This window comes from Moschus berezovskii, chromosome Y (assembly GCF_049115385.1).
Source record: "Moschus berezovskii isolate FMDL1 chromosome Y, NW_MosBer_1.0, whole genome shotgun sequence".
Taxonomy (NCBI): domain Eukaryota; kingdom Metazoa; phylum Chordata; class Mammalia; order Artiodactyla; family Moschidae; genus Moschus; species Moschus berezovskii.
This window is the reverse complement of record NC_142489.1, coordinates 23,143,508-23,215,596: the sequence shown is the minus strand read 5'-3', so window position 1 is coordinate 23,215,596 and position 72,089 is coordinate 23,143,508. Positions and strand designations below refer to the sequence as shown.

The following is a 72,089-nucleotide window of genomic DNA, read 5'->3' as shown; positions in this document are numbered from 1 at the left end:
TGTATTCTTGCCACCTCTTCTTAATATCTTCTGCTTCTGTTCGGTCCATACCATTTCTGTCCTTTATTGAGCCCATCTTTGCATGAAATGTTCCCTTAGAATCTCTAATTTTCTTGACGTGATCTCTTGTTTTTCCTATTCTGTTGTTTTCCTCTATTTGTTTGCATTGATCACTGAGGAAGGCTTTCTTGTCTCTCCTTGCTATTCTTTGGAAGTCTGCATTCAGATGCTTATATCTTTCCTTTTCTCCTTTGCTTTTCACTTCTCTTCTTTTCACAGCTATTTGTAAGGCCTCCTCAGACAGCCATTTCGCTTTTTTGCATTTCTTTTCCATGGGGATGGTCTTGGGCCCTGTCTCCTGTACAATGTCACGAACTTCCGTCCAGAGTTCATCAGGCACACTATTAGATCTAGTCCCTTAAATCTATTTCTCACTTCCACTGTATAATCATAAGGGATTTGATTGAGGTCATATCTGAATAGTCCAGTGGTTTTCCCTACTTTCTTCAATTTAAGTCTGGATTTGGCACTAAGGAGTTCATGATCCGAGCCACAGTCAGCTCCTGGTCTTGTTTTCGCTAACTGTATACAGCTTCTCCATCTTTGGTTGCAAAGAATATAATCGGTCTGATTTCGTTGTTGACCATCTGGTGATGTCCATGTGTAGAGTCTTCTCTTATGTTGGTGGAAGAGGGTGTTTGCTATGACCAGTGCGTTCTCTTGACAAAACTCTATTAGCCTTTGCCCTGCTTCATTCTGTGCTCCAAGGCCAAATTTGCCTGTTACTCCAGGTGTTTCTTGACTTCCTACTTTTGCATTCCCGTCCCCTATAATGAAAAGGACATCTTTTTTGGGTGTAAGTTCTAAAAGGTCTTGTAGGTCTTCATAGAACCGCTCAACTTAGGCTTCTTTAGCGTTACTGGTTGTGGCATAGGCCTGGATTACTGTAATACTGAATGGTTTCCCTTGGAAACGAATGGAAATCATTCTGTCATTTTTTTAAAATGGCATCCAAGTACTGCATTTTGGACTTTTCTGTTGACCATGATGGTTACTCCATTGCTTCTAAGGGATTCCTGCCCACAGTAATAGATATAATGGTCATCCGAGTTAAATTCACCCATTTCAGTCCATTTTCATTCACTGATTCCTAGAATGTCTATGTTCACTCTTTCCATCTCCTGTTTGACCACTTCCAATTTGCCTTGATTCATGGACCTAACATTCCAGGTTCCTATGCAATATTGCTCTTTACAGCACGAGACCTTGCTTCTGTCACAGCCTAATTAGTAATTAATAATAATAAATAAAAATAAATAAAGTGATTACTGTGAAAGTAAAATTTCATTCAAGCAATAAATAATAAAGGAATCCTAATGGCTATACTAATAGTAGATAAATAAGTCTTTTAATCATAACTTTTTTGACAGAAATGACATTCAATATTATTATACAGCCTTTTTTCTAATTTATTATTTTTTTTTAATTTGGAGGATAATTAAAGTATTGTATTGGTTTTTGACATTCATTGATATGAATAAGTCATGGGGTTAAATGTGTTCCCCATCCTGATGCCCCTCAGGATTAAAGTCTGGCTGAAGAAAACACAATTCTCAGGTTTTTGACTGTGAAGTTTTCCCAGTCAGTAGCACAAATTCCAGGATTTTAAAATAAGTGATCCTTGTACAGCACCTCAACTTTCAAACTACTTTTATAATTTCCTACTAGCATAGTCCTGAATATCACAGGCTTACTGTTAGGTACTAAAATATGAAGGAATTCATGTTTCTATAAATTTTTGACATCAACTGATAATCCTTCTTTACTTTTAGAAAAAAAAATGGAGGGAGGGAAGAAGATGGCAGAGGAATAGGATGCTGAGACCACTTTTTCCCAAGAATTCATCAAAAGAACATTGGAACAGTGAGTAAATTCCACAAAACAACTTCTGAATGCTAGCAGAGGAAATCAGGCACCCAGAAAAGCAGTCCATTGTCTTCAAAAGAGGTGGGAAAAAACATAAAAGATAAAAAGAGAGACAAAAGATCTAGTGGCAGAGCTCAGTCCCAGGAAGGGAGGCATAAAAAAGAGAGAAGTTTCTGAATACCAGGAAACACTCTCACTTGTGAGTCTGTGGCGAGCCTTGGAACCTCAGAAGGCAACATAACCAGGAGGAAAAAGATAGAAATAATCAAAACCCACTGATTACTCGCCCAATGGTAACTCCCAGCGGAGAAGCAGCACAGATGCCCACATCTGCCATTAGCAAGTGGGGGCTGGGCAGGGAGGTGTAGGCTGCATTGATGACCCGGCCTCTGGTCCTCCGGGCCTCAGGGCAATCTGAAAGAGCTAACTGGAGAGGCAAAGCAGGCTGTGGGATAGCTACCCCGCGAAAAGATGTAAAGCCCTAAGCTAAGACTGCACCAGACCCGCTCACAGAACAAAGGACTGAGCAGAAATAGCCGGCTGCAGAGGCCCATCCCCCACAGAGACAGGCAGGGGAGGGCAGCCAGAGCCAGAAGGGGCAATTGCGGCCCCAGAAAGGCATCGGATACCAAACTGCAGGCAGGCTTCATTGCTGGCCAGGACTTCTTGGGTTTATGGCTGGTCTACATACGCCTGAGAAGGTGCAGTGGTTGTATGCCCAGGACACCCAGCAGCAGGGACCATGGAGGTGATAAGTCACAGCGATCGCTCTGGCCAAACACCTGGTCACCTGAGTTGTTCAGACCGGGGAAGGGCACAAATCGCAGGCTCAACCAAGTCTGTGCCTTTGTGGAGTATGCAACTACCTGAACCTGAGTGGCTCAGACCAGAGATGTGCATCCAACCCAGCACCTCTGTGGGAGAGGGTGAGGGTGGGATGATTTGGGAGAATGGCACTGAAACATGTATATGATCATATGTGAAACAAATCGCTAGTCCACGTTCGATGCATGATGTAGGATACTCGGGGCTGGTGTACTGGGATGAACCAGAGGGATGGCATGGAAAGGGAGGTGGGAGGAGGTTCAAGATGGGGAACACATGTGCACCCGGGGCAGATTCCTGTCAATGTATGGCGAGACCAATACAATAATATAATAAGCCTCCAATTAAAATAAATAAAGTTTAAAAATATCAAAAACATAAAAGAAAAAAATGGCAGTCAAATGAAGTGAGGAATATTTATATCTAGAGTCTGAATTTATTCTGGCTCTTTTAGCTCTGAATTTGAAGTTTTTGCTTTATGGTTTGTCTATACACAAAAAGCAGTCCTTGGTGCAGCTTTTACTTGACAAACGCACCAGTACATATTTTACTTGACATGTACACTGTGATGCATTTCTTGTCACTTGCCCAAGTTGGCCAAACACTGACTTTCATTTTTCAATTTAAGAAACAATTTGAAATTGGAGAACAATAACTTTACAATGTTTGTTACTTTCTGCTGTACCACAGTGTAAATCGGCTATCAGTATATATATACAAGAGCCTCCCTTTTGAGCAGCCCTCCCATCTGCTCTTGAACCTACTCTGCTACCCGACAATCCACTCGTCTAGGGCACCTCAGAGCCCTTAGGAGGAGCTTCTCACCAGCTAACTACTTCATACTTGGTATTGTACATATGTCAGGGCATCTGGCTCAAACTGTCCCACTCTCTACTTACACTACTCTGTCTAAGTCGGTTCTTTACCTCTGCATTTCCTTTTCCATGCTTCAGAGAGATTCTTCAGAGACAGGTTTCTAGATTCCATATATATACATTAATTTACAATGTTGGACCTTCTTTTTCTGAATTACTTGATTCCATATAATAGGCTCCAAATACATCCATATCTCTAGAAATAATCCAAGTTTTTCCTTTTTCTGGATGAGAAATGTTCCATCCTGTGGATGAACCATAACTTCTTTATCCATTCTTCAGTAGATGGACACCTAGATTGTTACATAACTTGTTTAATGTAAATGGTATTGCAGTGGATACTGGGATACACATGCTTATTTATTTTCCAATGGTGGGTTCTTCTGTTTATATGTCAAACAGTGGGATTTGGGGCATGTGGTATTTTTATTAATAATTTTCTAAAGAACATCCATATTCTGCTCTATCTCAGTGGGAGCTGGTGATAGACAAAAGAGTCTGACACGACTGAATGGAACTGAACTGAAAAACAATGTAGAGTGTTCCCTTTCCTTCACATCATCTCCTTCATCCATTGTTTTCATGTTTATGTGTGTGTGTCTATATATATATATATATAATAGTTGTTAATTCATATTATAAATATTTAAATGTTATATATATATTATACATATGTATATAATTTAAATTATATTTTTTATATTTTATTTTATTTATATATTTTAATTATATTTGTATTGTATTTCAAATTTTATATATATTTATAATATATATATATGCATATACACACACACATATTTCCTTCATTAGTTGGTTACACCAGGCCTTAAATGCTGCATATGGAGTCTAGTTCCATGACCAGGGATCAAATATGGAACCCCTGATTTGGAATCATGGTGCCTTAGCCATTGGACCACCAAGGAAGGACCCTACTGTCAATTTTTATGATGATCACCACACAGAATAGTGTGAAATGATACCTCATTGTTGTTTGGATTTGTATGCCTTTACTATGTTGAGGTAATTTTTGCTGTGATCAGTCTCTGGAAAGATTGTTTATCACACATGCTTGTTGAAGTTTATCAAAGTTGTTTTTTTTTTTTTTTTGGCATCTATTGAGGTGATCATTAAAAAGAGGTGGCAAAAATGCACGGAAGAACTGTACAAAAATATCTTCATGACCAAGTTAATCACGAAGGTGTGATCAATTACCTAGAGCCAGATTTCCTGGAATGTGTATTCAAGTTGGCCTTAGAAAGTATCACAATGAACAAAGCTAGTGGAGGTGATGGAATTCCAATTGAGCTGTTTCAAATCCTGAAAGATGATGCTGTGAAAGTGCTGCACTCAATATGCCAGCAAATTTGGGAAACTCAGCAGTAGCCACAGGACTGGAAAAGATCAGTTTTCATTCCAATCCCAAAGAAAGGCAATACCAAGGAATACTTGAACTACCGCACAATTGCACTCATCTCACATGCTAGTAAAGTCATGCTCAAAATTCTCCAAGCCAGGCTTCAGCGATATGTGAAACGTGAACTTCCAGATGGTCAAGCAGGTTTTAGAAAAGACAGCGGAACCAGAGATCAAATTGTCAATATCCGCTGGATCATGGAAAAAGTAAGGGAGTTCTAGAAAAACATCTATTTCTGCTTATTGACTATGTCAAAGTCTGTGTGGATGACAATAAATTGTGGAAAATTCTGAAAGAGATGGGAATACCAGACCACCTGATTTGCCTCTTGAGAAACCTATATGCAGGTAAGGAGGAAACCGTTAGAACTGGACATGGAACAACAGACTGGTTCCAAATAGGAAAAGGAGTACATTAAGACAGTATATTGTCACCCTGCTTATGTAACTTATATGCAGAGTACATCATGAGGAGCTCTGGGATGTAGAACCAGAATCGGGAATCAAGATTGCTGGGAGAAATACCAATAACCTCAGATATGCAGATGACACCACCCTCATGGCAGAAAATGAAGAGTAACTAAAAAAACTCTGGAGGAAAGTGTAAGCGGAGAGTGAAGAATTTTTCTTAAAGCTAAACATTCAGAAAACTAAGATCATGGCATCTGGTCCCATCACTTCATGGCAAATTGATGGGGAAACAGTGGAAACAGTGTGAGAGTTTTTTGAGGGCTCCAGAATCACTGGAGATGCTGATTGCAGCCACAAAATTAAAAGACGCTTACTCCTTGGCAGAAAAGTTACCACCAACCTAGATAGCATATTGAAAGAGTAGAGACATTACTTTGCCAACAGAGGTTCATCTAATCAAGGCTATGGTTTTTCCAGTGGTCATGTACAGATATGAGAGATGAACTGTGAAGAAAGCTGATCGCCAAAGAATTGATGCTTTTGAAATGTGATGTAGGAGAAAACTCTTGAGAGTCCCTTGGACTACAAGGTGACCCAAACAGTCTATTCTAAAGGAGATCAGTCCTGGGTGTTTATTGGAAGGACTGATGGTAAAGCTGAAACTCCGATATTTGGGCACTTCATGCAAAGAGTTAACTCACTGGGAATGACTTTGATGCTGGGAGGGATTGGGGTAGTAGGAGAAGGGGACGACAGAGGATGAGATGGCAGAATGGCAACACCGAAAGGATGGACATGAGTTTGAGTGAAGTCTGGGAGTTGGTGATGGACAGGGAGGCCTGGCGTGCTGTGATTCATGGGGTCGCAAAGAGTCAGACAGACTGAGAGACTGAACTGAACTGAACTGAACTGAACTGAACTGAACTGAGGTCATCATATGGTTTTAATCCTGAAAATTGTTATGCTGTATCTCATGGTTTGATACGCAGCTACTGGAGAATGTCCGCATTTCTGGGGAAAACCTCACATATTAAAGCAGTTCGATACTTTTAATGTGTTGTTGGATTCTTCTTGTGAATATTTTATTGAGGATGTTTGCCTCTATGTTTATCTATATAATACTGGTCTACAATTTTCCTTTTCTGTGTTAACTTTGTCTTTGCTATTAGGTGATACTGTACTCGTAGGATGAGTTTGTGGGTTTTCCTACCGTTGTAGTATTTTGGAAAAGTTTAAGAAACCCATATGTTAACATTTAACTTAACGGTTCATAAAACATCTGTGACATCATCTGGTCTTTGAATGTTGTAAGCTGACAGATTTTTCATAGCAGTTTCAATATTAGGGGTTGTAATGTGTGTTCCTATTTTCTGTTTCCTCTTAGTTGAGTTCCTAGGAAGTAATCTGTGGCTTCCATATGCTACATTTTATTGGTTTAAAGTTCTTTCTTGTAATCTATCATGATCCTTTGATATTTCTGTGCTGTTGGTTATAATGTCTCCTTTCTTATGTATAACTTTATTGATTTGTGTGGTCTCCCTCTTTTGTTGATGAATCTGGCTCAAGCTTTATGTATTTTCTTTATTCTCTCCAAGAGCCCCCTTTTAGTAGTAGTGATCTTTGCTACTATTTTCATCTTTTTTTTTCCTGTTCTAGTCTCTATGTTTTCTTTTTTTCCCAAAGCCAATTTTTGATTTTGTGTTTATTCTTCTTTCTCTAATTGCTTTAGTTATAAGTTTAGTTAGTGTTTTATCCTGTTTATTGGGTTTTATGCAATCACAAATTCATTGTCATTCGTTTTTATGACTATATACTTCATGGGAAATGGATGGGGAAACAGTGGAAACAGTGTCAGACTTTATCATTTTGGGCTCCAAAATCACTGCAGATGCTGATTTCAGCCATGAAATTAAAAGACTCTAACTCCTTGGAAGGAAAGCTATGACCAACCTAGATAGCATAAGAAAAAGCAGAGACATTACTTTGCCGACAAAGGCCTGTCTTGTCAGCCTATGGTTTTTCCAGTGGTTATGTACAGATGTGAGAGTTGGACTGGGATGAAAGCTGATCGTCAAAGAATTGATGCTATTGAATTGTGGTTTTGGAGAAGACTCTTGAGAATCCCTTGGATGCATGGAGATCCAACCAGTCCATTCTAAAGGAGATCAGTCCTGGGTGTTCATTGGAAGGACTGATGCTAAAGCTGAAACTCCAATACTTTGGCCACCTCATGCGACGAGTTGACTCACTGAAAAAGACTCTGATGCTGGAGATTGGGGACAGAAGGAGAAGGACAAGGCAGGGAAATAGATGGCTGGATGGCATCACAGACTCTATGTATGTGAGTTTGAGTGATCTCTGTGAGTTGGTGACGGTCAGGGAGGCCTGAGGTGCTCTGATTCATGAGGTCGTAATGAGTCCTACACGACTGACGGACTGAGCTGAACTGATACACACACACACACACACACATTTTTTTTTTCTCTCTGATTTTTTCATTGATTTCTTGCTCATGAAGAGGTGTGTGCATGCATAAGCCTCAATATATTCACGCTTTTCAGTTTTTTCTTGTTATTTATGCTTTTATTTATTTATTTTTATTTTATCTCCCCCACACTTGAATGGCATGTAAATCATAACACTGTAGTAAAAAAAAAATGATAAAGCCTGATACAATTTGATTATCTTAAATTTATCAAGTCCTGATTAGTGATCCAGTTTGTGATTTATTCAGAAATATTTCATTTGACCTTGCGAAGAAACTGCATTCTTCTGGTTTTGGGTGAAATCTAGTTCAGTATCAATTGAATTGTTAGGTCTGCTTGTTATTTAAAGTTTGGTTTCTTTTGTTCCATGCCCTTTTGAAATGTTTCTTGCATGATCTCCATTTATTTTCAGAGAGGTTTGATCTTTACTATCGTTACTCTCAATTATTTTTCTGCGACAATTTCTATTTCCTCTTTAATTACGTTTTATGTGGTTTTAACTTGTTTCTTTGCCTGCAAAATGCTTTACTGTGTTCAGATTTGCTTAGCTTACTATGTAACTAGTCTTTTCTGCCCGGGGTGCAGGATGGAAGTACTTGCTTCCAGTCTGTATCATGAGTGTATAAGTTTGGTCCAGTGGTTTGTGTGTCTTTGGAGGAGGAGGGACTGGAAACTACATTCTTGTAGCAACAGGTGATGCTTCTCTCTCTCATGGTAGAACCGTGTCAGAGGGGTCTTTTGCAGGTATGCATGTGTTTAGTGGACTAAGGACAGTCGATCTGGGGATGATTTGGCTTGTGTTTCTGTCTTGCATTTTGTGTGGTGTGAGGCAGCAGCTCTGGATAGTATAGGCTTCTTGGTGGAATGGTTCTTCATTTTAGATGGAGGCCTTCACAGAGAATCTGACCAAGTAATATTAGTTGGAGCCAGGAATTCTCTGGTGGTCTATGATACAGTGCTGAAGCCCTAGGTGATCAGGCTCAACTTCCAGTCAGAGAACCAAGATCACAAAGTAAAATAGACAGAAGGTACAAAGGAAGACAGACAAATGGTAAGAAATCAAAATCAAACCACAAGTGAAATAACAGAAGCAGGAATGACAATAGGGAAGAACACAGAATCAACAAGAGAAACTAACAAATAACTTGTAAGACATAAAACAACACCAGAGCAGTGTGACACATGAAAAAAAAAGGCTAAAACTCTGACAAAAACGATAAGGCTTTTCCACAGAACAACAGAAAATCACAGTTAATATGGAAATATATACTTATTAAAACCAAACTGACAAGAAACAACATCAACAAAAGGCACAGAAAGCAGGAAACGAAAGTACACAATATAGACATGCAAAAAATATATAGGATATAAACAATCTTAAAACACCAAGTAAGCAAGAATAATAAGAATGCTTTCAAGTGCGACAAACAGTGAAAGACCAAGTGGCATAGCAGAACATCATAAGTACAATGAATTTTACCTCGGGTCCCTGCTGTCAGGGTTCTGGTCCTGAACATGAGCCACAGCACAAATCCACCTCTCTAGAAAACTTGCCCAAATGTGGGCAGAACTTAACTCTGGATCTTCAGTAAGGACAGGTCAGACTCTAAACTGGGATAACTCCTATTGGTTCTGAGAGCTGCAAGAGCCTGGGTATTTTCATTCATTGTAAATCTATTGTCCTTTCATATCCCATAGAGAAAGCATCTGCAGAGTTGATTGCATATATTTAATCTGCGGCTTGCTCAGCTAGTGGGAAAGTTTTCAATCCTTTTCCTTCATTTCCCTGATCCTGAGTCTCAGATGTAGTTTGATAACAATCTCTCCATGTGGTCACCAGAGAAGGCAACCCCCAAGACCCTTGTGGAACACTTGGGCCTGCCTTGGTGAGCACAGGAGCAAGAGGTACAGCTGCTGGGACTTTAGAAACCCTGGTGGTATCAGTTTTTCGGAGAAGCCAGTGACCATGGGCAATAAAATCATGGCCCTAAAGGGATAGGTTTCTAGCCTGTGGTGGCAGAAGCATGCATGATAGTTCTAGCTAGTCTTTTTCTATTGCCTGATTGTAAGTCTTAGCCTCCTCTGTGTGACTGAGTTCTAAGTTCCCACTTCTTTGTCAGTTTGGGATTTTTCAAAATGCACTCCTTTCTACACAATTTGTCATCCCAGATGCATACCTCCATCTCCACAGTCAAAAGCACTTCTCTCCCAGGCTGTCTTTCTAATCCCATGTTTGATCATCCAGGCCCTTTTACACTAGTTGACCTGCACTGTCATATGGGTCATGCAGGACCACACCACACATTCTCTGTTCGATTTTCACTCCAGGCAAACTATATTTCATCAGCTTCTTCACCTTGCTTCCTTTCAGTCAAAATTAAATTAAGTTTAGTCAGGTGACTTGCCTGGATCATCAATCTACTCCCTGCTTCTGCATCTCCCACCTCAAGACACAGGCTTGCTTCTCGTCCTCTCGTCCTCTCCCATCTTCCCTCTATTCTTCCAGTTATGTCTAGTTTCCATACAGACCTCACTGTTGAGCAAGGTCTTCTGCTAATATCCATTTGATGCTCTGGAGGAAGTGTTTCCTTTATAGAAAGATTGTTTGTGATGCCTCCATGGAACGAGTTGCACTCAATGTACTCTTATTTTCTGTGAAATCAGAAATTCTGATCTTATTTCTAGGCTAGCTCTGTAATTCCTTTATGCATGCCGGTGAAACAACAAACTTTAGTTGACATGAATTAATCAGTTTGATGGGAGGTTATATACATATATATGCAATTGGTACATCATTGATTTTGAACATGCAAATAAACAGATTTACTTTTCCTGAAATGTCTGCTAATGATGAATTGCAATCTGCTTAAGGAACTATAGTTCTTTCCAGGATGAGAGGTGGTACAGGAATTGGGCTCAAAAGTCAGTCCATGAAAATATCTAGCTATTTGTCAAACTGTGCTGACATTTTCCCAGAACACAGATTCCTTATTTCAGCTCTGGAATCTTAACTGTTTTAACTGGGTGTCAAAGTTCAGAGAGTGGCATGGGCATAATTTAATTCTTGTATGGGAAAATGGCAAGGGCCCAGGAATGTAACAATTGGTAGATGACAGCTTGAAAGAGAGAGAGCCAGAGAATAAAAGGGCAGAACAAAACAAAGCAAAACAGGGAGGTTAGTTAGTCATTTAATCTTAATGTAAACCTGAATTGAAGTTTGGATCATAGAAAAATCAAGGAGATTTCATAAATTATTAAGATCTACTTTATTGTCTCTGTTACATAGACTGCTTGTGAAAATGAGGTCTTTCAGTTGTTTCTGACTCTTTGTGACACCATGGACTGATCAAAGCTAGGTCTGCCCCATTGCAGGCAGAGGCTTTAGCATCTGAGCCACCAGGGAAGCTCTTCAACTATAACGGTCACAACAAATTGTGGGACTTTCTTAAAGAGATAAGAATATGGGACCACCTTACCGGTTTCCTGGGAAATGTGCATGCAGGTGAAGACACAACAGTTGGAATTGGACAAGGAACAATGAACTGGTACATCAAGGCTATATATTGTCACCCAGCTCATTTGACTTCTGTGCAGAGTGCATCATGGAAAGTAATTTGCTGAAAGAATCTGAAGTTGGAAACAAAGTTAATGTGAGAAGCATGATTAACCTCAGCTGTAAGATGATAGCACAAAAATCGGTAAAATATGCCAGGAAGTAAAGATCCTTCTGATGAAGGTGAAAGAGGAGAGTGGAAATGCTGGATTAAAACACAATATAAAGACAAACACACACACAAAAATAAGCTCATGGAATTTGGTCCCATCATTTTGAGATATATCGATGGGATACAATTGGATTAGTGACAGGTTTCTCTTTCTTGACCCCCGATGTCACTGCCGAATTGACTGCAGCCATGAAATTTAAAGGAACTTGCAATTTGATGAAAACCTGTGACCAATCTAGACACCATGTTAAAAAGCTGAAAGCTTACTGAAAAAGACCTGACTAGTCAACGTTGATTTTCAGGAGGAATGAGTGGAGGACTGAGCAGAACCACAAGAACTGAGTGCCATAATATTGACGCTTTGCAACAACGCCTGGAGAAGATGTGTGAGAGTTCCGTGGTGAGCGTGAAGTTCAAACTGGAAAAGCGTGAAGGAAATCATCTCTGACTGTCTGAGAAGGACAGATGCTGAACATGAAGAGCCAATATATCGGCCACATGAGTCCTAGAGCAAAATCACTGGGAAGAAACCGATGCTAGGAAAGAGTGGGCACAGGAGAAGAAGGCAACGGCAGAGGACGAGATGGCCGCAAAGCATCACTGACTCAAAGGTCATGGATTTGAGAAAGCTCTGGGAGATTTGAAGGGTAGGCGATCCCCGGGTTCTTGCTGTACATGGAGTCAGAAAGAGTCAGACAAGACTGAGTGACTGAACTACATCAAAGAATTAGTCTTGGCAGTGCTGGGAGATAGTTCAGATAGCATGTTAAGCCTGTCATTGTACCTGAGATGATAAGTGATATTCAGGACAATTAGAAAGAACAATGCTCTTGTCAGTTTCCTTCTTTTCCTCCCTCACATTGTACTTCTCACAATGTTTTTGGAGAGCTTCCCAGAAAAGGAGAATTCCTGCGGAGTCGTGTGGTATCCTGAGACAGAAACCTTACCGCATCAGCCACTTGGATCTACAATCTTGGTCTTAAGCAGAAGCAGGTATTGTCTATAAGTGTCTGCTAGAACTGCCCATCTTCTAATGTGGTAACAGGCTGATATTTGATCTTAAGGATGACGTGAGAGTTAAGCAAACTTATATCTTCTCAATCAAACTCTATAATCCTGGGAGAAGCATCTCTGAGTTGTGTATTCTAGTTACCCTTAGGAAAGCTTACAAGGGGTTACATTAGTAAGCAAGGATGTAGGTAGGAGACTGGATTCATTTAAACTTTGCTACTTGCCTTCTCTGTACATAGACCATTCCTCTTTTAATGTCACAGGTTTTGTCTTCAGATGAGGGTTGAGAATTGTGGAACTGTGTGAATGCATGTGAAATCCCATGAAACTGAAGACAGGGAGTACACAGTTTTCCTCTTTGAATCAGGTCTCAAGACTATTGCCTTAATCGATTTGCACTATCAGTGCATCTCAAATATTCATACATTCTTTTCATTTATTTATTTATTTTAATTGGAGGCTAATTACTTTGCATTATTGTATTGGTTTTGGCATACATTGACATGAATCTGCCCCGGGTGCACATGTGTTCCCAATCTTGAACCCCAATCCCTCCTCCCTCCCCATCCAATTCCTCTGGTTTACCCCAATACAACAGCCCTGAGCATCCTGTATCATACATCGAACCTGGACTGGAGATTCATTGCACATAGGATCATATATATGTTTCAGTGCCATTATATGATGATTGCCTCACAGAGCTGAAACCAGAATTCCTGTATAGTCATCATCTTATCAGTGTGATAGGGCTTGGATATTGAAGATTTTATCTACGAAGTATGTGGGCCATGGTATCACTTCCTTCTATTTAATTGTCTATTTTAACTGATACCCTTGTGAAGGAGGAAGGCCACTTCTACCATGTGAGAACCGAATTACAGATTTCATCATTAGTTTCTTTGATCCCTAAGAATGTTATTCATATTGGTGAGTGTGCCACCTCCTAAAGGAAGATAGTATCCTATTATACGAAGGCCTGGTTGAAACTCCACACGTCTGCTTAGCTTCTCTGGTATTGCCAAATTAGTAGGTGGGTGTTTTTGTTATTGCCAGACATCACAGACTACTAAGGCCCCTCTCAACTTTTGCTGTGCTGACTGTGACAGTGTCATAGATTTTAAGTATCTTAGGGTGGAGTACTTTGGTTATTATCGAAATACTTTCAATCTCTGAGACTCATCCATTTGTCTTGTTCTTTGAAATACTAAAGCAGACTTTTGAAGGGACATTTTAATTTGTGCCTCTTTATACTATTGAATTAGCCGTTTCTTCAGCCAAAATCTCCAACAAAAAAGTCCAAAGGAGAACCCAGACATACACTCACAATCACATTCTTAATCTGATACACAAAGATACACACACACACACGGAGAGTCATAATCTTACATGCCCAAAACACAATTATGAAAGGAAAAGAAAACCGAAGGACTCACTGAAGGACACCTATGAAATGCACAGAGTTCTCTGTTATCTGTTTCTAGGCCTAATGTTGGAAGTCATTTTGTAGTTAAGTGATTTCACTCTCGTGACATTTTAAGTCAGAATGTTTCAAAAGATAGAACATTCATCTACATCCCATGGGAAGTTACAATTTTTGCATGAAAAACTATTGTGTGATTTAATGAAAATAAAGTTATAGTGTAACAATATTGAAGTCATATTGACCTCTTTAGGCCCTTCAGTGTCACATTTGCTTGCTATACTTTAAGCATCCACTTTCATCCCCTGACCTTCTCCCATCAATTTTTCTACTTTTTGCCCCAATCTTCTGTATTTACCTTACTTATTTTTTGTTTTCAGTTTTACAATTTTAGGCACCAATTATAAAGTAAATACGTAAAGGAAAGAAAATTGAATTCATGTACAATGCTTCCCTAAGCTATTGAGCTATTTTCTCTATAAGCTTTAGAGAATGACAGGTAGTGATATTTTAAAGCCATATGGGAATTGATAACAAAGGTAATGGACCATGTAACCAGGTTTCCCTTGGTAGGACAATTGAAGTACAGGTTAATGCATTATATACCGTGAAATGAAGCAAAGGCAATTCAGACTGTAACAGGATGTTTAAATTGAAGTTATGACCAGGTCCCAACATTCAGTTGATGGAAAAATTCCAAAAGGAGATAGCACCAATTGAATGTTTATAAAGGAAATGATCCTGAAGAACTGGTCAATGAATTTTTGACCTCTCAGCCAGATCAAGACTATGAAAAGGGAGGAGTGGCCAGTGTTCTACTATTTCTTTGCCTCTGGTGTGCTGTGATTCATGGGGTCGCGGAGAGTCGGACACGACTGAGCGACTGAACTGAACTGAACTGAACAGGTTAGTACTCTTTTTGTTTCAGGAGGGAACAAAAACAGTAGCTTTTCAACATGATATATTGAATGTCCTTGTCCATGTCTTTTCCAAGTTACCACAGAGGACTAAGTGGATTATTCCTGTTCTTTTTGAGAAGGACCTGCCAGTCAAAGCAGAACATGAAAAGAAGGTAAAAGGGGCTGAGAACGAATAATCAGTACATGACAATGAAATAGCAAATGGAATCACCTTTAAGGTGATATTGCTCAAAGGATGCAAATTTGACAACATCGTCAGTCAGTTAGTCAGTTCAGTCGTTCATTCTTTTCTGACCCTTTGCGACCCCATGAATCACAGCATACCAGGCCTCCCTGTCCATCACCAACAAGTGGAGTTCACCCAAACTCATCTCCATCAAGTCGGTGATGCCATCCAGCCATCTCATTTTCTATCTTCCCCTTCTCCTCCTGCCCCAAATTCCTCCCAGCATCAGAGTCTTTTCCAATGAGTCAACTCTTCGCATGAGGTGGCCAAAGTATTGGAGTTTCAGCTTCAGCACCAATCATTCCAATGAACACTCAGAACTGATCTCCCTTAGAATGAACTGGTTGGATCTCCTTGCAATCCAAGGGATTCTCAAGAGTCTTCTCCACACCACAGTTCAAAAGCATAATTCTTCGGCGATCAGCTTTCTTCACAGTCCTACTCTCACATCCATACACGACCACTGGAAAATCGATAGCCTTGACTAGCCAGACCTTGGTTGGCAAAGTAATGCCTCTGCTTTTTATATGCTATCTAGGTTCATCATAACTTTCCTTCCAAGGAGTAAGTGCCTTTTAGTTTCATTAAAAACCTGAAATCTAAAACAGGAGCATTGAACTTTGGGCTTGAAATCATAACTATGGACACCAATTTCAGTAACATTTAGCATGGCTTCAAAATGCTCACCTCTCTAAACATGGCATTCTCACCTACACTGAATGTAATTTTTCAGTGAAAGGAAAAGTATGTTTGTGGACCACTCCCTTATCTACACAGATATTCCACAGATTTCACTGTTCATTAGCTGCAAGAATTAAAGCGGTCAACTGAATTTGGTGTTGTCCTATGTGGGTAACCACCCCATAACAGGGATCTGACTTGATGTTGCCACCATCATCTAAAGGAATGACCCCAAATTTGAGATTTCAAAGATTTCTAGGTAGTGTTCATGATATCTGGATAGTCCAACAAGCAGACACTTTGTTCAGAGTATTTCGTTGTGAAATATACTTGGGATCAACCATTGATATTGATCCCTGCTTACTCCATGACATTTCTAGATTATTAAAATTAATGATTCTTTTTTTAATATACGTGCCTCCACAACTACTATTGAATTTTAGGGCACTGGGGCCTGAAACTACATGCTTAGAATGGGTTCTTATAGACTGTAAATTTCATGAGAGCAGCAGTCTTATTATAATTTAAATTCCCACATTTAACATTCGTGTAAATATAATAAATGTTTATCAACTTGGAAAAAGTTATCACTAAAGAGGAAAGGTCAATTATGATAATACTGAAGGTTATAGGAATATGTTGAGTAATGTATATAGCATTTGATTGGTTATGGCATTTTTTTATTGATAACTTAGTAAGTACTTAAAATGTATCATTTGCAGGCTCTAATTTTAGCTGATGTGAAAGATACATAAAGAGAGTAAGCCCAAAACCCACGGAAGTCCTGATATCTGGGCTCAACTTGGTAGGAGGGCAAACGGCAGTTCCTTCCAACCCCAAGAAAAAGTTGAGACAAAATTGTGAGAAGGGGCTTAGCATGGCTGAAGTTAGGTTGAGAGATTGTAGCTCCGGAAGCACAGTATAAGAGAAAGACAATGAAATTATTAAGGAAAAAAGATACCATGTCTTCACAGAACTTGTTAATCATACTGATGTGCTACAATCACCACCAGGAATTTATTCTGTCTCTGTGGGAACTGATAAGCAACATCTAAACATGCATTAGGAAATATAGGGTGGAATCATGTTGTCAGCAAATAAAGGCGTGCCTTAAGGACAGCATCTTCCCTGGTGGCTCAGATAGTAAAGAGTCTGCCTAAAATGTGGGAGACCCGGGTTCAATCCCTGGGTCGGGAAGACCCCTGCAGAAGGAAATGGCAACCCACTCCAGTATCCTTGCCTGGAGAATCCCATGGATGGAGGAGCATGGTAGGCTACAGTGCACAGGGGTCGCAAAGCGTCCGACACTACTGAGCTACTTCACTGTCGCTTTCAATTAAGGACAGCAGAACAAAAATGTCCCTATACATTATCACTTGTAAAATACATATCTTGTACTGACCATGGGCCAGTCACTGATTATGTCATCTTATCTTTGGTGTCACAGTGACAGTACAGTGGTGATCATGATTTTGATCATCATGATTTTATATTTTCAAGTACATAATGAATTTCTATACTGAAGATAACCTTCTCTCTACCCTTTTAAGACTCTACCAGTATCTAATAGAATATAACGTAACTGTGAATGCACTAAGGTACATACTATGCATTTGAAAATTTTTTTTTTATTTGTATCTCTTCCTTCAGCCACATACTCCTAATGTAGACACCCGTTCATTTCAGCAGGGGTGATTGCAGAAATCACGTTACATCCGTTACCTCTTTTCCTTTTGTTCTCGTTTTCTTGCTTACAAATATTAGATCAGGTGTCATTGACCTAGGATGCATAATGAATATTTTCTTTTTCTGAAGAGTTTATAAAACAGTGCGGTAAAATAGCCAGACATTAAACTAAAGCCTCACTTTTCTCTTCATTGTTTGAACAAAGAAAATGAAACTATGAAGATGAACATGTAAGTTTATTGCTCAAATACAAGAATTGTAGGTATTTGTTGACATCTCCCAACAAAAATTTCAATCTTCATTAGGCTCCATAATCTGGCATTTATTTGATAGGTCCGTTTTAATTAACATCGTCTTCACATAACGATGATTCTTGATGAGTTGACCTCAAAGAGAGGAGGCAGATGTATAAGTGATCTTTGGCACTGAGGGCCATGAGTTGCCTCTCTTTTGAAGGTCACGGAAAGGACTGTCATGGGCTGACATATCACTGTATCTATCTGGAAACTTAGAAGACGCCACCATCAGCCTAGAATAACTGCCCTGAAATGGAGATACAATGTGGTTCTGAGAAGTCGATGTAGTTGTAGTAGGCAAGTCCTCAACGTGGCCATTTACCTGAGTGTAGCTGCTATGTGAGTGCCACTTAAACATGCTCAACTGATTTAAAACAGCAGGTTGATCTCCCACAATCTGTTCTGTTTGGCTCACTGATATTGATGATGGGGAAGGTAAGTCACACAGAGCTAGAGCTCTTGTATTAGCGACTGTCTGGCTGATGTGAGGCTTTTGTATGAAAGGCACACTTAAAATGGTGGCTGAAAATGTACTCTCTCCACTAGTTTCACGAAGAAAATCAGAGTTACAATCATCTACGTTGACACTTGCTTTAACATGCTTCTTCTTGCAATCTCGAACTAATGAAGATATTGCAGACACATTGTTAATCCCAAATCTTCTTTCTATTCTTACTAAAAGTTCAGGATAGCCTCTTTTGAAATTTGGATTATAGTAGATCTGTAACTAAAGTCAAAGGATACAATTATTTAGTTTCTTCATAAACCAAGGTAAAACTGCCTTAAAAGCTAAACTATAAAAGTTTATTCCTTCATACAGATGGCTAACAAACACACGAAAAGATGCTTAACATCACTCATAATCAGAGAAATGCAAATCAAAACCAAAATGAGGTACCATTTTGCGCCATTCATAATGGCTTATATACCAAAGTCTACAAGCAATAATTGCTGGAGAGGGTGTGGAGAAAAGGGAGCCCTCTTACACTGTTGGTGGGAATGCAAACAGCACAACCACTATGGAGAACAGTGTGGAGATTCCTTCAAAAACTGAAAATAGAGCTGCCATACGACCCAGCAATCACACTCTTGGGCATACACACCGAAGAAACCAGAATTGAAAGAGACACATGTACTCCAATGTTTATCGCAGCCAGGAAATGGAGGTAACCTACATGTCCATCTGAAGACGAATGGATAAGAAAGCTATGGTGCATAAATACAATGGAGTATTACTCAGCCATTAAAAATTCATTTGAATCAGTTCCAATGAGTTGGATGAAACTGGAGCCTATTATACAAAGTGAATTAAGGCAGATAGAAAAGGACCAATAGAGTATACTAACACATATATATGTAATTTGAATGGTGATAACGATAACCCTGTAAATGAGACAGCAAGAGAGACACAGATGTATAGAACAGTCTTTTGGATTCTGTGGGAGAGGGCTAGAGTGGGATGATTTGGGAGAATGGCATTGAAACATGTATATTATCATATGTGCAACAAATCACAAATTCAGGTTCGATGCAAGATACAGCATGTGTGGGGCTGGTGTACTGGGATGAACCAGAGAAATGGGATGGGGAGGGAGGTGGAAGGGGATTCAAGATGGGGACACATGTACACCTGGGGCATATTCATGTCTATGTATGGCAAAACCAATACAATAATATAAAGTAATTAGTCTCCAATTAAAATAAATAAAATTAGAAAAGAAAAAATAATTCCTTGAATGATACCAATTAAATTCCATCGAACCAAACGCCTCCAGAGTAATTTTAATAGCTAACATGTTAGAAACAAATGTGCTCCTCAACTAAAAATATGTTGTATATATATAGTAAATACCATAAGTAGCTTCAAGACTCGTATCTTGTTTCAAGTTGATTGGAAAGTTTGTTTAGTTCAGTTCAGTTCAGTTCAGCCGCTCAGTCGTGTCCGACACTCCGCGACCACATGAACCACAGCACCCCAGGCCTCCCTGTCCATCTCCAACTCCCAGAGTACACTCAAACTCATGTCCACAGAGTCGGTGATGCCATCCAGCAATCTCATTCTCCGTCGTCCCCTTCTCCTCCGGACCCCAACCTTTCCCAGCATCAGAGTCTTTTCCAGTGAGTGAACTCGTCGCATGAGGTGGCCAAAGTATTGCAGTTTCAGGTTTAGTATCAGTCCCTCCAATGGACATCCAGGATTGATCTCCTTTAGAACGGACTGGGTCTCCTGGCAGTATAAGGGACTCTCAAGAGTCTTCTCCAACACCACAGTTCAAAAGTATTGATTCTTCGGTGATCAGCTTTCTTCACAGTCCAACTATCATATCATTACATGACCATGGGAAAAACCATTTGTTAAACATCAAATATTATATCCTCCAGCTGTTCTCAGCTTCAAAAAATAAAGCTTTTTCAACAAATTGCTATCTCAAATTTGAATTCCGTTTTAGCTACATATGGTAACATGCTTTCTAGGTCACATGATTTAATCTTACATATTGCTAATAAGTGAAAATTTTGGGATACCTTGCTCAAAAGAGAGATGCTGTTTTCTTATTCCAGAAAGTCAGATAGCGAAGCAGATCTTTGAACAGGTTGTCCCTTTTTACTAAACCCATAAAGGTTCAGCTATCGAACTAAACTTTTCATATTATTGATTTCAATTATTCTGAAAGGCGCCTTTCTTTCCAGCAGACAAAGCCTGAAAAGCATATTCTTCAATAAGAGATCGCAAAACCGAATCCCCAGCAAGTGTATAATCATACAAAGGTCTGATGGAGGTTTCTGAACCAGTGGATTCATCATTTTGAGTCACATCTTGAATTTCTGAAGAAATATGTGCCATCTCAGAAAAATCTTTCTTCAGATGCTTTTCTCATTTTTCTGATTTTACACAAAGCAAATTCAAATGCTGCTTGGCTGGCCTAAGGGGGAAACTCCCTAGACCATCACAGTGGTTCCAAAAGGTACTGTTCTCCTAGCAGTGGAAGGGTAGCTGTGACATCACAAAGTCACAGGTCTCCTAGCAAGTGAAGGGTAGCTGTGACATCACAACGTCACTGGTCTCCTAGAAATTGAAGGGTAATTTTCAACAAGCTTTTACTTCAGCATCAACTTAAAATACAGGCTGCTTACCTAAATAGCAACCAAAGCCATAAGCCTGCAAAACCTCATTCCTAAATAATTTTAATACGGATAAATCACATCAGTAAATCTATTTGGTCTCTGATATAAAAGTGATTCTCGGCGGCGGCCAAGAGGAGCTACCCCACGCCCGAGGCCAGTGTTGTGGCCGAGAGGAGCTGCCATGCCTGAGGCCAGGGCCAGCGGGCGAAAAGAGCTACCCTACTTCCAAGTGGCCCTGGCTGCATGGGCATAGGACGGCTGAGGCTAACTACTCCACATTCAAGATCAGAAGGGTCACCTGTGAGGAGATACCCCTCATCCAAGGTAAGGTGCAGTGGCTGCACTTTGCTGGAGCAACCGTGAAGAGATACCCCACAACCAAGGTAACAGAAAACCAAATATGATGGTAGGTATTGAGAGAGGGTATCAGAGGGCAGACACACTGAAATCGTGATGATAGAAAACTAGTAGAGCTCTTCACATGGACCACAGCCTTCTCTAACTCAGTGAAACTAAGCAATGCTGTGTGGGGCCACCCAGGATGGGCGGGTCATGTTGGAGAGGTCTGACAGAATGTGGTCTACTGGAAAAGGGAATGGCAAACCACTTCAGTACACTTACATCGAGAACCCCAAGAACAGTATTAAAAGACAAAAAAATAGGATATTGAATGAGGAGCTCCCCAGGCCGGTAGGTACCCAATAAGATACTGGAGATCAGTGGTGAAATAACTTCAGGCAAAAATGAAGGGATGGAGCCAAAGCAAAACCAGTACCCAGTTGTGGATGGGACTGGAGATGAAAGCAAGGTCCTGTGCTGCAAACAGCAATATTGCATACGAACCTGGAATGTTAGGTCCATGACAAGACAAACCGGAAGTGGCCAAACAGGAGATGACAAGAGTGAACATAGACCTTCTAGGAATCAGTGAATTCAAATGGACTGGAATGGGTGAATTTAACTCAGATGACCATTATATATACCGCTGTGTGCAGGAATCCCTTAGAAGAAATGGAGTAGCTATCAAGGAGAACAAAAGAGTCCGAAATGTTGTACTTGGATGCAATCGCCAAACGATCAGAATGATCCCTGTTCATTTCCAAGAAAAACCATTCAATATTACAGTAATCCAAGCCTATGCCTCAACCAGTAACACTTAAAAAGCAGAGAGTGAATGGTTCTATGATGACCTATAAGACCATTTAGAATTAACACCTAAAGATGATGTCCTTTTCATTATAGGGGACTGGAATGCAAATGTAGGAATTCAAAAATCACCTGGAGTAACAGCCAAATTTGGCTTTGGAGCATAGAATGCAGCAGGGCAAAGACTGGTAGAATTTTGCAGAGAGGACACACTGGTCATAGCAAACAACCCCTTTCAGGAATAGAAGAGAAGACTCCACATATGGACATCACCAGATGGTCAACACCGAAATCAGATTGATTGTATTCTTCGCAGCCAAAGATGGAGAAATTCTATAAAGTTAGCAAAAATAAGACGAGAGCTGACTGTGACCCAGATCATAAACTCATTATTGCCAAATCCAGACTTAAATTCAAGAAAGTAGGGAAAACCACTAAACCTTTCAGATATGACCTAAATCAAATCCCTTATGATTATACTGTGGAAATGAGAAATAGATTTATGGGATTATATCTGATAGATAGAATGCCTGATGAACTATTGATGAAAGTTCATGACATTGTACAGGAGACAGGGACCAAGACCATCCCCGTGGAAAAGAAATGAAAAAAAAGGAAAATGGCTGTCTGGGGAAGCCTTACAAATAGCTGTGAAAAGAAAAGAAGCGAAAAACAAAGGAGAAAAAAATATATATATATAAGCATCTGAACGCAGAGTTCCAAAGAATATCAAGGAGAGATAAGAAAGCCTTGCTCAGCGATCAATGCAAAGAAATAGAGGAAAACAACAGAATGGGAAAGACAAGAAATCTCTTCAAGAAAATTAGAGATACCAAGGGAACATTTTATGAAAAGATGACCTCGATAAAGGACAGAAATGATATGGACCTAAGAGAAGCAGCACATATTAAGAAAAGGTGGCAAGAAAACACAGAAGAACTGTACAAAACAGATCTTCACAACCAAGATAATCATGATGGTGTGATCAAAGACCTAGAGCCAGACATCTTGGAAAGTGAAGTCAAGTGAATATGAAGTCAAGTGGGCCTTAGAAAGCATTACTACGAACAAAGTTAGTGGAGGTGACAGAATTCCAGTTGATCTATTTCAAATCCTGAAAAATGATACTGTGAAAGAGCTGCACTCAATATGCCAGCAAATTTGGAAAACTTATCAGTGGCCACAGGACTGGTAAATGTCAGTCTTCATTCCAATCCCAATGAAAGGCAATACCAAAGAATGATTTAAACGACCGCACAACTTCAATCATCTCACACACTAGTAAAGTCATGCTCAAAATTCTCCAAGCCAGACTTCAGCAATACGTGAACCATGAACTTCCAGATGTTCAAGCTGGTTTTAGGAAAGGCAGAGTAACCAGAGATCAAATTGCCAACATCCTCTGGATCATGGAAAAAGCAAGAGAGTTGTAGAGAAACATCTATTTCTGCTTCATTGACTATGCCAAATCCTTTGACTGTGTGGATCACAATAAAATCTGGAAAATTCTGAAAGAGGTGGGACCTTTCAGACCACCTGCCCTGCCTCTTGAGAAACCTGTGTGCAGGTCAGGTAGCAACAGTTAAAACTGGACATGGAACGACAGATAAGTTCCAAATAGGAAAAGGAGTACGTAAAAGTTGTATAATATCACCCTTTTTATTTAACTTCTATGCAGAGTACATCATGAGGATCGTTGGCTGGAAGAAGCAGAGGCTGGAATCAAGATTGCCTCGAGAAATATCAATAACCAGATATGCAGATGACATCATTCTTATGGCAGAAATCAAAGAGTAACTAAAAAGGCTCTGATGAAAGTGAAAGAGGAGAGTGGAAAACTTGGCTTTAAGCCAAAATTCAGAAAACTAAGATCGTGGCTTCTGGTCCCAACACTTCATGGGAAATAGATGGGGAAACAGTGGAAACAGTGTCAGACTGTATATTTGGGAGGCTCCAAAATCACTGCAGATGCTGATTGCAGGCAGGAAATTAGAAGACGCTTTCTCCTTGGAAGGAAATTTATGACCAACCTAGATAGCATATTAAAAAGCAGAGACATTACTTTGCCAACCAAGGTCCATCTAGTCAAGGCTAGAGTTTTCCCCTGGTCATGTATGGATGAGAGTGTTGGACTGTGAAGAAAGCTGATCGCCGAAGAATTGATGCTTTTGAACTGTGGTACTGGAGAAGACTCTTGAGAGTCCCTTGGACTGCAAAGAGATCCAACCAGTCCATTCCAAAATAGATCAATACGGCTGTTCACTGGAAGGACTGATGCTAAAGCTGAAACTGCAATACTTTGGCCACCTCATGCGACGAGTTGTTTCACTTGAAAAGAGTCTGATGCTGGGAGGGATTGGGGGTGGGAGAAGATGGGGATGACAGAGAAAGACATGGCTGGATTGCATCATCGACTCGATAGCCATGAGTTTGAGTGAACTCCGGGAGTTGGTGATGGACACGGAGGCCTGGCATGCTGTGATTCATGGGGTCGCAAAGAGTCAGACATGACTGAGGGACTGAAATGAACTGAACATCCTTTCTCAATGATCCATCGGATGTTGGCAATTTGATCTCCAGTTCCTCTGCCGTTTTTAAAACCAGCTTGAACATCTGGAATTTCATAGTTCACGTATCGCAGAAGCTTGGCTTGGAGAATAAAAAGCATTATTTTACTAGCATATGAGATGGGTGCAATTGTTCCGTAGTTTGCACATTCTATGGCATTGCCTTTCTTTGGGATTGAAAAGAATATTGCCCTTTTCGAGTCCTGTGGCAACTGTGGAATTTTCCAATTTAGCTGGCATATTGAGTGCAGCACTTCTAAAACATCATCTTTCAGGATTTGGAAAAGCTCAACTGAAATTCCAACACCTACACTAGCTTAGTTGACTAAGGCCCCCTTGACTTCATATTCCAACATGTTTTACTCTAGGTGAGTGACCACACCATCGTGATTATCTGCGTTGTGAAGATCTTTTTTCTACAGTTCTTCTGTGTATTCTTACGACCTCTTCTTAATAGTTTCTTCTTCGGTTAGATCCCTACCATTTCTGTGCTTTATTGAGCCCATCATTGCATGAGATGTTCTCTTGGGATCGCCAATGTTCTTGAAGAGATCTCTAATATTTTCCATTCTATTGTTTCCATTCTTTTTTTTTTTTTTTTTTTGCACTGATCCCTGAGGAAGGCTTTCCTTTCTCTCCTTACTTTTCTTTAGAAATTGGCATTCAAATGGATATATCTTTCATTTTCTCCTTTACTTTTTGTTTCCCTTTTTTTCAAAGCTATTTGTAAGGCCTCCTCAGTCAGCCAATCATTTTTCACCTTTCTTTACCTGGGGATGGTCATGATCCCTGTTTCCTGTACAATGGAAGGTACCTCCATTCATAGATCATCAGGCACTCTGTCAATCGGATCTAGTCCCTTACATGTATTTTGCACTTCCAGTGTATAGTCATAAGAGATTTGATTTAGGTCATATCTGAATGGTCTAGTGGTTTCCTCCACTTTCGTCAACTTCTGTCTGAATTTGACAATAAGGAGCTGATGATCTGAGCCACAATCAGCTTCCTGTCCTGTTTTTGCTGACTGTATAGAGCTTCTCTAATTTGGCTACAAAGAGTATAATCAATCTGATTTCAGTGTCTACCATCTGGTGATGTCCATATGTAGAGTCTTCTCTTGTGTTGCTGGAAGAGGGTGTTTGCATGACCAGTGCGATCTCTTGGCAGAAGACTATTAGACTTTGCCCTGCTTCATTTTGTACTACAAGGTCAATTTGCCTGGTACTCTAGGTGCTTCTTGACTTCCTACTTCTGCCTTCCAGTCCCCTATAATGAAAAGGACATCTTTTTTGAATGTTACTTTTAGAAGGTCTTGTAGGTCTTTACAGAACTTTCAACTTCAGCTTCTTCAACGTTACTGATCAGAGAAAAGTTTTGGATTACCGTTTATTGAATCATTTGCCTTGGAAAAGAACAGAGATCATTTTGTCATTTTTGAGATTGTACCCAAGTACTGCATTTTGGACTCTTTTGTTGCATATGATGGCTACTCCACTTCAAATGGATTCTTGCCCACAGTTACAGATATAATGGTCATGTAAGTTAAATTCTCCCATTCCAGTCCACCTTAGTTCACTGATTCCTAGAATGTCAATGCTCACTCTTGCCATCTCCTGTGTGGCCACTTCCAATTTGCCTTGATTCAAGGACTTAACATTCCAGGTTCCTATGCTATATTGCTCTTTACAGCATCAAACCCTGATTCAATCACCGTCCCATTCACAACTGGTTGTTGATTTTGCTTTGGCTCAATTGCTTTATTATTTCTGGAGTTATTTCTCCACGGATCTCTAGAAGCATATTGTGAACCTACCAAGGGTTCATCTTCCAATGTCCTATCTTTTTGTTTTCATGGTCTTCATGTGGTTTTCAAGGCAAGAATACTGAAGTGGTTTGCCTTTCCCTTTTCTAGTGGACCACATTTTTTCAACTTTGGTGAAGGGCTGTCATCAGGTAAAAGACAATTTCTTCTTGGAGAAAACTCTATTGCAACCCTAGATATTGTATTTAGAAGAGATAGTCACCTTGGTAACAAAGGTCTCCACTTCACAAGTCCCTGTTGTTTATCCAGTAGTCATGTGAAGATGTGGGACCTGGAATATAAAGAAGACTAAGAGAAGGAGATTAGATGGCTTTCAACTGTGCTGTTACCGAAGACACTTCAGTTCAGTTCAGTCGCTCAGTCATGTCCAACTCTTTGTGACCCCATCAACATGGCACGCCTCCCTTTCCAAAACCAACTCCCAGAGACCACCCCAACTCATGTCCATTGATCAGAAATGCCATCCAAGTATCTCATCCTCTACCATCCCCTTCTCCTCCTGCCCTCAATTTTACCCAGCATCAGGGTCTTTTCCAATGAGTCAGATCTTCGCATCAGGTGTCCAAACTATTGGAGTTTCAGCTTTACCGTGTTACATTCCAACGCATACCCAGGGCTCATCTCCTTTAGGATGGACTGGTTGCATCTCCTAGAAGTCCAAGGGGCTCTCAAGAGTCTTCTCCAAAACCACAGTTCAAAAGTATCAATTTATTGGCCCTCAGCTTTTCTTACAGTCCAACGCTCCCATTCATACATGACCACTGTATAAACCATAGCCTTGACTAGATGGACCTTGGTTGACAAACGAATGTCCCTCCTTTTTAATATGCTATCTAGGTTGGTTATAACTTTCCTTCCAAGGGGAAAGCATCTTTTAATTTGATGGCTGCAATCACCATCTGTATTGATTTTGAATCTCCAAAAAATAAAGACTCTTAAGGGTCGCTTGGATTGCAAGGAGATTAAGCCGATTGATCCTAAAGGAAACCAACCCTACGTATTCAATAGAAGGACTAATGATGAAGTTGAAACTTCAGTTTTGGCCAGCTGATTCAAAGTGTCAATTCACTGTAAATGTCCATGATGCTTTTAAAGATTGATGACAGGAAAAGAAGGGAGTAATAGAGGATGATATGGTAGGACCATATCTGAAATACAATGGGCATGCATTTGAACAAACTCTGGGAGATAGTGAACGATAGAGAGACCTGTTGCACATGTGTCACAGAAGATTTGAAGACAACTTGTTGACTGAGCAACGACACTCAATGTCTCAATGTCTTCAAATCACTCTAACATATATTTAATGAAAGTAGTAACAAATATCAACTAAGGTGGTTAATAGAAGATGGTGTAATGCATTTTTAAAGAAAATATGGGAACTGTAGGCTCTAAAAGAAACAAATCTTTGAATTGAATAAATTTTGAGTATTAGTGTGAAGGAAGAGACAGGAAGATGGAGGAGGAATAGCACGGGGAGACAACTTTCTCCCCCACAAATTCATCAAAAGAATATTTGAATGCTGAGTAAATCCCACAAAACAAATTCTGAATGTCGGCAGAGGACATCAGGCACTCATAAAAGCAAGACATTGTCTTCAAAAGGAGGTAGGAAATAACATAAAAGATAAAAAGTGAGAGAAAAGAGGGAGGGATGGAGGTTTGTCCCGGACAGGGAGGCTTAAAAAAAGAGAGAAGTTTCCGGACACTGGAAACACTCACTGGTGAATCTGTGGGAACCCTCGGAACCTGAGAGGGCAACATAACCAGGAGAAACAATAAATAAATAATTAAAACCTACAGACTATGTGCCCAGTAGTAGCTCCATGGGAGAAGCAGTGCAGCTGCCCACAGCTCCCCCCCCCCCAGCAAGCTGGGACTGGGCAGGGAGGTTCGGGCTGCATCCCTTAGAGTAAGGACAGGGCTTGAATGCCCTGAGGGCAATCTGAGGGAGCTAACTTAAGATAGATAAGCAGACTGTGTGATAGTTACCTCCTGAAATGGGGAAAAACCCCAAGCTAAGACACCTCCAGGCCCACTCAGAGAACAAAGGACTGAGCAGTGCTAGCCAGCTGTGGTCAGCCCATCCACCATCCTCAGCCGAGACAGCAGGGGAGGACAGCCAGAGCAGGAAGCAGGCGATTGTGGCACCAGAGAGGCATCTGATACCAAGCTTCAAGCAGGCCTTGTTGCTAACCAAGACTTCTTGGGTTCTGGCCAGTCAATATCTGCCTGAGAAGATCCGCTGGTGGTACGCCCAGAAAACTGAGGAGCAGGGATTGGGGAGGCAATAAGTCGCAGTGACTCTGCTGGCCAAACACCTGCTCACCTGAGCTGCTCAGACCAGAAAGGGAAAAAATACAGGCCCAACTGAGTCTATACCTTTATGGAGTACCCAAGAATCAGAAGCTGAGCGGCTTAGACCGTGGATGTACATCCAACACAGCGACAGCCTCAGATTGTTCCAAGCAGAGCAATCTAGAGCCTGTGCAGTGTAGACTGGGACAGCACACATGCCGTGAGCGGGGGTAAACCCAGTGTGGCTGAGACATTGCAAGCACTCCCCACAGATGCCACTGGTATTTGTCTGCAGCTTACCTCCCTCCCCACAGCACGACTGAACAGGTGTGCCTAAAAAAATGTCTACCACTGCCGCCTTGTGTCAGGAAGGGAATTAACATGAAGAGACCAGCAAACAGAAGAAGCTTAAACAGAAGGAACTGCGTTGAAAGAGACAGATGGAGAAGTCTTGAGCCTACTGCAAAAATAAGACTGAAAACCAGAGCCAGAGGCTTAAGTCCAAATCCTGAGAACACCAGAGAGCTGCTGTTCCAGGGAACATTAATTGATAGGAGCTCATCAAATGCTTCCATACCTACACTGAAATCAGGCAATACCAAAGGGTCAACAAGTTTCAGAGAAAGACTTTCCACACAAATTCTCCAGCAACACAGAAGAACAGCACTGAACTTCAATATACAGGCTTCCCAAAGTCACTCCAAACCCACTGATATCTGAAAACTCATTACTGGACACTTCATTGCACTCCAGAAAGAAGAAATCCAGCTCCACCCACCAGAACACCGACACAAGCTTCGCTAACTAGGGAACCTTAAAAAGCCACACATCCAAGGCCACACACAGCAATGAAACTACACAATAAAGAAAATTCCACAAACTGCCAGAAGACCGAAAGGCCACCACAAACGGAGCAATATAAGCAAGATGAAGAGGTAGAGAAATGCTCAGCAAGTAAAGGAACAGGACAAAGGCCCAGCCAAAAAAAAAAGAGTAAGTTTTAGGGAATCTACCTGATAAATAATTATGAATATTGATAATGAAAATGATTCAAAATCTTGAAAACAAACTGGAGTTACAGAAAAATAACCTGGAGACAATGATCGAGAAGATGCAAAAAACATTTAATAAGGATCTAGGGGAAATAAGAAAGAGTGACCATACAATGAATAATGCAATAGATGAAACCAGAAACACTCTAGAGGGAACCAATAGTAGAATAATTGAGACAGAAGATAGGATAAGCGAGTTAGAATATAGAATTGTAGAAATAAATGAAACAGAAAGGAAAAAAGAAAAATGAATTCAATGAAATGAGGACAATCTCTGAGACCTCTGGGACAATGTTAAATGCCCCAACATTCGAATCATAGAAGTCCCAGAAGAAAAGACAAAAAGAAAGACCATGAGAGAATACTTGAGGAGATAAAAGTTGAAAACTTCCCTAAAATGGGGAAGGAAAATATCAAGTCCAAGAAACACAGAAAGTCCCTAACAGGATAAACCCAAGGCCAAATTCTCCAAGACAAACATGAATCAAACTAACAAAAATCAAACACAAAGATCAAATATTAAAAGGAGCAAGGGAAAACCAACAAATAAAACACATGGAGATTCCCAGAAAGATAACAACTGATCTTTCACCAGAAACTCTTCAGGCCGGAGGCAATGACACGACATACTTAAAGTGATAAAGAAAATAACCTACAGCCCAGATGATTGTACCCAGCATGGATTTCATTCAAATATGAAGGAGAAATCAAAAGCCTTAAAAACAAGCAAAAGCTGAGAGAATTCAGCATCACCAAACCAGCTCTCCAAAAAATGCTAAAGGATCTTCTCTTGACAGGAAACACAGAAAGTGTACATAAACTTGAACCCAAAACAGTAAAGAAAATGGCAACGGGATCATACCTATCAATATTTACCTTAAATGTAAATGGGTTGAATGTCCCAACCAAAAGACAAAGACTGGCTGAATAGATACAAAAACAAGACCTTTATCATGTTGTCTGCAAGAAACCCACCTCAAAACAAGGGACACATACAAACTGAAAGTGACGTGCTGGAAAAAGATATTCCATGCAAATAGAGACCAAAAGAAAGCAGGAGTAGCAATATTCATATCAGATAAAAATAGACTTTAAAACAAAGGATGTGAAAAGAGACAAAGAAGGAAACTACATATTGATCAAAGGATCAATCCAAGAAGAAGATATAGCAATTATAAACATATGCACCCAACATAGGAGTACCGCAATATGTAAGACAGTTACTAACAAGTATGAAAGGCTAAATTAACAACAGCGCAATAATAGTGGAAGACTTTAATACCCCACTCACACCTATGTATAGATCAACTAAACAGAAAATAAACAACGAAACACAAACTTTAAATGATACAATAGACCAGATAGACCTAATAGATATCTAAAGGGCATTTCACTGCAAAACAAAGAATTTCTTCTTTTTCTAAAGTGCACACAAAACCTTTTCCAGGATAGATCACATCCTGGGCCATAAATTTTGACTTGGTAAATACAAAAAAAAAAAAATTGAAAATTTTCAAGCATCTTTTCTGCCCACAGTGCAGAAAGATTTGATCTCAACTACAGGAGAAAAACTATTAAAAATGACAGCATATGGAGGCTGAACAACACGCTGCTGAATAGTCAACAAATCATAGCAGAAATCAAAAGAGAAATCAAAATGTGCATAGAAATGAATGAAAATGGAAACACAACAAACCAAATCTTATGGAACACTGTAAAAGCCATGCTAAGGGGAAAGTTCATAGAAATATAGGCGTACCTCAAGAAACAAGAAAATAGTCAACTAAATAACCTACCTCTACATCTAAAGAAACTAGAAAAGGAAGAAATGAAGAACCCCAGGTTTAGCAGAAGGAAAGAAATCTTAAAATTAAGGCAGAAATAAATGCAAAAGAAATAAAAGAGACCATAGCAAAAAACAGCAAAACCAAAAGCTGGCTCTTTGAGAGGGTAAATAAAATTTACAAACCACTATCCAGACTCATCAAGAAACAAAGGGAGAAAATCCAAATCAATAAAACCAGAAAAGAAAAAGGAGAGATCACAATAGACAACACAGAAATATAAAGGATCATAAGAGACTGCTATCAGAAATTATACGGCGATAAAATTGACAACTTGGAAGAAACGGACAAATTCTTAGAAAAATACAACTTTTCAAAACTGAACCAGGAAGACATACAAAATCTTAACAGACCCATTACAAGCACGGAAATCGAAGCTGTAATCAGAAATCTCCCAGCAAACAAAAGCCCAGGGCCAGAAAGCATAACAGCTGAATTCTACCAAAAATTTAGAGAAAAGGTAACATCTATTCTACTCAAACTATTCCAGAAAATTGCTGAGGAAGGGAAACTTCCAAACTCATTCTATGAGGCCACCATCACCCTAATCACAAAACCTGTCAAAGATCTCACAAAAACAGAAAACTACAGCCAAATATCACTGATGAACATAGATGCAAAATTCCTTCACAAAATCCTGACAATCAGAATCCAACAACACATTAAGAAGACCATACATGATGACCAAGTGGGCTTTATCCCAGGAATGCAATGATTCTTCAATATCAGTATATCAATCAATGTAATACAGCACATTAACAAACTGAAAAAAAATGAATATCTCAATAGATGCAGAGAAAGCCTTTGACAAAATTCAACATGGATTTATGATAAAAACCCTCCAGAAGATGGGAATAGAAGGAACATACCTCAACATAATAGAAGCTATATATGACAAACCCACTGCTGCTGCTAAGTCACTTCAGTCGTGTCCGCCTCTGTGTGACCCCATAGACGGAAGCCCCCCAGGCTCCCCCTTCCCTTGGATTCTTCAGGCAAGAACACTGGAGTGGATTGCCATTTCCTTCTCCACTTTCCTCTGCAAAATCCCATTCGTGAAGGCCTGTGTAAAGCATTTCAAACAAGGGCAATGTATGATCTGACAAAACACCACAAGTTAACAGGCAGTATATGTCATCTTAACCTTTAAAATATTAAAAATTACATATTAACTGGTCTTACTTGTGATATGACATGACTGAGCGACTTAACTGAACTGAATTGAACTGACAGGAAGAAACCTCATATGGTTTACAATGCTGTTCTTAATTCCTAGGGATTTAAATCTACATGATACTAAATATATTCCAGTATTTTGGTGAGTATTTTGGTACCTAATCGCTCAGTTTCTTATATATTATTTCTGGTATGGGAGTAGTAAGCTAAAGAGGCTCTAATTTTGTCATGCTTGTGGGCTTTTCAGTATTCCTATGGGAGGCTTCATTAGACTTGTCCTTCATTAAGCCTATGCTAATATGACAAACCCACAGCAAACATTATCCTCAACGGTGAAAGATTGAAAGCATTTCCCCTAAAGTCAGAAACAAGACAATGGTGGCCACTCTTATCACTACTGTTCAACATAGTTCTGGAAGTTTTGGGCACAACAATCAGAGCAGAAAAAGACATAAAAGGAATCCAAACTGGAAAAGAGGTAAAACCCTCACTGTTTGCCAATGACATGATCCTCTACTCAGAAAACCCTAAAGACTCTACCAGAAAACTACTAGAGCTAATCAATGAATACAGTAAAGTTGTAGGATATAAAATCAACACACAGAAATCCCTTGCATTCCTATATACTAATAATGAGAAAATAGAAATAGAAATTAAGGAAACTATTCCATTCACTGTTGTAACGAAAATAATAAAATACTTAGAGATATATCTACCTAAAGCAACAAAAGGCTTCTTTTTTTAAATTTCTAGACATTTATTTCTCTGTGAAAAGGGGGGAAAGGGAATAAAATAAAAACGGCACAACTGACACAAAAAACCACCAGGAGGAAGGGAGGGAGGCAGAGGAGATGGGGGAGGGGCCCCCATGCAGCAGCACTGGCTGGCGACCGGGGTGCTTGCGCCACTCCCCACCTGGCAGGAGTGGCCCCATCCTCCCAGGGCTCTGCTCCGTCCTACCCTGTGCGCCCCCAGCCCCGTGAGGGGTGGACGTGAGTAGTCGGAGTCCTGGTCTGAGGGAGGAACCGTTCCGGGGGAGGGACCTGGGGTCAGACCATGCACGGGGAGTGACACCCAAAGGACCCCCACTGTCCCCCCAGGGAGGGGCCTGGCTGGAGAAGGTGGACACCGTAGGCCGGCGGTGGGTCCTCTTCCAGCATCAGGCGAGAGACAGAACAGTCAGAGCCTCCTGGGCGAAGTACTTGACGTCCACGTCCTGGCCCTGGGTCAGCTTCTCAAGGACGGGCGTGACCTCGCTCTGCAGCGTGCTGTTGTCCAGGATGGGCCCGATGTTCTACAGGGACTTGGCCACGTTGAAGCGGAAGTTGGCAACAGGGTCCCCGGCCATGTGCAGCACGGTAGGCAGCATGTGCTTGGTGGTGATGTCCTGCCCGCAGATCTCAGACAGCACATTGATACAGAAGAGTGTGGTCATGCGGTGTAGGTAGTTGGGGTCCCCAGACATGGCCAAGACCTTGGGGACGATAGTCGCATGGGCCCGCTCCTTCCCGAACCTCTCCACCAGCTTCTTGAGGTTTCTGGTGGCCGCCTCGCGGATGGCATAGACATGATCCACAAGCCAGGCCATGCACAAGCAGTTGAATTTCTCATCAAAGAACTCCACCCACAGTTGTCCTGCCAGCAGAGGGATATACTCGATGATGGCCAGCCGCACCCGCCACTTGGCATCTTCCGCAAGCTCCAGGATGGCAGGGAGTAGGGACTTCAACAGCTGCCTGATGCCGATCACCTCGTTCATGCAGTCCAGGTTGGAGATGATGTTCAGCCGCACCTCCGGGCACTCGTCCTTCAACTGAGCCAGGAAGAGGTGCAGGAGGTGCTTGATCATGCTGTCTTTGCCCAGGATCGGAAAGAGGCCCATGATGATGGAGGCCAGGGCTGACTTGACTTGCTGGTTGGCATCAGACACCAGCTCCTTGATGCAGGGCAAGATCTGGGTCATGATCACATTCTCCCGACAGTCAGCTGAGAGATTTTCACAGAATTCTTTGACCTTGTCAGAGGCGGCAGCCCACACCTCAGTCAGCCTCACAGTCTTTCATCAGGTTCTGGAAGGAAGGACCCAGGTTCTTCTGGGTGATTTCAGGCCACACTGCTTTCTGGAGCCCTGTGAACTTGTCGGCCACCATGTAACGGATGCGCCAGGACTCGTTCTCAGCAGCCTGGCACAGGGTGGCCATCACCAGGTCCTCCAGGGCCTTCTGTGGCAGGAGTTGGGCGATGTTCACGCATGCCTCCACTGCTAGCAGCCGCACCGAGTCCTGCTCGTCAGAGGCCAGGTTGAAGATCATGGGGATGATCTCGCTCTTGATGTTGTCCAGCTTCAGCACCTTGGCGAACTCCCCAACCTTGGAGGCTGTGGGTCACCGCACCATGGGGGTGTCATCTGAGCATAGGTTCTGGAAGTACTGTTGAAGCTCTGCCTTGATGGCACTGGACACATGGGGGTAGCAGACAGAGAAGAGGCGGCAGGCTGAAGTGTGGGAGGTGAACCAGGCTCCACCCGCCAGCCACTTCACCAGGGGCACGAAGTGGACCTCAAGGTCGGAGGGGGAGTGCTCATGCGAGATGTCCCGCAGGGATTCCATTGCCTTATCCACCACCACCGTCTCCTCCACCGTGGGCAGCAACTTCAGGGGCAGCAGCAGGCAGTGCATGTACTCGAGGCCACCCACCAGAGTGGTAAAGGTGCCCAGCTGCTCTGCCAGGTCTAAAAGGACCTCGTCCTCATCGTAGACTGTGTCTGTAAGGAAGGGCAGAAGTTTACTCTGGGCCCTTTCGACCCCAAGGGTCAAAGCAATGGTGGAAAGCTTCTAGATGCTGTTGGGGCAAAGCTGAACATCCTCATTGCGGAGCTTGTCTATGAGCATCGTGATGGGGTAGAACGAGTGGTTGCCGTCGGCTGCTGCCATCTTGGGCCTGTCCCCTTCCTGTCAAGACTGAGGCCAGTGCCGTGTTAAAACTGGGATAGGGAGGGTTTGGGCTGGGAGGAGGAAAAGAACAAAAGACTTCTATAGAAAACTATAAGACACTGGAGAAAGAAATCAAATAGGACACTAATAGATGGAGAAATATACCGTGTTCATAGATTAGAAGAATAAATATTGTGTGCTGGGAGCCAGCGAGGGAAATCCTACCCGTGGCAATGGTCAATTGGGGAAGAGGCCTGACGGGCAAAGGCTAATCAGGACTCGAGGAACCCCCTGGACTTACCTGAGCATCTAACCTAAAGAAAATCGGAGTCTGACTGCCTTACTATCTTACAACTCTTATCAAGTCCTCTAATACTTACGGGGGCTTCCGCCCAACCACCTATCTCTGAAAACATTAATTCAGAGCTGCAGTTAAAAGTTCTCCTTGGCTTAATAGGAGTGTTCCAATCCAAGCCCCTCTGATAGCTTTCTAACTTGCATGACAAGTTTGTCTGGGCTTTTACAACTATGAATGTGACTGTTTACAACCTCCCAGCCATGCAAGGACAGAAAGCCTAATATTCTAAAATACAGGAATTTGTTGAAGAAGTAAAAATCATTAGAATAGTACTAAAAAAAGATTTCATTGTTGAATCAATGCTTGCTGCAAAGTTTATCTATTGTATCCTTGGAAATATATTAATCACATGTAGAGAATATAAGTAGTAGCCTTTGATTTAACCACATCAGATCTTAAGTTAATAAATTCCTTTCTTGTAGCTCACTACACTTTTGCCTTATAGGAATGTAACTTTGTCATGTGTCTAGCACCTGACTTTACGAAAATCACTATAAAAGAATATAAGACTTTTCTTAGCTAACTAACCTTTGTTAGGAGAGAGGGCCATAAACTGTCAGCAAGCCTCCTGGCCAGAAGATGATGTAAATCACCTAAAACTTTTGTGTATCATGAGATATACAAAAATAAGCCCTGATCCTGATAAAAGTCAAGACTGCAGACCCCGCGTGTTTTTGGCATGACTCTATACCTCCCTTTCACTAGTTTTTATGTGCACAACTTAGGGTATAAAAGCAGCACTGGAAAATAAAATTTTCGGCCTTGCTCACTGAAGCTTGGTCTCCCCATGTCGTTTTTTCTCTTTTTCCGTCCTTTTCTCTATTCTCCTTTTTCTGGTTGAGATCCTTGGAGTGCTTGGCCCTCTGCTTTTATTTATCTGCCTGGGCTTCTAAGACCCACTAGAAGTGGTGCCCTGGTGAGGTGCCTCCGGTGATTCAAGAGGGTGCCTGCGGCCTACCTAAACAGAGCAAACCCCATGCTTGGGTTTTCTCTCTCTCTCTCACTGACGCCGACGCCGTTCATCCAGAGGATATCCTGGGCCATATCGAGGCTGGTCCCCGATAATTGTGAAAATGCGTATACTACCTAAAGTAACATACATTCAATGCAATCCGTATCAAGCTACCAACAGTATTTTTCGCAGAGCTACAATAAGTAATCTCACAGTTTGTATGGAAATACAAAAAACCGCCAATAGTCAAAGCAATCTTGAAGAAGAATGGAACTGAGGGAATCAACCTGTTGAACTTCAGGCTCTACTACAAAGCCACAATCATCAAGACAGTATGGTACTGGCATAAAGACAGATATATAGATCAATGAAATAAAATAGAAAGTCCAGAGATATATCCATGCACCTATGGACACCTTCACTTTGACAAAGGAGGCAAGAATATAAAATGGAGAAAAGACAAATTCTTTAATAAGTGGTGTTGGGGAAACTGGTAAATGAATGAAACTAGAACACTCCCTAACATCATACCCCAAAACAATCTCAAGATGGATTAAAGATATAAATGTAAGACCAGAAAATATAAAACTCCTAGAGGAGAACATAGGCAAAATACTCTCTGACATAAATCACAGCAGGATCCTCCATGAGCCACCTCCCAGAATATTGGAACTAAAAGCAAAATAAACAAATGGGGAACTTATGTAAACCCGGGGCGAATTCATGTCAATGTATGGCAAAACCAACCAATATAATATTGTAAAATAATTTGCCTCCAATAAAAAATCAATTAATTACCCCCCCAAAAAAATAAATAAATAAACAAATGGGACCTAATGAAAATTAAAAGCTTCTGCACAGCAAAGGAAACTATAAACAAGGTGAAAAGACAGCTTTCAGAATGGGAGAAAATAATAGCCACTGAAGCAACTGACAAAGAATTATTCTCCAAAATATACAAGCAGCTCCTGCAGCTCAATTCCAGAAAAATAAACGACCCAATCAAAAAATGGGCCAAAGATCTAAACAGACATTTATCCAAAGAAGACATACAGACGGCTAAAAAGCACATGAAAAACTGCTCAACATCCCTCGTAATCAGAGAAATGCAAATCAAGATGACAAAGAGGTACCATTTCACACAAGTCAGAATGGCTGCTATCCAAAAGTCTACAAGCAATAAATGCTGGAGAGGGTTTGGAGAAAAGGGAACCCTGTTACACTGTTTGTGGGAATGCAAACTAGTACAGCCACTATGGAGAACAGTGTGGAAATTCCTTTAAAAAACTGGAAATAGAACTGCCATACGATCCAGCAGTCGAACTCCTGGTCCTAAACACTGAAGAAACCAGATTTGAAAGAAACACGTAAATAGCAAGAACATGGAAGCAACCTATATGTCCATCTGCAGATGAATTGATAAGGAAGCTTTGGTACCTATACACAATGTAGTTTTACTCAGCCATTAAAAAGAATACATTTGAATCATTTCTAATGAGGTGAATGAAACTGGAGCCTATTATACAGAGTGAAGTAAGCCAGGAAGAAAAACAACAATACAGTACACTAACGCAAACAATTTTGAAAGATGGTAACGATGACCCTGTATATGAGACAGCAAATGAGAAACAGGTGTATAGAACAGTCTTTTGGACTCTGTGGGAGAGGGATGATTTAGGAGAATGGCATTGAAACATGTGTATTATCACATGTGAAGCGAATCACCAGTCCAGGTTCGACAAATGATGCAGGATGTTTGGGGCTGGTACACATGGATGACCCAGGAGTAGGATAAAGGGAGGAGGGATGTGGGAGGGGGGTTCAAGAAGGGGAGCACGTGTGCACCTGGGGAGGATTAATGTCAATGTATTTCAAAACCAATATAATATTGTAAAGTAATTAGCCACCAATAAAAAATAATAATTAAAAATAAAAAAATAGAATTAGTGTGCAAGTAAAATTTCATCCAAGCAATAAACAATAAAGGAACCCTAGTTTCTATACTAATAGTAGACAAGTCTTTTAATCAAAAATGTTTTGAGACAAATCACATCCATTATGATTGTACAATATTTTTAACATTTATTTATTTTAGCTGGAGCAATTAAATAATTACAGTATTGTAGTGGTTTTTGCCATTCATTGCTATGAATAAGCCATGGGTTTACATGTGTTCCCCATGTTGCTCTCCCCTCAGGATTAAAGTCTGGCTGAAGAAAATACAATTCTCAAAATTTTTGCTGTGCATTTTTCCCAGTCAGTAGCACAAATTCCCGGAGAAGGCAACGGCAAACCATTCCAGTACTCTTGCCTAGAAAATCCCATGGATGGAGGAGCCGGATAGGCTGCAGTCCGTGGGGTCGCTAAGGGTCGGACAGGACTGAGCGACTTCACTTTCACTTTTCACTTTCACACATTGGAAAAGGAAATGGCAACCCACTCAAGTGTTCTTGCCTGGAGAATCCCAGGGACGGGGGAGCCTGGTGGGCTTCTGTCTATGGGGTCACACAGAGTCAGACACGATTGAAGTGACTTAGCAGCAGCAGCAGCAGCAGCAGCACAAATTCCAGGATTTTAAAATAAATGATCCTTTTACAGACTTCAGCTTTCAAACTACATTTATAATTTCCTACTTAGGATATTTCTGAATATCAGAGGCTTACTATTAGGTACTAAAATATGAACGAATTCATGTTTCTATAAATTGGTGACATCAACTGATAATCCTTCTTTACTTTTAGAAATAAAAAAATGGAGAAAGGGAAGGAGATGGTGGAGGAAAATGATGGGGAGACCACTTTCTGTCCCTCAAATTCATCAAAAGAACATTTGAACACTGAGTAAATTCCACGAAACAACTGAATGCCGGCTGAGGACATCAGGAACCCAGAAAAGCAGCCCATTGGCTTCAAAAGGAGGTAGGAAAAAACATAAAAGATACAAAGAGAGACAAAAGAGGTAGGGATGGAACTCTGTGCTGGGAAGGGAGGCATAAAAAAGGAAGAAGTTCAAAAAGTTCCGAACACCAGGAAACACTCACTTGTGAGTTCATGGCGAGTTTCCACCTCAGAGGGCAACATAAGTGGGAAGAAAATGAGAAAAATAATCAAAACCCACAGATTACTCTCCCAATGGTAACTCCCAGCAGAGAAGCAGCGCAGACACCTGCATCCACCATTAGCAAGTTGGGGCTGGGCAGGGAGGTGCAGGCTTCATTGAGGACCCAGCCTGAATTCCTCGAGGGCATCTGAAAGAGCTAACTGAAGATAGCAAAGCAGACTATGGGATAGCTATCCCGCCAAAAGGCCAAAAGCCCTAACCTAAGACTTTGCGAGACTGGCTCACAGAAAAAACGACTGAGCAGAACTAGCCAGCTGCAAAGGCCCATCCCCCACAGAGACAGACAGGGGAGGTCAGGCAGGGCCAGTAGGGGGCAATCACGGCCCCAGAAAGTCATCTGCTACGAAAATGCAGGCAGACTTCTTTGCTGGCCAAGACTTCTTATGTTTCTGGCCAGTTGACATCTGCCTGAGAAGGTGCTCTGGTTGTATGCCCATAAAACCAAGCAGCAGGGACTGGGGAGGCGATAAGTCACAGCGACCCTGCTGGCCAAACACCTGGTCACCTGAGCTGCTTAGACCGAGGAAGGGCACAAAACGAAGGCCCAAACAAGTCTGTGTCTTTGTGGAGTACCTGAGTACCTGAACCTGAGTGGCTCAGACCAGGGATGTGCATCCAACCCAGCGCCTCTGTGGGAGAGGGTGAGGGTGGAATGATTTCCGAGAATAGCATTTAAACATATATGTTATCATATGTGAAATGAATTCCCAGTCCACGTTCGATGCATGATGTAGTATATTCGGGGCTAGTGTATTGGGATGAACCAGAGGGATGGCATTGGGAGGGATGTGGGAGGGGGTTCAAGATGGGGAACACATGTGCACCCGGGGCAGATTCATGTCAATGTATGGCAAAACCAATAAAATATGTAAAGTAATTAGCCTCCAATTAAAATGAATAAATTTTTAAAATATTAAATAACAAAAAAGAAAAAAAATGGCAATCAAATGAAGTGAGGAATACTTATGTCTAGAGTCTGAATTGATTCTGGCTATTTTAGCTCTGAATTTGAAGTTTTTGCTTTATGGTTTGTCTATACATACTAAAGCAGTCCTTGGTGCAGATTTTACTTGACAAACGCACCAGTATATATTTTACTTGACATATGCACTGTGATGCATTTCTTGTTATTTCCCCAAATTGGCCAAGGAGTGACTATCATTTTTCAATTTAAGAAACAATTTGAAATCGGAGAATAATAGCTTTACAATCTTTGTTACTTTCTGCTGTACCACAGTGTAAATCGGCTATCAGTATATATACATGAGATTCCCTTTTGAGCAGCCCTCTCACCTGCTCTTGAGCCTCCTCTGTTACCCCACAGTCCACTCGTCTAGGGCACACCAGAGCCCTGAGGAGGAGCTTCTCATCAGCTAACTACTTCATACTTGGTATTGTACATATGTCAGGGTATCTTGCTCAAATCATGCCACTCTCTACTTACCCTTCTGTGTCCAAGTCTGTTCTTTACCTCTGCATTTCTTTTCCCACCTTTCAGACAGATTCTTCAGAACCAGGATTCTAGACTCCACATATATGCATTAATCTACAATATTGGAGTTTCTCTCTAAATTACTTCATTCTATATAATAGGCTCTAGATACATTCATATCTCAAGAAATAATCCAAGGTTTTCCTTTTTCTGGATGAGAAATTTTCCATCCTAAGGATGTACCACAGCTTCTTTATCCATTCATCAGTAGAGGACACCTAGATTGTTACATAACTTATTTAATGTAAATGGTATTTCAGTGGATGCTGGGATACACATGCTTTTTCTTTTTTTGTCCTAATGGTGGTTTCATCTGTGTATATGTCAAATAGTGGAATTTGGACATATGGTAGTTTTATTAATACTTTTCTAAAGAACATTCATACTCTGCTCTATCTCGGTGGGAGTTGGTGATGTACAGGGTGGCGTGGCGTGCTGTGATTCATTGGGTCTCAAAGAGTAGGACACGGCTGAACAACTGAACTGAACTGAACTGCAAAACACTAGAGAATGTTCCCTTTCCTCCACATCATCTCCTTTATTCATTGCTTTAAGGTTTATATGTGTGTGAGTGTATATATATATATAATATACATATATAATATATATACATATATATAATATTTGTTAATTTATAATATAAATGTTGATATATTATATTTATACTATAAATGTGTATTTTATTTTAATCATATTTTATATATTTTATTTTATTTATATATTTTAATTATATTTTAAAATTGTATTATATATATGTACACATATATACACACACATTTGCTTCATTATTTGGTTACATTAAGCCTTAAATGCTGCATATGGAGTTTAATTCCCTGACCAGTAATCAAACATGGAACCCCTGATTTGGAATCATGGTGTCTTAGACACTGGATCACCAAGGAAGAGCCCTACTGTCTATTTCTATGATGATCACCACACAGAATAGTGTGAAATTATACCTCATTGTAGTTTGGATTTGCATGCCTTTACTATGTTGAGGTAATGTTTGCTAGGCTCAGTTTCTGGAAAGATTGTTTATCACACATGCTTGTTGAATTTTATCAAAGTTGTGTGTGTTTTTTTTTTTTTTTTTGCATCTATTGAGGTGATGATTAAAAGGGGTGGCAAGAATACACAGAAGAACTGTACAAAATCTATCTTCAAGACCAAGATAATCACGATGGTGTGATCAATCACATAGAGGCAGATTTCTTCGAATCTGAAGTCAAGCATGGCTATGAACAAAGCTAGTGGAGGTGATGACATTCCAGTGAAGTTATTTCAAATCCTGAAAGATCGTGCTGTGAAAGTGCTGCACTCAATATACCAGCAAATTTGGAAAACTCAGCAGTGGCCACAGGACTGGAAAAGATCAGTTTTCACTCCAATCTCAAAAAAAACAACGCCAAGGAATGCTCAAACTAATGTACAATTGCATTCATCTCACACGCTAATAAAGACATGCTCAAAATTCTCCAAGCCAGGCTCCAGCATCCGTGAACCCTGAATTTCCAGATGTTCAAGATGGTTTTAGAAAAAACAGAGGAACCAGAGGTCAAATTGCCAAAATCCTCTGGATCATGGAAAAAGTAAGAGAGTTCCAGAAAAACATCTATTTCTGCTTTATTGACTATGACAGTCTTTGACTGTGTGGATCACAATAAACTGTGGAAAATTCTGAAAGAGATGGGAACCCCAGACCACCTGATTTTCCTCTTGAGAAACCTGTATGCAGGTCAGGAAGCAGCAGTGAGAACTGGACATGGAAAAACAGACTGGTTCTAAATAGGAAAAGGAGTACATCAAGGCTGTATATTGTCACCCTGCTTATTTAACATATATGCAAAATAAATCATGTGGGACGTTGGGCTGTAGAAGTACAAATGGGAATCAAGATTGCTCGGAGAAGTATTAATAACCTCAGATACTCATATGACACCACCTTTATGTCAGAAAGTGAAGAGGAACTATAAAGCCCCTTGATGAACGTGTAATAGGAGAGTGAAAAAGTTGTCTTAAAGCTAAACAGTCAGAAAACCAAGATCATGGACACTGCTCCCAACACTGCATGGCAAATTGATGGGGAAAGAGTGGAAACATTGTCAGACTTTATTTTTTGGGGGCTACAGAATCACTGTGGATGCTGATTGCAGCCATGAAATTAAAGGACACTTACTCAACCAGTCCATTCTAAAGGAGATCAATCCTGGGTGTTCATTGGAAGGACAGATGCTAAAGCTGAAACTCCAATATTTTGGCCACCACATGTGACGAGTTGACTTACTGGAAAATACTCTGATGATGGGAGGAATTGGGGACAGGAGGAGAAGGGGACGAAAGAGAATGAGATGGCTGGATGGCATCACCAACTCGATGGACATGAGTTTGAGTTAACTCCGGGAGTTGGTGATGGACAGGGAGGCCTGGCGTGCTGTGAATCATGGGGTCGCAAAGAGCCGGACACGACTGAGCGACTGAACTGAACTGAACTGACTCCTTGGGATGAAAGTTACCACCAAACTAGATAGCATATTAAAAGGGTAGAGATATTACTGTGCCAACAAGGTCCATCTAATCAAGGCTATGGTTTTCCCAGTGGTCATGTACAGATATGAGAGTTGGACTGTGAAGAAAACTGAGGGCTGAGGAATTGATGCTTTAAAACTGTGATGTTGGAGAAGACTCATGAGAGTCCCTTGGACTGCAAGGTGATCCAGCCAGTCTATTCTAAAGGAGATCAGTCCTGGGTGTTCACTGGAAGGACAGATGCTAAAGCTGAAACTCCAATACTTTGGCCATCTCATGCGAAGAGTTGACTCACTGGAAAAGACTTTGATCCTGGGAGGCATTTGGGGCAGTAGGAGAAGGGGATGACAGAGGATGAGATGGCTGGATGGCATCACCGACTCGATGAATATGAGTTGAGTGAACTCTGGGAGTTGGTGATGGACAGGGAGGCCTGTCATGCTGTGATTCATGGGGTTGCAAATAGTCAGACAGACTGAGAGACTGAACTGAACTGAACTCAACTGAACTGAGGTGATCATATGGTCTTAATCCTGAAAATTGTTATGAAGTATCTCATGGATTGATACACAGCTATCAGAGAATGTATGTATATCTGGGGAAAACCACACATATTAAATCTGTTTGATACTTTTAATGTGTTTTTGGATTTTTCTTGGGATTATTTTGTTGAGGATGTTTGCCTCTATGTTTGTCTATGTGATACTAGTTAACTTTTCGGTGTAAACTTTGTCTTTGCTATCAGGTGATGCTGTACTTGTAGGATGATTTTGTGGGTTTTCCTACTGTTGTAGTATTTTGGAAAAGTTTCAGAAGCACATATGTTAACATTTAATTTAATGGTTCATAAAACACCTGTGACATCATCTGGACCTTTAATGTTGTCAGTTGGCAAATTTTTCATAGCAGTGTCAATATTAGTGGTTGTAATGTTGTGTTCATATTTTCTGTTTCCTTTTAGTTGAGTTTCTAAGAATTAGTCTGTGGCTTTCAAATTCTGCATTTTATTGGGTTAAAGTTGGTTGTTGTAGTCTATCATGATCCTTTGATATTTCTGTGCTTTTGGTTATACTGTCTCCTTTCTCATGTATAACTGTATTGATTTGAGTGTTCTCCGTTTTTTGTTGATGAGTCTGCCTCATGATTTATGTATTTTCTTTATTCTCTCAAAGAGCCCACTATTAGTATTATTGATCTTTGCTATTATTTTCATCTTTTATTTTTCCTGTTCTATTCTCTATGTTTTTATTTTTTTCCAAAACCTAATTTTGGCATTTTGTTTATTCTTTCTCTAATTGCTTTAGTTGTAAGTTTAATTAGTCCTTTACCCTGTTTCATGGGTTTTATGCAATCACATTTTCATTGTCATTAGTTTGTATGAATATATACTTCATGGAAAACAGATGTGAAAACAGTGCCAGACTTTATTTTTTGGGGCTCCGAAATCACTGCAGATGCTGATTGCAGCCATGAAATTAAAAGACGCTTACTCCTTGGAAGGAAAGTTATGACCAACCTAGATAGCATAATAAAAAGCAGAGACATTACTTTGCCAACAAAAGTCCATCTAGTCAAGAATATGGTTTTCCAGAGATCATGTACAGATGTGAATGTTGGACTGTGAGGAAACCTGATCGCCGAAGAATTGATGCTTTAGAACTGTGGTGTTGGAGAAGATTCTTGAGAGTCCTTTGGACTGCAAGGAGATCCAACCAGTCCAGTCTAAAGGTGGTCAGTCCTGGGTGTCCATTGGAAGGACTGGTGCTAAAGCTGAAACTCCAATACTTTGGCCACCTCATGCAAAGAGGTGACTCACTGAAAAGACTCTGATGCTGGGAATTGGGGACAGGAGGAGAGGGGGACGGCAGAGAATGCGATGGCTGGATGGCATCACTGACTCGATGGTGGTGGGTTTGAGTGATCTCTGGGAGCTTGTAATGGACAGGGAGGCCTGGTGTTCTGTGATTCATAGGTCGCAATTATTCGGACACGACTGAGTGAGTAAACTGAACTGTACTGATACACACACACACATACACACACATACACACACATACACACACACACACACACATATATATTTTTCTCCTTGATTTCTTCATTAATTTCTTGGTAATGAAGAGGTGTATACATGAACTTCAATGTATTCGTGCTTTTCAGTTTTTATTTTGTTATTTATGTCATGTTTATTTGTTTTGCTTTTCTCCCGCACCTATGAATGACATATAAATCATAACACTGTGGTTAAAAAGAAAAATGTTTGACACAATTTTGATTATCTTAAATTTACCAAGTCCTGATTAGTGATGCAGTTTGTGATTTATTCAGAAATATTTCATTTAACCTTGCGAAGATACTGCATTCTTCTGGTTTTGGGTGAAATCTATTTTAGTATCAGTTGAATTGTCAGGTCTGCTTGCTATTTAAGGTTTGTTTTCTTTTAATACTTCATTTAAAAGTTGGAAGATAATTATTTTCCAATGTTGTTCTGGCTTCTGCTTTCGAAAGGAATGGAACAGCCTACAGTAGACATATGGCAGTTATTGAGCTATCATCCATTTCTTGTTGTTTAGTTGTTCCATGCGCTTCTTAAATATTTCTTGCATGATCTCCATTTATTTCCTGAGAGGTTTGATCATCTTTAATATCGTTACTCTCAATTATTTTTCTGCAACAATTTCTATTTCCTCTTTAATTATGTCTTATGTGTTTTTACCTTGTTTCATTGCCTGCAAAATACTTTACTGTTTTCAGATTTGTTTAGCTTACTATGTAACTGGTCTTTTCTTCCCAGGGTGCAGGATGATAGTATTTGCTTCCAGTCTGTACCGTGAGTGGATAGCTTGGTCAAGTGGTTTGTGTGTCCTTGGAGAAGGAGGGACTGGCAATTACATTTGCCGCTGATGATGTTTCTCTCTCTTTCATGGTGGGACCGTGTCAGAGGGGTCTTTTGCAGGTGTGTATGGGTTTAGTGTACTTTAGACAGTACATCTGGGAATGATTTGGGTTGTGTTTCTGTCTTGCATTTTGTGTGGTGTGAGCCAGCAGCTCTGGATTGTATAGGCTTTTGGGTGGAATGGTTCTTCGTTTCAGATGGAGGTCTTCTTAGAGACTCTCACTAATTAACATTAATTTGAGCTGGAAATTTTCTGGTGGTCTATGATACAATGCTGAAGCCCTCGGTGATCAGGCCCAACTTCCGGTCAGAGAACCAAGATCACATAGTAAAAGATTAGACTGAGGAAACAAATGAAGACAGGCAAATGGCAAGAAATAAAAATCAAACCACAGGTAATATAACAGAAGCAGTAATGACAATAGGGAAGAACACAGAATCAACAATAGAACTAAATAAATAACTTGTAAGACATAAATCAACACCAGAGCTGAGTGACACCTGAAGAATAAAGGAAAAAAAAAAAAAAAACTCTGACAAAATGATAAGAGCGTTCCCACAGAACAAGAGAAAATCACAGTTAATATGGAACTATATATTTATTAACACAAAAATGAGAAGAAACAACATCAACAAAAGGCACAGAAAGCAGGAAAAGAAAGTGCCCAATAGATACATACCAAAAAATATACAGGATATAAACAATCTTAAAACACAAAATAAGCAAGAATAATAAGAAAGCATTCAAGTGAGACAAAGAGTGAACCACCACACGGCATAGCAAAACAGTAAGTACAATGAATGTTACCTCGGGTCCCTGCTGTCAGGGTTCTGGTCCTGAACATGAGCCACAGCACAAATCCACCTCTCTAGAAAACTTGCCCAAATGTGGGCAGAACTTAACTCTGGATCTTCAGTAAGGACAGGTCAGACTCTAAACTGGGATAACTCCTATTGGTTCTGAGAGATGCAAGAGCCTGGGTATTTTCATTCGTTGGAAATCTATTGTCCTTTCTTATCCCATAGAGAAAGCATCTGCAGAGTTGATTGCATGTATTTAATCTGCGGCTTGCTCAGCTGGTGGGAAACTTTTCAATCCTTTTCCTTCATTTCCCTGATCCTGAGTTTCAGATGTAGTTTGATAACAACCTCTCCGTGTGGTCACCAGAGAAGGCTACCCCCAAGACCCTTGTGGAACACTTGGACCTGCCTTGGTGAGCACAGGAGCAAGAGGTACAGCTGCTGGGACTTTAGAAACCCTGGTGGTATCAGTTTTTCGGAGAAGCCAGGGACCATGGGCAATAAAATCATGGCCCTAATGGGATAGGTTTCTAGCCTGTGGTGGCAGAAGCATGCATGATAGTTCTAGCTAGTCCTTTTCTCTTGCCTGATAGTAAGTCTTAGCATGTGGCACGAGGGCGAAATTTAATGCTGTCACTACCTCCTCTGTGTGACTGAGTTCTAAGTTCCCACTTTTTTGTCAGTTTGGGATTTTTCAAAATGCATTCCTTTCTACACAATTTGTCATCCCAAATGCATACCTCCATCTCCACAGTCAAAAGCACTTCCCTCCCAGGTTGTCTTTCTAACCCCATGTTTGATCGTCCAGGCCCTTTTACACTAGTTGACCTGCACTGCCATATGGGGCATGCAGGACCACACCACACATTCTCTGTTCGATTTTCACTCTAGGAAAACTATATTTCATCAGCTTCTTCACCTTGCTTCCTTTCAGTAAAAATTAATTTAAGTTTAGTGAGGTAACTTGCCTGAATCTTCAATCTATTCCCTGCTTCTCCATCTCACACCCCAAAACACAGACTTGGTTTTATTCATCTCATCCTCTTCCCATCTTCCCTCCATTCTTCCCAGTTATGTCTAATTTCCATATAGACCTCACTGTTGAGCAAGGTCTTCTGTTAATATTCATTTGATGCTCTGGAGGAAGTATTGTCTTTATAGAAGGATTATTTGTAATGCCTCCACGAAGATATTTGCACTCAATGTCCTCTTATTTTTTCGAGATCAAAACTTCTGTTCTTATTTCTAGGCTAGCACTATAATTCCTTTAAGCATGCCGGTGAAGGAACAAACTTTAGTTGACATGAATTAATCAGTTTGATGGGATAGGTTACATACGTAATTGGTACTTCATTGATTGTGGACATGAAAATAAGCACATTTATGTTTCCTGAAATTTCTGCTAATTAAGAATTGTCATCAGCTTGAGGAACTATAGTTCTTTACCAGATAAGAGGTGCTACAGTAATTCAGATCAAAAATTCACTCCCTGAAAATATCTATCTATTTGCCAAACTGTCCTGACATTTTCCCAGAACAGAGATTCATTATTTCAGCTCTGGAAACTTAACTATTTTAAGTGAGTGTCAAAGGTGAGAGAGTGGAATAGGCATAATTTAATTCTTGTATAGGTAGATGCAAGGGCCCAGGAATGTAACAACTGGGAGATGATAGCTTGAAATGGAGACACAGAGAAAAAAAAGGTGTAAAACAAAACAAAGCAAAACAGGGAGGTGAAGTTGGTCATTTAATCTAAAGGTAAACCTTAATTGGAGTTTGGATCTTAGAAGCAAGGGGATTTCATAAAGTTATCTACATTTACTTTATTGTCTCTTTTACTGGCATAGACTGCATGTCAAAATAAGGTCATTCAGTGCTGTCTGACTCTATGTGACCCCATGGACTGTAGACTACCATTTCCTTTTCCTGGGGATCTTCTAGACCCAGAGATTAAAACTGGGTCTGCCCCATTGCAGGCGATGATTAGCATCTGAGCCACGAGGGAAGCCCTTCGACTGTGTGGGTCATAACAAATTGTGGAACATTCTTGAAGAGAGAAGAATACGGGACCATCTTACCTGTTTCCTGGGGAAGTGCAGGCAGGTGAAGACACAGCAGTGGGAATTGCAAAAGGAACCATGAACTGGTACATAATAGGGAAGAAAATACATCAAGGCTATATATCGTCACCCAGCTCATTTGACTTCTGTGCAGAGTGCATCATGGAAAGTAATTTGCTGAAAGAATCTGAAGCTGGAAACAAAATTACTGTGAGAAGAATGAATAACCTGATTTAGAAGATGACAACACACAAATGGCTGAAATAAAGCATCAAGTAAAGAGCCTTCTGATGAAGGTGAAAGGGGAGAATGGAAAAGCTGGATTAAAACTCAATATAAAAAACAAACACTCCCAAAAAAATAAGCTCATGGAATTTGGTCCCATCATTTTGAGATATGTTGATGGGATTCGATTGAATTAGTGATGGGTTTCCCTTTCTTGACCTCGGATAACACTACTGAATTGACTGCAGCCATGAAATTTAAAGGAACTTGCACTTTGATGAAAAGCTGTGACCAACCTAGACACCACGTTAAAAAGCTGAGAGATTACTGAAAAAGACCTGACTAGTCAAAGTTGATTTTCAGGAGAAATGAGTGTAGGACTGAACAGAACCATAAGAACTGAGTGCCATAATATTGACGCTTTGCAACAACGCCTGGAGAAGATGTGTGAGAGTTCCGTGGCGAGCGTGGAGTTCAAACTGGAAAAGCGTGAAGGAAGCCATCTCTGACTGTCTCAGAAGGACCAATGCTGAACATGAAGAGCCAATATATCGGCCACATGAGTCCTAGAGCAAAATCACTGGGAAGAAACCGATGCTGGGAAAGAGTGGGCACAGGAGAAGAAGGGAACGGCATAGGGTGAGATGGCCTCAAAGCATCACTGACTCAAATGTCAAGGATTTCAGAAAGCTCTAGGAGACTTGAAGGGCAGGTGAGCCCAGGGTTCTTGCTGTACATGTAGTCAGAAAGAGTCAGACAAGACTGAGTGACTGAACTACATCAAAAAATTAGTCTTGGCAGGGCTGGGAGATAGTTTAGATAACATGTTAAGCCTGCCATTGTACCTGGGATGATAAGTGATATTCAGGACATTTAGAAAGAACAAAGCTCTTGTCAGTTTCCTTCTTTTCCTCCCTCACATTGTACTTCTCACAATGTTTTTGGAGAGCTTCCCAGAAAAGAACTCCTGCGGAGTCATGTGGTATCTTAAGATGGAAACCTCATTCCACCTGCCACTTGGATCTACATCTTGGTCTTAGGCAGAAGGAGGTATTGTCTGTAAAAGTATCTGCTAGAGCTTCCCATCTTCTGATGTGTTAAAGGCTGATATTTGATATTAAGGATGAGGTGAGAGTTAAGCAAACATATCTTCTCAACCAAACTCTGTAATCCTGGGAGAAGCATCTTTGACTTGTGTATCCTAGTTGCCCTTAGGAAGGTTTACATGGGGTTACATTAAGAAGCATGGATGTAGGTAGGAGACTTTATCTATTTAAACTTTGCCACTTCCCTTCTCTGTAAATAGACCATTCCTCTTCTCTTAATGTCACATTTTTTGTCTTCAGATGAATTTAAGAATTGTGGAACTGTGTGAATGCATGTGAAGTACTATAAAACTGAAGACAGGGAATACACAGTCTTCCTCTTTGAATCAGATCTCGAGACTTTTGCCTTAATAGATTTGCACTACCAGTGACTCTCATGTATACATATTTTTTTAATTTATTTTAATTGGAGGCTAATTACTTTGCACTATTGTATTCATTTTTTCATACATTGACCTGAATCTGCCCCGGGTGTACATGGGTTCCCCATCTTGAACCCAGCTCCCACCTCCCGCCCCATTGCATACCTCTGGTTCATCCCAGTACACCAGCCTGAGCATCTTATATCATGCATCAAACATGGATTGGTGATTCTTTGCCCATATGATAATATACATATTTCAATACCATTATATGATGATTGCCACACAGAGCTGAAACCAGAATTCCTGTATAGTCATCATCTTATCAGTGTGGTAGGGTTTGGATATTTAAGATTTTATCTAAGAAGTATGTGGGCCATGTTATCACTTGCTTCTATTTAATTGTCTTCTTTAACTGATACCCTTTTGAAGCGGTAAGGCCACTTCTACCATCATTAGTTTCTTTGATCCCTAAGAATGTTATTCATATTTGTGAGTGTGCCACTTCCTATAGCAAAGTAGTATCCTATTATAGGAAGGCCTGGTTGAAACTCCACGCATATACTTAGCTTCTCTAGTATTGCCAAATTATTGGGTGGGTGTTTTTGTTATTGCCAGACATCACAGACTTCTAAGGCCCCTCTCAACTTTTGCTGGGCTGATTGTGACAGTGCCATAGATTTTAAGTATGTTAGGGAGAAGTAGCTTGGTTATTGTCGAAATACTTTCAATTTTTGAGACTCATCCATTTGTCTTGTACTTTGAAATACTACAGCAGACTTGACATGGAAGCAAGCTAGATGTCCATCTGCAGATGAATAGATAAGAAAGCCTTGGTACTTATACACAACGGAGTATTACTCAGCCATTAAAATGAATGCATTTGAACCAGTTCTAATGAGGTGGATGAACGGGCATTTTAATTTGTACTTCTTTATGGTAATGAATTAGCCGTTTCTTCAGCCAAAATCTCTAACATAAAAGTCCAAAAGAGAACCCAGACGTACACTCACAATCACATTCTTAATCTGATACAAATACACACACACACACACACACACACACAAGCAGAGTCACAATCTTACATGCCCAAAACACAATTATGAAAGGAAAAGAAAACAAGGCTCATGAAGGACACCTATGAAATGCAGAGTTCTCGGTTATCTGTTTCTAGGCCTAATGTTGGAAGCTCTTTTGTAGTTAAATGATTTCCCTCTAGTGACATTTTAAATCAGAATGTTTCAAACGATAGAACTTTGTTCTACATTCCAAGGGATCTTAGAGTATTTTGCATCAAAAAATATTCTGTGATTTAATAAAATGAAAATAATGTTGTAGTGTAACAATATTGAAGTCATATTGACCTCTTTAGGCCTTTCAGTGACACATTTGCTTTTTATATTTTAAGCATCCAATTTCATCCACTGACCTTGTCCCATCAGTTTTTCTACTTTTTGCTCCAATCTTCTGTATTTACCTCACTTAATTTTTTTGTTTTCAATTTTACAATTTTAGGCACCAATTATAAAGTAAATACAATAAAGGAAAGAAAATTGAATTCATGATTCATGGGGTCGTGGAGAGTCGGACACGACTGAGCGACTGAACTGAACTGAACTGAACTGATACAAAGGAAGCAAATTTGACTACATCGTCAGTCAGTTAGGCAGTTCAGTCGCTCATTCTTGTCTGACTCTTTGCGACCCCATGAATGTGCGAACATGCCAGGCCTCCCTGTCCATCACCAACTCCCGGAGTTCAACCAAACTCATGCGCATCGAGTCGGTGATGCCATTCAGTCACCTCATTCTCTGTCTTCCCCTTCTGCTCTTGCCCCAAATCCCTCTCAGCATCAGAGTCTTTTCCAGTGAGTCAGCTCTTCGCATGAGGTGGCCAAAGTACTGCAGTTTCAGCTTTAACACCAGTTAATCCAATGAACAGCAAGAACTGATTTCCTTCAGAATGAACTGGTTGGATCTCCTTGCAATCCAAGGGACTCTCAAGAGTCTTCTCCAACACCACAGTCCAAAGCATCAATTCTTTGATGCTTTTCTTCACAGTCCAACTCTCACATCCATACATTACCACTGGAAAAACCATAGCCTTGACTAGCTAGACTTTGGTTAGCAAAGTAATGTCTCCGCTTTTTATATGCTATCTAGGTTCATCATAACTTTCCTTCCAAGGAGTAAGAGTCTTTTAGTTTCATAAAAATCCTGAAATCTGAAACAAGAGCATTGAACTTTGGGCTGAAATCATAACTAAGGACACCAGTTTCAATAACACTTACCATTGCTTCAAAATGCTCACCTCTCTAAACATGACATTCTCACCTACATTGACTGTAATTTTTCATTGAAAGAAAAAGTATGTTTGTGGATCACTCCCTTATTTACACAGATATTCCACGGATTTCACTGTTCATTAGTTGCAAGAATGAGAGCGGTGAACTTAACTTGGTGATGTCCTATGTCGGTAACCATCCTAAAACAGGGATATGGCTTGATGTTGCCACCATCATCTAAAGGAATGACCCCAAATTTGAGATTGCAAAGATTTCTAAGTAGTGTTTGTGATATCTGGATAGTCCAACAAGCAGACACTTTGTTTAGAGTATTTCATTGTGAAATATATTAGAGAACAACCATTGCTATTAATCCCTGCTTACTCCATGACTTTTCTAGATTATTAAAATTAATGCTTCTTTTTTTTCATACATGTCTCCACAACTACTCTTGAATGTTAGGGCACTGGGGCCTGAAACTACATGCTTAGAATGGGTTCTTATAAACTTCATGAGAGGGCAGTCATTTTATGATATGAATTCCCACATTTAACATTCGTGTAAATATAACAAATATTTATCAACTTGGAAAAATTTATCAGTAAGGAGGAAAGGACCAATTATGGTAATAACGAAGGCTATAGGAATATGTTGAGTTATGTATATAGCATTTGATTGGTTATGACATTTCTTTATTGATAACTAGTAAGTACTTAAAATGTATCATTTGCAGGCTTTAATTTTAGCTGATATGAAAGATACAGAGAGTAGACCCAAAAGACAGTGAGGATCTGATATCTGGACTCAACTTGCTAGGAGGGCAAATGACAGTTCCTTCCAACCCAAAAAATGAGTTGAGACAAAATTGTGAGAAGGGGCTTAGCATGACTGAAATTAGGTTGAGTGATTGTAGCTCCGGAAGCACAGTATAAGAGAAAGATAATGAAATTATTAAGGAAAAAAGATACCATGTCTTCACAGAAGTTGTTAATCGTACTGATGTGCTGCAGTCACCACCAGGAATTTATTTTGTCTCTGTGGGAAACGATAAGCAACATCTAAACATGCATTAGGAAATATAGGGTGGAATCTTGGTGTCAGCAAATAAAGGTGTGCCTTAAGGATAGCATCTTCCCTGGTGGCTCAGGCAGTGAAGTGTCTGCCTGCAATGTGGGAGACCTGGGGTCAATCCCTGGGTCGGGAAGATCCCTGCAGAAGGAAATGGCAACCCACTCCAGTATCCTGGCCTGGAGAATCCCGTGAATAGAGGAGCATGGTAGGCTACAGTCCATGGGGGTCGCAAAGAGTCGGACACGATTGAGCTACTTCAGTTTCACTTTCATTTAAGGACAGTAGAGCAAAAATGACTTTATACAATATCACTTGTAATATACATATCGTGTGCTGACCATGTGCCAGTCACTGATTATGTCATGCTATCTTTTGTATCACAGTGACAGTATAGTGGTGATCATGATTTTGATGATCAAGATTCTATATATTTTCAATTACATAATGAATTTCTGAAATACTGAAGCTGTCTACTCTTTTAAGCCTATACCAGTATCTAATAGAATATAATGTAACTATGAATGCACTAAGGTACATGCCGTGCATTTCCATTGCTTTAATTTTATTTGTATCTCTTCCTTCACCCATACACTCCATATGTACATACCCATTCATTTCAGCAGGGATGATTTCAGAAATCCCGTTACATCCATTACCTCTTTTATCTTTGTTCTCGTTTTCTTGCTTACAAATATTAGATCAGGTGTCATTGACCTAGGATGCATAACAAATGTTTTCTTGTTCTGAAGAGTTTATGAAACAGTGCAGTAAACTAGTCAGACATTTTATTAAAGCCTCATTTTTCTCTTCATCGTTTGTAAAAAGAAAATGAAAGTATGAAGATGAACATATAACTTTACTGTTCAAATACAAGAATTGTAGGTATTCGTTGACATCTCCCCCCAACATTTCAATGTTCATTCAGTTCAGGTCAGTCTCTCAGTCGTGTCCGACTCTTTGTGACCCCATGAATCACAGCACGCCAGGCCTTGCTGTCCATCACCAACTCCCGGAGTTCACTCAAACTCATGTCCATCCAGTCGGTGATGCCATCCATCTATCTCATTCTTGGTTGTCCCCTTCTTCTTCTGCCCACAATCGTTCCCAACATCAGAGTCTTTTCCAGTGAGTCAACTCATCGCATGAAGTGGCCAAAGTACTGGAGTTTCAGTTTTAGCATCAGTCCTTCCAATGAACACCCAGGACTAATCTCCTTTAGAATGGACTGGTTGGATCTCCTTGCAGTCCAAGGGACTCTCAAGAGTCTTCTCCAGCACCACACTTCAAAAGCATCAATTCTTTGGTGATCAGCCTTCTTCACAGTCCAACTCTCACATCCATACATGACCACAGGAATAACCATAGCCTTGACTAGACGGACCCTGGTTGACAAAGCCATATCTCTGCTTTTCAGTGTTATCTAGGCCGATCACAACCTTCCTTCCAAGTAGCAAGCATCTTTCAATCATGTCTGCAATCAGCATCTGCAGTGATTTTGGAGCCCCCAAAAATAAAGTCTGACACTGCTTCCACTGTTTTCCCATCTATTTCCCATGAAGTGATGGGACCAAATGCCATGACCTTTGCTTTCTGAATGTTGAGCTTCAAGACAACCGTTTCACTCTCCTCTTTCACTTTCAAAAAGAGGCTTTTTAGTTCTTCATTAGGCTCCACAATCTGACATTTATTAGATAGGTCCGTTTTAATTAGCATGGTTTTCACATAACGATGATTCTTGATGAGTTGACTTGAAAGAGAGGAGGCAGATATACAAGTGATCGTTGGCACTGAGGGCCATGAGTTGCCTCTCTTTTGAAGGTTACGAAAAAGACTATCATGTGCTGACATATCAAAATATCTAATCTGGAAACTTAGAATACTCCACCCTCAGTTCATAAAAACTGCTCTGTAATGGAGATACGATGTGGTTCTGAGAAGCAGATGTAGTTATAGTAGGCAAATCCTCAACGTGTCCATTTACCTGAGTGTAGCTGCTATATGAGTGCTACTTAAAAATGTTCAACTGATTTAAAACAGCAGGTTGATCTTCCAAAATCTGTTCTGTTTGGTTAACTGATATTGATTATGGGGACTGTAAGTCACACAGAGCTAAATCTCTTGTATTAGCGACCATCTGGCTGGTGTGAGGCTTTTGTATGAAACGCACACTTAAACTGGTGGAGGCTGAAAATGTACTCTCTCCACTAGTTTCAGGAAGAAAATCAGAGTTACGACCATCTATGTTGACACTTGCCTTAACATGCTTCTTGCAATCTCGAACTAATGAAGATATTGCAGAGGCATTGTTAATCCCAACTCTTCTTTTTATTCTTACTAAAAGTTGAGGATAGCCTCTTTTGAAATTTGGATTATAGTAGATCTGTAACTAAAGTCAAAGGATACAATTATTTAGTTTCTTTATAAACCAAGGTAAAACTGCCATAAAAGCTAAACTATAAAAGTTTATTCCTTCATACAGATGGCTAACAAACACATGAAAAGATGCTCGACATCACTCATAATCAGAGAAATGCAAATCAAAACCACAGTGAGGTACTATTTCACTCCGGTCAGAATGACTTTTATCCAAAATCTACAAGCAATAAATGCTGGAGAGGGTGTGGAGGAAAGAGAACCCTCTTACATTGTTGGTGGGAAAGCAAACAGCACAACCACTATGGAGAACAGTGTGGAGATTCCTTAAAAATCTAGAAATAGAGCTGCCATACGACCCAGCATACGCACTCTTGGACATACACACCGAGGAAACCAGAATTGAAAGAAATACATGTACTCCAAAATTTATCGCAGCATTGTTTATAATAGCCAGGACATGGAGACAACCTAGATGTAATCTGCAGCTGAATGGATAAAAAAGCTATGGTGTATATTAAACAAAGGTGTATATTAAAAAGGTTACATTTGAATCAGTTCCAATGATGTGGATGAAACTGGAGCCTATTTTACAGAATGACGTAAGGCAGAAAGAAAAACACCAATATATTATACTAACACATATATATGGAAATTAGAAAGGTGATAACGATAGCCCTGTACACGAGAAAGCAAGAGAGACACAGATGTATAGAACAATCTTTTGCACTCTGTGGGAGAGGGCAAGGGTGGGACGATTTGGGAGAATGGCATTGAAACATGTATATTATCATATGTGCAACGAATCACAAGTCCAGGTTTGATGCATGATACAGGATGCACGGGGCTGGTGTCATGGGATGAACCAGAGTGATGGGATGGGGAGGGAGGTTGGAGGGGGTTCTAGATGGGGAACACATGTACACCCAGAGCAGATTCATGTCAATGTATGGCAAAACCAATACAATATTGTAAAGTAATCAGCCTCTAATTAGATAAATTTAAAAAAGAAAAAAATATTCCTTTAATGATACCAATTAAATTGCATCAAATAAAACGCCTCCAGATTAGTTTTAACAACTAACATGGTAGAACAATTATGCTTTTAAACGAAAAATATGTTGTATATATAGAGTAAATGCCACTTTAAATTTCTTGAAGACTCATATCTTGTTTCAAGTTGACTGGAAAATGTGTTAAACATCAAATACTATATTCTTAACCTGTTCTCAACTTCAAAAGATAAAGCTTTTTCAACAATTTGCTATCTCAATTTTAAATTCTGTTTTAGCTACATATGGTAACATGCTTTCTAGGTCACATGATTTAACCTTACATATTGCTAATAAGTGAAAATTTTGGAATACCTTGCTCGAAAGAGAGATGTTGTTTTCTTCTTCCAGAAAGTCAGATAGTGAAGCAGAACTTTGAAGAAGTTGTCGCTTTTTACTGAACCCATAAAGGTTAAGCTGTTGAACTTAACTTTTCATTTTATTGGTTTCAAGTATTCTGAAAGGTGCCTTTCTTTCCAAGAAATCTTTCCTGAAAAGTTCTTCATTGATCAAAATACAAGTGCCACTCTCATCCCACCAAATAGATTCAAATTGAACACTTTCAACAATATTATACCATTTTTGTGGAAAAGTGAGTGAAAGAAAATCATTCAGCTCACGTATTTCAGAGACAGAAAATGTGTAACATGGCCTTTTCATCAGAACTTCATCAGACAAAGCCTGAAAAGCATATTCTTCAATAAGAGATCACAAAACCGAATCCCCAGCACGTGCATAATCCTACAAAGGTCTCATGGAGGTTTCTGAACCAGGGCATTCATCGTTAGGAGGCACATCTTGAATTTCTGAAGAAATAAGTGCCATCTCAGAAAAATCTTTATTCAGACACATTTCTCACTTTTTTGATTTTACACACTGCAAATTCAAATGCTGCTTGGCTGTCCTACAGAGAGAAACTCCCTAGACCATCAGAGTGGTTCAAAAAGTCACTGGTCTCCTAGCGATGGACGGGTGCCTGTTACATCACAAAGTTACTGGTCTCCTAGCAAATGAAGCGTAATGTTCAACCAGTGTTTACTTCAGCATAATCTTAAAATACAGTCTCCTTACATAAATAGCAACCAAAACCATAAGCCTGCAAAATCTCATTCCTAATGAATTTTTATGTAGATAAATCACATCGGTAAATCTATTTGGTTTCTGAAATAAAAGTGTTTCTCAGCGGAGGCTGAGATGAGTTACCCACTCCTGAGGCCAGGAGTGTCGGCCGAAAGGAGCTATCACATGTCAAAGTGGCACTGGCAGTGTGGGCACAGGAAGGCTGATAGGATCTTCTCCACGTTCAAAATCAGGAGGGGGCAGCCATGAGGAGACACCCCTCATCCAAGTTAAGGAGCAATGGCTGTGCTTTGCTGGAGCAGAAATGAAGTGATACCCCACAACCAATTTAAGAGAAACCCAAATAAAATGATACGTATTGCGAGAGGGTGTCAGAGGGCAAACACATTAAAATCATGATCACAGAAAAACAGTCAATCTGATCACACAGACCACAGCCTTGTCTAACTCAATGAAACTAAACCATGCTGAGTGGGGCCACCCAAAAATGGCAGGTCATGGTGGAGAGGTCTGACAGTATGTGGTCCACTGGAGAAGGGAATGGCAAACCACTTCAGTATACTTTCCTCAAGAACCCCAAGAACAGTATGAAAAGGCAAAATATTGGATACTGAATTAAGAAATCCCCATGTCACTAGGTGCCCAATATGGTACTGGAGATCAGTTGACAAATAACTTCAGAAAAAATGAAGGGATGGAGCCAAAGCAGAAACAGTACCAAGTTGTGGATGTGACTGGTGATAGAAGCAAGGTCCGATGCTGCAAAGAGCAATAATGCATAGGAACCTGGAATGTGAGGTCCATGAATCAACGCAAATTGGAAGTGGTCAAACAGGAGATGGCAAGAGTGAACGTAGACATTCTAGGAATCAATGAACTAAATATACTGGATGGGTAAATTTAACTCCGATGACCATTATATCTACTACTGTGGGCAGGAATCCCATAGAAGAAATGGAGTAGTTATCATGGTCAACAGAAGAGTCTGAAATGCTGTACTTGGATGCAATCTCCAAACGAACAGAATGATCTCTGTTCATTTCAAGACAACAGTAATCCAAACCTATGCCCCAACCAGTAATACTTAAAAAGCCGAGGTTTAATGGTTCTATGAAGACCTACAAGACCGTTTAGAATTAACACTTAAAGATGATGTCCTTTTCATTATAGGGGACTGGAATGCAAATGTAGGAAGTTAAAAAACACCCGGAGTTACAGCCAAATTTGGCCTTGGAGCACAGAATGCAGCAGGGCAAAGACTAATAGAATTTTACAGAGAGATCACACTGGTCATATCAAACAACCTCTTTCAACAACAGAAGACTCTACACATGGACATCACCAGATGGTCAACAGCAAAAACAGATTGATTATATTCTTTGCAGCCAAAGTGAAGAAATTCTATAAAGTTAGCAAAAACAAGACCAGAGCTGAGTGTGTTTCAGATCATGAACTCCTTATTACCAAATTCAGACTTAAACTGAAGAAAGTAGGGAAAATCACTAAACCATTCAAATATGACCTAAATCAAATCCCTTATGATTTTACAGTGGAAATGAAAAATAGATTTAAGGGACTAGATCTGATAGAGTGACTGATGAACTATGGATGAAGGTTCAAGACCTTGTACAGGAGACAGGGACCAAGACAATCCCCATGGAAAACAAATGCAAAAAAGCAAAATGGCTGTAGGAGGAGGCCTTACAAATAGTTGTGACAAGAAAAGAAGGGAAAAGCTGGGGAGAAAAAAGATATAAGCATCTGAATGCAGACTTCCAAAGAATAGCAACGAGAGATAAGAAAATGTTTCTCAGTGAGCAATGCAAAGAAATAGAGGAAAACAACAGAGTGTGAAAGAGGAGAGAAAATTAGAGATAACAAGGGAACATTTCATGCAAAATGGGCTCCATAAAGGACAGAAATGGTATGGACCTAAGAGAAGCGGAAGAAATTAAAGAGGTGGCAAGAAAACACAGAAGAACTGTAGAAAAAACATTTTCACAAACAAGATAATGACGATGGTGTGATCACTGACCTAGAGCCAGTCATCTTGGAATGTGAAGCCAAGTGGGCCTTAGAAAGCATCACAAAGAACAAAGCTAGTGGAGATGATGGAATTCCTGTTAAGCTTTTTCAAATGCTGAAATATGATGCTGTGAAAGAGTTGTACTCAATTTGGAGCAAATTTGAGAAACTCGGCAATGACCACAGGACTGGAAAATGTCACTCTTCATCCCAATCCCAAAGAAAGGCAATGCCAAAGAATGCTCAAACTACCACACAATTGCATACACACCACACGCTAGTAAAGTCATGCTCAAAATTCTCCAAGCCAGGCTTCAGCAATATGTGAACCTCCAGATGGTCAAGCTGGTTTTAGAAAAGGCAGAGGAACCAGAGATCTAATTGCCAACATCCTCTGAATCATGAAAAAAGCAAGAGAGTTTCAGAGTAACATCTATTTCTGCTTCATTGACTATGCCAAAGCCTTTGACTGTGTGGATCACAATAAAATCTGGAAAATTTTGAAAGAGATGGGAATACCAGACCACCTGCCCTGCCTCTTGAGAAACCTGTATTCAGATCAGGAAGCAACAGTTAAAACTGGACATGGAACAAAAGACAGGTTCCAAATAGGAAAAGGAGTACATCAAGGTTGTATATTGTCACCCTGCCTATTTAACTTCTATGCAGAGTACATCATGAGTAACGCTGGACTGGATGAAGTACAGGCTGGAATCAAGATTTCTGGGAAAAATATCAATAACCTCAGATATGTAGATGACATCACCCTTACGGCAGAAAATAAAGAAGAAGCGCAGAAGAATGGATGCATTTGAACTGTGGTTCTGGAAAAGATTATTTAGAGTCCCTGTAAGGAGATCCAACAAATCCATTCTATAGGAGATCAGTTCTAGGAGTTCATTGGAAGGACTGGGGCTGAGGCTCAAACTCCAGTACTTTGGCCACGTGATGTGAAGAGCTGACTCATTGGAAAAGCTTCTGATGCTGGGAGAATTGGGGGCAGGAGGAGAAGGGGATGGCAGAGGATGAGATGGCTGGATGGCATCACCGATTCGATGGACATGAGTTTGAGTGAACCCCAGGAGTTGGTGATGGACAGGGAGGCCTGACGTGGTGTAATTAATGGGGTAGCAAAGAGTAGGACACGACTGAGACTGTACTGAACTCAAGTGAAATATGTGGAAACAGTGACAGGCTTCATTTTCTTTGGCTCAAAAATAACTAAGAAGAGTGATTGCAGTCATCAAATTAAATGTCACTTGCTTTTGGATGTAAAAGCTATGACAAACCTATACATTGCATTAAAATGAAGACACAACACCTTACTAAATTCTCAATAAAAAATAAAAGTCAATGATGGTTAGCCTTGTCTAACTCAAAGAATCTAAGCCATGCCATGTGGGGCCACCCAAGATGGGAGGGAATGGTGGAGAGGTCTGACAGAATGTGGACCACTGGAGAAGGGAGTGGCAAACCACTTCATTATACTTGTCTTGAGAACTCCATGAACAGTATGAAAAGACAAAATAATAGGATACTGAATGAGGAATTCCCCAGGGTGGTATGTGCCCAGTATGCTCCTGTTGATCACTGGAGAAAAAACTCCAGAAAGAGTGAAGGGATGGAGCCAAAGCAAAAACAGTACCCAGTTGTGTATGTTACTGGTGAATAAGCAAGATCCGAAGCTGCAAAGAGCAACATTGCATAGGAACCTGGAATGTGAGGTCTATGAATCAAGGCAAATTGGAAGTGGTCAAAGAGAAGATGGCAAAGGTGAATGTAGACATTCTAGGAATCAGTAAACTAAAATGGGCTGGAATGGATGAATTTAATTCAGACGACCATTATACCTACTACTGTGGGTAGGAATCCCTTAGAAGAAAGGCAGGAGCTATTATGGTCAACAAAAGAGTCCGAAATCCTCTACATGAATGCAGTCTCCAAAATGACAGAATGATCTCTGTTCATTTCCAATAAAAACCATTTACTATTACAGTAATCCAAACCTATGCACCAACCAGTAACGCTGAAGAAGCCGAAGTTGAAACGTTCTATGAAGACTTACAGGACCTTTTAGAACTAATACCCTAAAAAGATGTCCTTTTCATTATAGAACACTGGAATGAAAAAGTAGGAAGTCAAGAAACACCTGGAGTAACAGGCAAACTTGGCCTTGGAGCACGGAATGAAGAAGGACAATGGCTAATAGAGTTTTGCCAAGAGAACGCACTGGTCATAGCAAACAACCTTTTCAACAACACCAATCAAGACTCTACACATGGACATCACCAGATTGTCAACACCGAAATCAGATTGATTATATTCTTTGCATCCAAAGATGGAGAAATTCTATACAGTTAGCAAAAATAAGACCAGGGACAGACTGTGGCTCAGATCATGAACTCCTTGTTACCAAATTCAGACTTAAAATGAAGAAATTAGGGAAAACCTCAAGACCATTCAGGTATGACCTAAACCAAATCCCTTATGATTATATAGTGGAAATGAAAAATAGATTTAAGGGACTATATCTGAGAGATAGAGTGCCTGATGATCTATGGACAGAGGTTCGTGACATTGTAAAGGAGACAGGGACCAAGATCATCCCTATGGAAAAGAAATACAAAAAAGCAAAATGGCTGTCTGAGGAGGCCTTACAAATATCTGTGAAAAGAAGAAAAGCAAAAAGCAAAGGGGAAAAGGAAAGATGTAGCATCTGAATGCAGAGTTCCAAAGAATAGCAAGGAGAGATAAGAAAGCCTTCCTCAGCGATCAATGCAAAGAAATAAAGGAAAACAACAGAATAGAAAAGACAAGAGATCTCTTCAAGAAAATTAGAGATACCAAGGGAACGTTTCATGCCAAGGTGCACTCGAAAAAGGAGAGAAATAGTATGGACCTAAGAGAAGCAGGAGATATTAAGAAGAGGTGACAATAATACACAGAAGAACTGTACAAAAAAGTTCTTCACAACCAAGATAGTCACGATGGTGTGATCACTGACCTAGAGCCAGACATCTTGGAATGTGAAGTAAAGTCAGCCGAAAGCATCACTACGAACAAAGCTAGTGGACGTGACAGAATTCCAGTTGAGCTACTTCAAATCCGGAAAGGTGATACTATGAAAGTGCTGCACTCAATATGCCAGCAAATTTGGAAAACTCAGCAGTGGCCACAGGACTGGAAAAGGTCATTCTTCATTCCAATCCTAAAGAAAGGCCATGCCAAAGAATATTCAAATGACTGCTCAATTGCACTCATCTCACACACTAGTAAAATATGCTCAAAATTATCCAAGCCAGGCTTCAGTAATACGTGAACCATGAATTTCCAGATGATCAAACTGGTTTTAGAAAAGGCAGAGGCACCAGAGTTCAAATTACCAACATCAGCTGGATCATGGAAAAAGTAAGAGAGTTCCAGAAAAACATCTATTTCTGCTTCATTGACTATGCCAAACCTTTGTGTGGATCACAACAAACTGTGTAATATTCTGAAAGAGATGGGAATACCAGACCACCTGATCTGCCTCTTGAGGAACCTGTATGCAGGTCAGGAGGCAACTGTTAGAACTGGAAAATGTACAACGGACTCGTTCCAAATAGGAAAAGGAGTGTGTCAAAGTTGTATATTGTCACCCTGCCTATTTAACTTCTATGCAGAGTACATCATAAGTAAAACTGGTCTGGAGTAAGCACAGGCTGGAATCAAGATTGCTGGGAGAAATATTAATAACCTCAGATATGCAGATGACATCACGCTTATGGCAGAAAGTGAAAAGGAACTAAAAAGCCTCTCGATGAAATTGAAAGAGGAGAGTGAAAAAGTTGGCTTGAAGCTCCTCATTCATAAAACTAAGATCATGGTATCTGGTCCCATCACGTCATGGGAAATAGATGGGGAAACATTGGAAACAGTGTCAAACTTTATTTTTGGCCTCCAAAATCACTGCAGATGCTGATTGAGGCCATGAAATTAAAAGATTACTCCTTGGAAGGAAAGTTATGATCAACCTAGAGACCATATAAAAGAGCAGAGACATTACTTTGCCAACAAAGGTCCGTCTAGCCAGGGCTATGTTTTTTCCAGGGGTCATGTACGGATGTGAGAGTTAGACTGTGAAGAAAGCTGATAGCTGAAGAATTGATTTTTTTTAACTGTGGTTTTGGAGAAGATCTTGAGATTCCTTTGGACTGCAAGGAAAACCAACCAGTCCATTCTAAAGGAGATCAGTCCTGGATATTCATTGGAAAGACTGATGTCAATGCTGAAGCACCAATATTTTGGCCACCTCATGTGAAGAGTTGATTCACTGGAAAAGACTCTGATATTGGGAGGAATTGGTGGCAGGAGGAGAAGGGGACGGCAGAGAATGAGATGGCTGGATGGCATCACCTACTCGAAGGAGGTGGGTTTGAATGAACTTTGCGAGTTGGTGATGGACAGGGAAGCCTGGCATGCTGTGATTCATGGGGTTTCAAAGACTTAGACACGACTGAGGGCCTGAAGTGAACTGAAGTGAACTGAACTGAATGATGGAAACGTTGGAGGCTATGGGATGTTGTTAAGTAATGTATATAGCTTTTGACTGCTAATTTATTTAGCACCTTTTATTGCTAATTCAGGAAATACTTAAAATACTTCATTTTGCAGGCACTATGTCTTAGCTGATGTGAAAGATACATAAGGCAACTTGAGTACAGATACAACACATAGAAGAATTGGATATTTGTGGTTAACTTGGTAGGAAGGAAGACAGGTTCTTTCCATTCCCAAGCAAGTGTTTAGGAAAAGTTGTGAAATATGGCTTATTATGACTGAAAATATGTTGCCTGATTATAGCTCTAGAAATTCTGTGAAACAGATAGATAATGAAGCTAGTAAGGGAAAGAAATGTCATGTCTTCCAAGAACTGATTACCCTGCTGAGATGCTGCATTCACCACAAGGATTTAAGTATATCTTTGTAGGAATAGCAAAGCAACATCAAAATATACATTAGGAAATATAGGGTGGTGTGTTGGTGGGAGGAAATAAAGGCATGACATACGGAGAACAGAGCAATAATGACCCTTTTTAATCCAACTTGTAAAATGCCTATCTTTTGCTGACTGTGGTGCAATCTTTGACTATGTCATGTTATCATTGGTATCCGAGTCATGATATGAGAATGATCATGATTATCGAGTAGGCTACATCTACATTTTCAAGGGAAACACACACACACACACACAAACACACACACACACACACACATATATATATATATTTTAATGAAGAAAAGCTTCTGTCTAACCTCTTAGCTTTCTTTGCAATGACTGGCATAATATAATAAAACTGAGAAAGAATTAAGATATATATGCTCATTTGCTGTTACTAAATTTGATTTGTATCTGTTCCTTCTCCCATACCATCCTAACTTAGACACCCAGTCAGTTCTGCCTGGATGATTTCAGCAGTCAATTTATTTACATTTTGCCTTTTCATTTTGTTTACATTTTCTATTTTATCAAACAATTCATTAGGTGTAACCTACCTAGGATGCATGCTGAATGTTTCTTGAACAGAAAATTTTATATTAAAGCAGAGCAAAATGTCCAGGAACTGAAATACTCATTTATTCTTAATTATTTCAAAATGAAATTGACACTATGAAAATGAACATATAACTTTATTCTTCAAATAAAAGAACTGTAGCATTTGTTGACATCTCCCAACTTTAATTTTAATCTTTAGTATCATGCAATATCTGACACCTATTTGGTACACCAGTTGTATTAGGATGATTTTTAAATAATGAAGATGGTTGATATATTGACCTAGAATGAGAGGCAACAATGTATCAGAGATACCCGGTACTGGGAAACATGAATGGCCTGCCTGTTGTAGTTAAGAAAAAGTTTGGTCATGGGCTACCACAAGACCGTACACACCTGGAAAGGTAGAAGGTCCCACCCTCAGTCCAAAATCACTGTTGCATTATAGAGATACGATCTGCTATTGCAAAAAAGAAGTAGACATAGCTGCCAAAGTATGACAAGTAGACACTGCAGCCATTTGATTTCGAGCAGCTGCTAGGTGAAACCCCGTGAACAATGCTCCACCTAGATTATGGGATGGAGAGGGAGATGGGAGGCTGTTCCGAAAGGGAGGGGATATATATATACCTAGAGTCTGATTCTGGGAGGGATTGGGGGTGGGAGGAGAGGGGACGACAGAGAATTAAACGGCTGGATGGCATCACTGACTCAATGGACATGAGTTTGAGTGAACTCCTGAAGTTGGTGATGGACAGGGAGGCCTGGCATGCTATGATTCATGGGGTCGCAAAGAATCAGTCACGACTGAGTGACTGAACTGAACTGAACTGATGACTGTTTTATTTTGAGTTCTGACAGAATACAGTAAAATTCGGTAAAACAATTACCCTTCCATTGAAAAAAAAAAAAAAATAAGAGAAACAACAGGGTGATGTATCACAATATGCTCCTGTGGTCTAACCGAAATTGATGATGGAGAGGCACTTGTATCAGCAAATATCTGGATGGTAGAACGGTTTAGTATCAATGGTACACTTAAACTTCTGCAGGCTGAAAATACATTCTCTTCTCTAGTTCCAGGATTGAAGTCAGAGTTATGACCATCCATAATACCTGTTGCTTTAACATGCTTCTTCTTCTTCTCTCGGGCTAATGAAGATACTGTAGAGACATGTTTATGACCAACTGTTCTTTTGATTCTTAGTAAATGTGAGGATAACCTCGTTCAAAATATGATTATGATAGAACTGAAACGAAAACCAAAGAGGGGGGATATTTCGTAACTCTTTCAACCAAGATAAATCAGAAAGACAAAGAAAAATGTATTCCTTTAATCATAAAATGTAAATAGTATCAAACAATTCCCTTCCATTAGTAATTTTACAAACTTATAGTCGTAGAAATTATGATCCTCAAGTAAAATATGTTATAAATCTATGGTAAATATCATTTAAGTGGCTTTAGGATTTGAACTCCCCACCCCTCTTTTTTTTTTTTTTTATGGTCAAAATAGAGGTCATTTTTATTAATCTGGCCAAAAAAATGGCAGAGAGAAGACATCACCAAATGTTCAAAACTGAAATCAGATTGATTTTATTCTTTCAGTCAAAGATGGAGAATCTCTATACAGACAGCAAAAACAACACTAGGAGCTGACTGTGGCACATATCATGAAGTCCTTGTTGCAAAACTCAGACTGAAATTGAAGAAAGTGGAGAAAACCCCTATACCATTCATGTATGACATAAGTCAATTCATTTATGACTATACAGTGGAAGTGAGAAATAGTTTTAAGGGACTAGATCTGACAGAGAGGGTGCCTGATAAATTATGGGTTTAAGTTCATGACATTGTACAGGAGACAGAAATCAAGATCATCCCCAAGAAAAAGAAATGCAAAAAAGCAAAATGGCTGTCTGAGGAGGCCTTACAAATGGCTGTGAAAGAGAGGAAGTGTAAAACACAGGAGAAAAGGAAATTTATACCCATTTGAATGTAGAGTTTCAAAGAAGAGCAAGGAGAAATAAGAAAGAGTTCCTCAGTGATCAATGCAAAGAAATGGAGCAAAGCAATAGAATGAGAAAGACTAGAGATATCTTCAGGACAATTAGAGATACTGAGGGAACATTTCATGCAAAGGTGGGCTCAATAAAGGACACAAATGTTAGGAACCAAAGAGAAGCAGAAGATATTAAGAAGAGGTGGCAAGAATGCACAGAAGAACTATACATAAAAGATCTTCAGGACCCGAAAAATCACGATAGTTTGTTCACTCACCTAGAGCCAGACATCCTGGAATGTGAACACAAGTGGGCCTTAGGAAGCATCATTATAAGCAAAGCTAGTGTAGGTGATGGAATTCCAGTTGAGCTATTTCAAATCCTGGAAGATGTTGCTGTGAACGTTCTACACTCAATATGTCAGCAAATCTGAAAATCTCAGCGGTGGCCACAGGACTGGAAAAGGTCAGTTTTCATTCCAATCCCTAGGAAAGGTAATGCCAAAGAATGCTCAAACTACAGCATAATTGCTCTCATCTCACATGCTAATCGTGAGGTGCTAGAAAGTGTCTTTAAAAACTAAATCGAGACTTGGCCCACAGAGGCCCATAGAGTCATATCTATGGTCTTTCCAAAGGTATGTACAGATGTGAGAACACCAAGGAATTACTGATTGTGAACTGCTCTGCTGGGGAAGACTTGTGAGATTCTTTTGAACTGCAGGAACACCAAACAAATGAATTGTAAAGAAAATCAACTTTGAAGACTCATTGGAAGGACTGATGCTGAAAATAAAGCCCCGAAGCTTTGTTCCCTGAGCCAAAGAGCTGACTCATTAGAAAAGACCCTGATCTTTAGAAAATGTTGAAAGCAGGAGGATCAGTGGGTGAGAGAGGATAAGACATTTGAAGAGCATCAGTGATGCAAAGAACATGGTCTCGGGGAAACTATGCGAGACAGTGAGGGACAAACAGACCTCTTGTGCTAGAGTCCAAGGGGTTACAAAGAATCAAACATGGCTTAGTGGCTGAAGAACAATAGCATTTCAGTTTATAAAATGGGTCTTGTAGGTTGGCAGTTGGTCCCAATATATCAGAGGAATAGGAGGACAAGACCACTCTCTCCCCAACAAATTTATCTAATCATCGACTGCACATGAAAGAACTTCCAGCAAACAAATTGTGAACACTGTTGAATAGCCCAAGATACCCAGAAGTCAAACATGTTTTCCTTTGAAAAGGAGGTAGGAAAAAATAAAAGAGAGACAAAGTATTTAGGGGCTGAGGCTGATCTTGGAGAGGAAGTTGTAAATGAGGAGAAGCTTGCAGACAATTGTAAACCCTCTCAGGACAGTGACAGTGGAGGACTCTGGTATCGCTTGGAACAACATAACCAAGGGAAAGAAAAACAAAAGCAAATGTGCCTAACTGTAATTTCCAGCAGAGAAAAAACTCAGATACTCCTGTTCACCATCATTGAAGTGGACCTGCGAGGGATGCCCAGACTATATCATCTGCTCTATGATGAGGACCCAGCCTTAATGCGCTGAGGATGATCTGATTGGTCTAAGGTGATGAAGCAACCTAAACCATGGGAACACCAGAGACAAAAATGCAAAAATAAAACCTTTCTTGAGAGAATTCTCTATGTCCACATAGTGAAAACAAACACTCACAGAACCAAAGATTGCACATTCAGTTCAGTTCAGTTCAGTTCAGTTCAATGGCTCAGTTGTGTCTGACTTTTTGCGACCCCATGAATCACAGCACTCCAGGCCTCCCTGTCCATAGACAACTCCCGGACTTCAATCAAACTCATGTCCATAGAGTTGGTGATGAAATCCAGCCATCTCATTCTTTGACGTCCCCTTCTCCTTCTGCCTCCAATCCCTCCCAACATCAGAGTCTTCCAGTGAGTCAACACTTCGCATGAGGTGGCCAAAGTATTGGAGTTTCAGCTTTAGCATCAGTCCTTTCAATGAACAACCAAGATTGATTTCCTTTAGAATGAACTGGTTGGATCTCCTTGCAGTCCAAGGGACTCTCAAGAGTCTTTTACAAAATATCAAAGATGTGTAACAAGGCTGCCATTTATGGCCCTGATCTCCATGGAAGCAGAGAGGAATGTTTGCATCAGATAGAGGCAGAAGGAAAGAGGCTGCTGTTATATCAGCCCCAGAGACCGCATCTCCCACCAAGCTCTGAGCAGGCTGCCAGTTGCTAACCATGTCTTCCTTGTTCATGCTCAGTTCACATAGGTCAGGAGGGTCAAAACATGAGTTCAGCACCCCTCTGGAGACACACGGAATTGTTACAAAATTCTGGGAAACATGAATATCCTGCCTGTTGTAGTTAAGGAAAAGGTTTGTCATGGGCTGACACATTACCCTACACATCTGGAAAGGTAGACTTTCCCACCCTCAGTCCAAAATCACTGTGGCCTAATGGAGATACGATGTGGTACTGCAAAATAAAAGTAGACATGGCTGCCAAAGTATGTCAAGTAGACATTGCAGCCATTTGATTTAGAGCAGTTGCTAAGTGAAATCCAGTGAAAAATGCTCAACTTAAATTGTGGGATGGAGAGGGAGATGGGAGGGTGTTTCGAAAGGGAGGGGATATATGTATATCTAGGCCTGATTTATTTTGAGTTCTGACAGAATACAGAAAAATTCAGTAAAACAATTACCCTTCCATTAAAAAACAGTAAGAGAAACAGCAGGGTAATGTATCACAATATGCTTCTGTGGTCTAACTGATATTGATGATGGAGAAGAGAAATAATTCCAAGTTAGGGCACTTGTATCAGCAACTATATGGATGGCAGAACGCTTTAGTATGAATGGCACACTTAAACTTCTGCAGGCTGAAAATACATTCGGTTCTCTAGTTTCAGAATGGAA

General features: G+C 40.3%; 3 pseudogenes; all 3 read right to left on the bottom strand.

Annotated features, from left to right (window-relative positions):
• Positions 1-17,896: 17,896 nt before the first annotated feature.
• LOC148773079 (heat shock transcription factor, Y-linked-like) lies at positions 17,897-20,746 on the bottom strand (annotated as a pseudogene).
• A 13,345-nt stretch (positions 20,747-34,091) lies between these two features.
• Positions 34,092-35,865, bottom strand: LOC148773078 (serine/threonine-protein phosphatase 2A 65 kDa regulatory subunit A beta isoform pseudogene; annotated as a pseudogene).
• A 16,309-nt stretch (positions 35,866-52,174) lies between these two features.
• On the bottom strand, positions 52,175-59,368 carry LOC148773077 (heat shock transcription factor, Y-linked-like; annotated as a pseudogene).
• Between the last annotated feature and the right edge of the window lie 12,721 nt (positions 59,369-72,089).